This window comes from Uloborus diversus, chromosome 3 (assembly GCF_026930045.1).
Source record: "Uloborus diversus isolate 005 chromosome 3, Udiv.v.3.1, whole genome shotgun sequence".
In the NCBI taxonomy this organism is placed as follows: Eukaryota; Metazoa; Arthropoda; class Arachnida; order Araneae; family Uloboridae; genus Uloborus; species Uloborus diversus.
In genome coordinates, this window is record NC_072733.1 from 153,192,539 (window position 1) to 153,254,735 (window position 62,197).

The 62,197-nt window shown below is 32.8% G+C and overlaps 1 protein-coding gene across 1 annotated transcript; it reads right to left on the reverse strand.

The window, feature by feature from the left end:
* Positions 1-12,426: 12,426 nt before the first annotated feature.
* LOC129219274 (uncharacterized) lies at positions 12,427-57,950 on the reverse strand. The gene is made up of 7 exons (XM_054853603.1): positions 57,920-57,950; positions 54,649-54,773; positions 43,253-43,581; positions 34,303-34,365; positions 16,372-16,611; positions 16,193-16,288; positions 12,427-12,893 (listed from the first exon to the last, which is right to left on the reverse strand). Exons 1-7 carry the CDS (start codon positions 57,940-57,942, stop codon positions 12,693-12,695), a joined length of 1,077 nt encoding a protein of 358 aa, XP_054709578.1. The 5' UTR covers positions 57,943-57,950; the 3' UTR covers positions 12,427-12,692.
* Positions 57,951-62,197: the final 4,247 nt, after the last annotated feature.

Below are 62,197 nucleotides of genomic sequence, written 5' to 3' on the forward strand. Positions count from 1 at the left end.
GAAAGTAAAAGAGAATCAATAACCTTGAACCAAATGTAAAGCCATTGAAAATTGACATTTTAATTCATATATCTTAATCATTTAAGTTCGTAGGAAAATGAAACCTGCCTAAACATCATGCCGTAAAAATTACGAATCTATCGATTAGGCATGCGCGGATAAGCTAATTGGCCGATTACGGATTAGTCGGCTGTTGATATTGTTAATGCTACCAATTTCTACGTCACTTTATTTTATTTTTTCATTTTGGCTTTAGAAATAGTAGTTCATTTTTGAGAGACGATTTATTTTTCTCTACTTTCCTAATTTTCCAAAAATAATTTCAAAATTTCATCCAACTTCTTCCAGCCAATTTTCATATTATTGTTAGTTGTATCACATAATTTAAAAATATTAGAGGCCAGCCTGTGGTTAGCAGGCAAATTTAGGAGCATTTTAAATTTGAACTTATTTTTACATTATTAGTAGCCATTTATTCCAAGTCTTTTATGCTTTATAAAAAAAATGTAAGGTTATCTAAAAGCCGTAGTCTAAAGGGAAAACTATCGACACATGGAAAATGTTGCAACATTGTGCATATGTGTACATTTTTTCAAAATAAAAAAAATTTAAAATTTAAAAAAATTGCTTCAATCTTCAGTTTGTAAAAAAAAAAAAATAATAATAATAATAATAAAAGAAATGCTTCTGATTTTCTTTAAGAAATAAAACAAAAACATTTGGAAGCCTTTTCTTTTTAGTTGAAGAAAGTTACAGTGGGTACACATTTATTTATTTTTGTTACATTTCTGACCTTCAAAAGATAGATAGGAATAACATTAATAACACAAATACAAAAAGTAGCTGCAAGGCTGGTGAGTGAAAAAGCGTGAGTCGCCTCCTAGGGCGGGATACATATTTTTCGCATTGAATTTAAAAGTCCTCGAATTTCATTATTCTTAGTACTGCTATGTGAATATCTGTGACAGTTATTCTTTAATATCTCATTCAGTTTTACGCAGTCTGAACTATTTGTTTTATTTTTATTCTATATACTTTCATACTACATTCTATAGTACAGTTGGCAGAAAATTGCATTTATTTATTGATAATAAATAAATTGATTCATCATAGTTTCTTGTTGAAAGTACAAGTAAAAAATTTATTTTTAAAAATATTTTTGTCGCCGATTAATGGGCAAAATTTGGCCGATTAATCGGCACATCCTAACTATCAATGCCAATATTTGGACAATACAATATTTGGATCTATGTACGCATGCATGCCCCTAGTGTGTGGGTGTAAATTTTCACAAAATAAATGTTTTTTTTTTTTTATTTTCTTGCCCTTCCATTATTTTGGGATTTATATTAATTGTACTTATACCTATTTTTTTACATGCTGGGGTTCTCCATATTTCAATGTGGCACTAAAATTAAGCAACATCCCAATGCTTCAAGACTTGAGAAAAGCATGCACAAAATGTCAACATTGGTTGGCGGTAGGGATGTGTCGTTCATGAAAGAACGGGTCAAAAAGAACGAATCCTTAAGATGAACGGATCAGTTCTTTCTCTTAAAAAATGAACAATCATTCTTTTGAACGGTGAGCAGTTTAGAACATTGTACTGATGCACTTGTGATAAAATTGATTTTTTTAATAATATTACATTAATCTTCAAATTTTTTACTCCCAACCAATCTCAAATTTCCTTTTTCTCAGTGCAGAACAATATATTCATTCCAAACATTTTTACTTTCTGCTTTATTCATCATTTCTCTTTAACTATTGCAGTTTATTTGCAATTTTCCAACGTATCCATTAGTAATGTTTTGTGTAACTTGTTTGGGCTACTAACAAAATGTTTGGACATTCCACTTCCTGTCCCACACCATGGAGGTAAAAGTACAGGAGGGAACATACCGTATCTACTCCCATTGTCGCGTTAGAAGTAACTGTGAGAGAGCAGCGGCCATATTGGGTGGTGAGAGAGAGGGGAGAAAAACTCAAACTATGCAGGCGGAAAATTTCGCGTGTTTTACTTTTCTCACTTAAATTGATAAAGTATTTATTGCTTACCTAGGAAATTAAAAGATAATGCCCAACATAATTATATTTTAAGCTTTAAATTTACAAAGAATTATTAGAAATGCTTTTGTTTTAAGGTATCGGAATATATTTTAACAACACATGAACAGTTCTGTTAGTTTAAAATAAAAAATAAAATTACCTGTGAAAGTCTTTAAAAGAAACATTTTGTTAGGTGTAAAATCAAAGGTAATAGGTAACTTACTAAAAAACTTTCTTAAAGCTCCTGAATTAAATTGAATATCAGGTATTTTAAAAGAAATTATGAAAATAGGCCATTAAACAAGTTAAGTTTAAAAATATAAAAAGTTACATCAATAAATATTGGAAAAAACATTTTTTTCAAAGATTTCAAATACAAGTCTACTTTGGCATTATAGTACCTTCACCTGCAGGAAAAAAAAAAAAACAATAATATTTTTGAAAAATTTCAATGTATAGTTGAATGGCATTTTTTTTTCTTACCAAGTACCCAGACCTAAAATTCCAAATTCCAGCTGTAAGTAATAATTTGGTTTTGTTTTAAGGTTTCTCCATTTTCTTAAAGTTTTAAAACTTCACTAAAATAAAAAGTGACACATGAATGATCAACTGATTTTAACATAATTTTATTTAAAAGAAACAATGATTTTTCCCATACATAAGATTACAACATTATTGAAATTTTGCAGCCATGTCCAGATTACAAAATTAGAAGCAGCACAATGAAAAATAGCAGCTGGAATTCAACAACGATAAATAAAGGAATAACATAAATAAAAACCCAATTTTGATAAAATTGCCAGACTACAGGGATTTAAAAAAAAAAAAAAAAAAAAAACTCTTAAAAAAATGAAACTTTGCAGTCTATGTCCAGATCACAAAATTAGAATACATCACAATGAAAAATACCAGCTGGAATTCAACAAAGATAATTAAAGTAATTAACATAAATGAAAAACTAATTTTGATAACATTACTCTAGAATAGGAATAAAAAAAAAACCTAACAAAATTAGAGAAATTTTTTAAAAGGGAATTCCATGCAAACAAATGTTAAATAGCATGAAATTAAAAACAACTTAAAATCCTACCCATCCAGTTCTTTGAATTTCAATGATTGATTCTTTCTTTATTATTATTAGAGATGCACAGAATATTTGGTTGGTATTCAGCTAATGCATATTGGCAGACAAACCGAATTTTTGGTTTGGTTACACGATGATGGAAAACTTATCTTTAAGCAAAGCATAAAACAAAATCATATCTTATCTGAGCATTTATAAATCTTAAAAATTTATTGAACTTATCTTAATTATAAAAGAAAGCTGAGTGGATTCATCTAGTGTAAAAATTATATAGTATGTTTATGAATGTAAAGTTATTAATATCTACAAATTTTTGAACATAAATAAAAAAAATCTGATTTAAATAAAAATTTAGAAAAACCTCAAAAATAAAATCATGAACCCTGCTTCAAAATAATAATGATTTAATATGGATAATAATTTAAAGATGTAAATGAAAGTGCATGAAAGCATCCTAAATTAGACAAGCATTTCCCATTTTAAATTAGCATGAAAATCAAATATTAATTGAAAATTTTTAATCAAATATTTCTTACTATCTTAAACAAATCGGTAAAATATATTATTTGGTGCTTCTCTAACAATCACTTTTTATTTATTTATTTTTTACTTTCAATAGATTTAATATTTGCACAGAATGTCAGATTGAATTTCATCAGCACATTATAAAACTAATTTTAAACTGAATTGATTTAATGGTTTAATTTGTATTTTGAATTTTATCCAAGTTAGAAAAAAATATTACTGACCTTGAAAATTTATAATATGCTTGTAAAACTGACGAACAGATTCCTTCTTGAATGTGAGATTTTTACAGTAATAAGATAAGCGGACTTTAAAATATTTAAATATGATGCAGCACAGAAGATGAACAAGATGGTTCTCCATTGGTTGAGTGTAAAACTGATGCTGGTTTGGAGCTGAAAAATATTGGCGGGATTGAATTCTTTTGAAAACTTCAGGTGCTTTTTGAATTACAATTATTCATTTTGGACTTTTCAATTTATTTTGCATAATGTGCTGCTGAAACACAATCTCACACTCTTTGCAAATACTGAAAACATTGGATGGATAGATAGGCTTCCCCTTAGATTTATATGAGATTAGTAATAAGGATGTTGGGATGACATCAGCACACAGTGCAGTTATACATACTGAGCATTTCAATGAGCTGCTTAGCTTTTTGGAAACAAAACCAGCAATATAATGAATTACATCATTGGTGTATTCTGTTAAATACACACATGGAAAATCTGGTTCACCAACTGATTCATCAACTTCCACCATTGATGTTTGTGGGGTAGTAATGTTAATCACTTTCCTGGAACTGGACACAGTTAAAATTTTTATGTCCGTAAGCGGAACACAGTACCCAGAAGTATTTGCAGAACACTTTATTTCTGCATTCACAAGTAACTTCCAGTAAGGAGAACGAAACTGACATGCAGTTGGATTGTCATTGCTGCCTCCCTGGAACCGAACAGCAGCTCCACATGATCTTGACCCAACTTATACATAGGAATGTACAAGAGAGTAGGGCACTCGGTAGAAATTCATGTTCTGACAATAGCTTCAAAACTGTTAATACATATTAGAAAACCAAGAAATCCAGTTTTCCTTCTGGATTCCAAAATTGGGAAACCAGCACAGCTTTCTTTGAGTGAAAGGATGTATGATTTTTCACGAAGTTTAAATACTCATTTAGATTGTCTTTGGAAACAGTCTTCTTATAGCCTTGCTCTATTGACCTAGAATTCAAAATGTCAAAGAGAGTATTAATTATTCTTAAATTTCAGTTGTAGCTTCATTCCCTTGAAAATCTTGTAATTTAAGTTTGTTATTACAAAAGTCAATGGAATCAGCTATGCTTGAACTAAACAGTTGCGCCACCAATTTCAGTTTCATTTTCTGTTTCGAAAAGTTTATATGTCTTCCTCTCAACTTATTTCCTAAGTGGAGACCTTCACTTTCCTGTAAATCATGAGTGCCTCCACATATTTTCAGTCAATAATCTCTGTTGAGAAAAGACTCTTTTTCTCACCAAATGTGCTTCTCACGAGCTTCAACATATGTGGTGGATCTGGAAAAACTGCTATTGGTTTACTCGAGTCACTAGGATGAGGGAAACCAAGTTTTCAATGAATTGACATCATCAAAATTGCATTCCAGTTGCTTTGCCATTGAGAAATTGGTTGAGAGGCCATCAAAAGTTAATAACGCTACATTGACTCTATTTTCATGCAAAAGAGATAAGCAGTGTTTAATGAGCATGTGTTTCTGGGTGGAACTCAATCTGTCTGTCAAAAAAATAACCAATTGGTAGCTTAAAATGACTGCTGATGCATACTAAAAGCAAAACGAACGCTTCCTTAGCCAACGGCAGGCCGTCATCAACATTTTCATCAAATCCTAAGTTTATTAGGAAATGAACTTCTTTACCATCAAATTCTGCTTGCTGGCAGATAGACATTTCATCCATTATTAGAGAAAAAACCAAGGGATTAGGCGAATTTCTAATCTTCAATGATAAAGCATCAACTGCTTCTTTTGTGAAACCTGGTGCAGCGTTGAAAACCAGCAACTTAAAGTTTTCTGATGTGGAAGAGCTAACATACTTGTATGCCCTTGGTGAGTAAAAGCTTAGGGTCAATGCGAATGACCTCAACTCCCCTGAGTAGTTTTGAGGCAAAGGACATTCAATTACAGACGACAGCTGGCAATTTATAAATTCTTTATTAACAGCAAAAAATGTTGACAATACATCTAAAGCATCATGATCTAAAGACTTTTTCTCTTTAAGATCAGCAAGCAACTCTGACAAACTATTTATTTTTTTCTCAAAGCAACAGACATTTTGCTGCCAAAGTTTGAGCCTTTTATCTTTCTTTTTTTTTTCAATAATTTCATTAAGTTGTGCTACTTTACGCTTGTATGTTGCTTTGGTAGGGGATGGCGATGAACTGCAGGCTACCTCTAATTCAATAGTAGCAGGCTGTACTTCAGCCTCAGAATGGGGAGGAGCAAAGGCCCTTTGAATCGGTGGCTTCCTAGTTTTTGTCACCTAAAAATATAAAAAGAAAAATAACTTATTTTGGAAAAATAACATTAAATCTCCTCCAAGCTAGCTTCAAACCATTTAGGTTAAATCAATTTATCACACATTATTTTAGACATTACATTCCCAGATAATGGAATATTCTACCTACAGGAGTAATCTTTCATGAAAAATTGGCTATTCCATTAAGCAAGCTGTACTGTATATCAAACAGGATACCACTGTTGCAGGGTATGGATTGTATGTGCTCAAAATCCCAACATATTTGATTTCAGTGTAAAAATGACAAAATAAATTACATTAAGCAATTAACCCAATATCTCACAGCAAAAATGAAATACAAAATTAAAATTTAAACAAAAATTTTCATACAATTATTGTTGCAGACTCCACAAATGCTGTTTTTACAAGTGAGTACGAAAGAGTGTGTAAGTATATGTGAGATTTTCAAATCTAATAAAAAGATCTAATTAAGCACCCCACGTCTTTTTATATCTGGGGGAAAGACCACATCCAACTATTCTTTACAAATAATAAAGCTGAAAGTCGCTCTGTCTGGACATCTAAATGTCTGGATCTCTGCGACATGCATAGCGCCTACACCGTTCGGACGATTTTTCATGAAATTTGGCACAAAATTAGTTTGTAGCAAGGGGGTGTTCTCCTCAAGGCGATTTTTCGAAAATTCGATTCTGTTCTATTCTAATTTTAAGAACATTTTAACGAGCAAATTATCATAACGTGGACGAGTAAATTATCAAATTACCATAACGTTGAACTGTAACATGGGCAAGCAAATTGGCAAGAAATTCACCATCCATTATTTATAAATATACAGGCGAACCAAATGACCTTTTAATTTTCTACTACAGGCAAAGCCATACAGGTATTACTAGTAAAATATAAAATGTTCCTCAACTATACTGAAACATGAACATTGGAAATTTCAATCTTCTTACAAACCGTAAACTTCTCCGTAACTGATAAATAAACACCTAAAACAAAGTTAATAAACTAACAATTCCATGATTCATACACAATTCTTTAAATCAAAATGAAGGGTCTTGAAAAATGCCAACAGGTATCATTTGGAAATGATACATTGGCGTCTACAAATATATACTTTTCAATTACTTCTATAGATCAAAAATTAAAAACAGGGCCGCCATCACTGGTTTTCAAGATTTATGACTCATCACAAAATTTCAGTTGAGTTCAGAATATTAATGAAATTTTTCAAGAATGAACAGGAAAGTTTTAACTGAATATTCAGGACTTGGTGCAGATCTACATTTGTCAATATACAAATTTGAGTCACTTAATTTGTATATTGACAACTGTAGAGCAAAGAGAAAAATGTCTTAAGTTAAATTTGCATTAAGTTTCATTTGGTTTCAAAATTAAGTACCACAGCTTGCTCCTCAATAGATAGTGTGAGGGCTTTTGCCACAAGTCTATTAGAAAAACAAGTTTGATTTCTTTAAATAATAAGAGTGTAAAAATGAGGACTTTTTTGAAATGCGGCATTAAAACAAGAACTTGTAAGGTACAAACAAGGACGTATACAAAAGCTTCCTTCATTTCACAGAACAAAATTTTAATACCTTTTGAAGATGAGATAGAAAATTAAAGATCGATGGCACAGCATTTTCTCGTAACCTCACACATGAAAAAGAAGTTTGATCAATCAAATCTTCAGAAAAATGCTTTGAGAACAGTTCACACAATTTCGAAGGCTTCCAGTTTTCACGGTGAACTGCTTTCACCCATAAATTTCTGCGGGTTTCCTCCTTTGGGAAGCTGTACAAAATAAAACAACATTTAGAATAAACATTGAAGACAAAATGTTTTCTTAGTTATTTTTAAAGTATATAGTTAAATCTTGTTACAATGAACTTCAAGGGGCCGCAAGTTTTTTTCATTGTAATGGAATTCAAACAATGTAATAGCAATGTTTGTATACCGAATACCAATTGAATATTCGGTGCATCATTATTGTTACATAGTTTACATGATTTTGATGTAACCCACTTTCAAAAAATTCATTTTGATAGAACAAAAGAAATATCGTCTTGCACCAATTAATGGAAAAAAAAATTTCATGTCTGAATGGTTATGAAATAACTTTACTATTGCAACCCATATATGTTTAATCATAGGAATTGAAGATTTAGTACAATTTATAAACTGCACATCAATAAAATTGCAAATTGTAATACATTTCGCAAGTTGAAAACAAATTAATCTAAAATCGAGATGAGTGTTAAGTTCTAATATAAAAAAAAGCATGTTGCTCTTGCATCTGCTGTTGCACCAAGAATAATCAACTATTAAAAACTATATAATTCCTCAACTTGTTTAAAATGAATCTATAAACGGAAAAGAAAAAAAAAGAACATTTTCTGATGGAACACATAACAAAAGACACAACATTGAAATAAAAGCTTGGTTTAAAAAAAAATGTGTCCATGATTAGGTTTCTTTTTTTGCTTTTTTTAACATGTACACAAATGAGATACGTATGTAAGCAAGAGCTATTTTTTAGAAAACATAAATTAACTATTTTCAAACTTGTTTTTGGATTGTGTATAAGGTGAGTTCCAAGCGTAACAGAGGGGATATCAGATGCAGATTTTGCTTTTAAAAAAATGATAAATCTTTCTAAGACAAAAAAAAAAAACAGACAGTTCTTGCATTTTTAGGAACAATGCATGATAAATTGACCTAAAGTTGAAATTGAATTTTCATTTAACTTTTGTAGTTAAATTAAACGAGCATATAACAGAGGGGGCAGAAAATGTCAACACAATTTGACAAGCACTAATTTATGAAAAAGTCTTAATTGGAGCTCTTGAAAAAAACATAGTATTTTTTCTTTAATCAAAATATTTCAAAGTAATAATATCATCCATAGAAATGTTTGAATCAAAACCTCATTTTATACAAATGTAAAAAATAAAGTGTAACAGAGAACATTTCATCATAGTGTGTAATTATTCCAGAAATAAATAAACTTAAGAACAATGATCAAGTCAGTTGAGTCATATTTATAATTAATATCAATTTACAACAGTCTGTGTTGAACTTCAGCTGTTGTAACTCAAATAAATCAGTTAATTACATACCCTATTCATTATGCATTTCATTCACAATAACAACAAACAAAAAGTTGGTTTTAATAATATTAGAGTAGACTTACCTATGGAATGTTAGCCCAGGAATCTTCGTGCATTTGTGCAGTTGAACGCAACACAAGACGACATTGAGTCGTTATCTGTTTTAAATTCGTCACAATAGTTTAACAATTTACGTATCGCACAACATTGCAGACACAATTTCTCGATACATCTAAGATGGCGGCCGGTCGCGGTTATCGCATCGAGAAATTTCCCCAGTGCTCCATCCTGTTTATTCATACATCCATGTCCCACACAACTGCTAAAATCCTTCTCATGCTTTCTGTGGTCAAAATTATTTCTAAAAATACCTTTTATCACTTTTCTGGAAATCCTTTTGTCTTCTATAACATCCCTATCAACTACCATCTACAATTGATTTGGTTTTATATTTTTAACTTGCTTGGCGACTTCAAAGTCGCTTATTTTATATTCAATATCCAGAGATTTTTGATAAGAATTATTATTGTCGAATATTTTTCCCATTTGAAAAAGTGTTGCGTTTTTTTTTCTTTTGCATTTATTTTAAAAAGTTGCAGATAATCTCTCTGCAGGACATGCTCATGCATAGTCGATATGTTTCATTAAACCAGTGAGATTCTTTCAGGTAAAGATAACTAAAATTACATAAAAGTAAGAAAATATGCCCATGAAAAATGAATGCAAAAAATTGTATTCTGGGTTTAAATAATTATAGTTCACTTCGTCTGATATTTTTCAGTTGCCAAATCATAAGATTTTCCATTCCAGAATTTTAAAATTCTATTTCAGCATGTCAGAAAATTAAATTATTAACAATTATATTGGTAGCTTAGCCGGAGTATCGGATAACTTAATTTTAAGAAGATGAACAAATGAACGAACGGATCAAAAGAATGAACGATTCTCTGATGAACGGATTATTAAAAAGAACGACATTGGACACCTGTAGTTGTTAATTTCAGTTAATCTAGCAGTGAAGCGATAAACGTAACATCGGTTCATAGTGTTGGCGAACCGAAAACTGGATTATTTCAAGTTTTCAAGAAACTATCCCTAATGCTTTGAATCAAAAAGTGATTCTTTGTCTTTCTGCTAGCTCTTTAGATTAAGTGTGTCCTGTTCAAAGGACAGACCGATCCTAAGGAAAGGTTTTCAATCCTTGCTTAAACCTAAACAGTAGTTCAATTTGCGTTACCAAGATCATACAGACAAAAAAAGTAGGCTTTATCAGCAATTAAAATGAAAGGATTAAATTGCATTTCACAAATATTTTCTATTGAAGTACAAAAATATAATACAAAATGCTGCATCTTAAACCAGAAAAGTAATTATTTATACACTATTCCTTGAAGCATATATAAACTTTCATCAAAAAATAATGAATAAGTTCAATCCTGGACTGTAACACTGTTTCTTTGCTTTTAAGTGAAAAAGTACAGTAAATAAAATATACTGTATTTTCGGGAATAAGCGCCACAGCGCATACAAGAAAAAAAAGTAAAAAAATTGCCGGTGCAGTGCATGTAAAGGGTGCAGCAGATATAGTCTTTTTTTTATTTTCAAGTTTTAAAAAAAAGTTCTTAAGTTTAAAAAAAATTAAAATGCTGCTAATAGATGGCACCACATCGTTTCCTTTCATTTTGCGAAATCATTCGACCTTGGGCTACAAGTAAAACAAAGAGAGGGAAAAGAAGGAGAGTCGTCCATTGCACGTGTTTTACTGAGGAGAGAAATGCTGATCCACATGGGCGAGCAAGCCTTATTGTGTCCGAGCAAAGGGGTCAGGAAATCCTTCGACCTTGGGCTATAAGTAAAGCAAAGAAGGGGGAGGGAAGGTGAGTCACCGATTGCACGTGTTTCACTGAGGGGCGAAACGCTGATCCACGTGGGAGCAAAGGGCTCAGGGAGAGGAGGCAGCAAAAGTACTAGTAAAGGAGGAGGGTGGATGTCCAATTTTGTAAAGGGAATTTAGCACCCCCCCCCCCCCCACAAAAGCGGGTTGATCGATCAAGCAACCTATTTCGAAACATCTCCTAGCTCTAATTTTATTATTCACTCACATCGTCGCGTTGCATCTTTTGCTGTCGTTCATGCATCCTTGGCTTATCATTTTTTATGGAATTTTTTCACAGAGTTGCTTTTGAAAAGGCTCCTAAGCCACTTAAAAGTTATACAGCAGCCTTTAAGTTTAAGGTAATAAAGGCAGAAGCAATTGGAAATCGTCTTTCTGCTAGAGAGTTTGGCATTGACGAGAGATGCATCTGCTGTTGGAAATCAGATAAATTAACCATCGAAAGTAATGGCCAATCGAGGGATGCCGAAGGCAAAAAGTGCAAAATGGGGATTTATTTATAAAGATATTCACTATCGTTAATTAAAAATTCTAACAAGAATTTAAAAAATATTTTTTATTTACATTTAATTCAGCTTTCTTTACTACTGATTGTGCGTTTAAGTTGTTTAATGTTGGGTGCAGGCTTGTGGAAGGTACGGCGCTTATTCCCGAAATACGGTAATTTTAACAAAAGAGTATATTAACAATTTTTTAATGACATTTAGAGCTTATGTTATTAAAATGTGCATAAATGCATTATAAAGTAAATTCAAATCACTATTTAGAGGATTTTCCATTTAACGAAGTTAATTAAATAGAAGGATTAAACTGTCAGTCTATATGTCTCCAAATTTGCAATTACAAAATCCCAACTTCCGGTATCTGATTATGTATGAACTAATTTAAGTGATTTAGACATCCATAAGTGCGAAAAATATTATACTAAACTATTAATTGTCACCTTAATGAGAAAAAACATTGATAAAAAATTTTAAAATACTGGTTTTTACATGATATACACAGAATCAGACCATTTGCAGAACTAATAATAACAGAATATGTAGAACAAGTTAAAATACACTTTATTGAGAAACAGATAAGAAAATACATAGAGTTTAAAATATGATATTTCAATACAATGAAATTTATATGACAAAAAGAAAAAAAAAAGTTCTATTTTAATGAGAAAGTTCTTATTAATGTACAAGAGCTCTTACTAATGTTACAGTCAATATCAGCTCATTTTTTAAAATTTAAAGCATTACTCAAGTAGGTTATTAAAAATAAAATGAATATCAGTAAAAATGAAATAGTAAAATCAGTAGTTAAATTTCACTTAAAAATTAAAACAAAATAATAATAAAGAGCTTAGTGTAGCAAACACCGGTCAAAAAAATATAACATAAAGTACATAAAATGGCCACGAAGTTTCAGTTTGAAATCAAAATTGAGCATAACCAAATGAATAATATACATATGCTTAATGTTTCAAACTCTTGACTAAGCATACTTTTACTCTACTTCATTAATGTCCTGCAAGATTAAAATATCTGAACTATCTTTCATGGATTCCAATGATAAACATTTTTCATTAGAGAGAAGCAACAAAATGACAAATGCATATTGCATAGACATTTTGAATTGCTTTTTCTTGAGTTCTGTATAAACTTCAGAAAAATAAGCACCAGAGTTTGAGTCACCAGTATGTTTCTCCTAAAAGAAAAGAGAAATAAAAATTTCATTAATTTTACAAACAAATGGGTTGGAAGCATTTCTATGGATATGTACATTGCTCGACATTGAAAATGCAACACAAAGGAGTGGTACGGAAAGGATAAAATTCGGAAAAAAAGACAGAGACAGGAAGGTGAGGTTTATTTTGAACCAACAGATTCATATTACAGAACTGCATCGACTCAGTAGAACGTAGGACATCCGCGAACGGCAATGCACTTAAAAACACATCTAAGTACAGAGTCAATAAGAGTGGATGGTGTCCTGAGAGATGGTTTTTCATTCCCAGTCAAACATTTGCCAAAGTGGGTCCTCTGAACAAGGCAGGGACAGAGTTTGAAAATGGCATCTAATCACATCCCATATATGGTCGATTGATAACAGATCAGAAGAGTACAGTGGCCATGAAAGTATCTGTACACCTTGTAGAGCATTATGGGAGGTGCAAGTACTGTGTGGTCGGGCGTTATCCTACTGAAAAATTACATTGGGCACTCCCTGAAGGTGAGGGATTGCCACCCGCCGCAGCACAATCTGCACATATTGTTTGGTTGTCATGGTGCCCTGAATACGAATTAGAGGTGACATGGTATCACAAGCAAATTTTTACATCAAACTTATTTTTTGATTTTTCCCCCACGAAAAAAATTTGTTTACAAAATGCTGACGTATCTGCTTCAAAGTATGTAGATTTAACTGATAATGGAAAGATTACTTTAAACAATGAGAAAAAACAAAAACTATCTTCACTTTTGAACTGTTACAAAAAAAAAAAAAAAATACAAAGAATATGAGTCCATAATTTATTTTAACTTTGTTTCTGTTACCATTGAGTTTCAATGACAAGTTCAATCACTAAGGGAAAGCATTGTTCTTTTTAATTTCTTCTCTTCTTTTATTATTCATTTTAAAACTAAATTTAATTTAAAATAAAGTTGAACTTCATTTATATGCCTAATCCAATTGATACGTTTCTATAATGTATACTGAGAAATTACTGTATATACCTTCCTCAAAATTGAAAATGCAACCCCAAGAAGGAGTTTTTAGAATGAAACAGAATTTTACATATGTGAAGGCAACATTGGTATACGAAAGTGATTACAAAATGAAAGCAAAATGATCATTCATTACTGGAAAAATCCCAAACAAGTGGAGGTTTTAGTATGGCATTGAGCCACTTCTAGCATGAATGTTTGAGGCTATACAAAGAGCATTGAAACATAAGCCTCGTACAATGTCCTACGTCATCTTCTACAATAGTTACTGTAAACTTGCAACTAGTTCAATCAAAGTTACAAGCTGTCCAACTTACCGTCAGAAGTAATCTCAGGTAAGCTTAATTTGTGACAAATCAGGAGATCATACAGACCAAAGGAGGTTATTATGTGGAAGAAGAATTTCTCCGATACCTTTGCTGAGCGATACTGAGCATTTTCCTGCAAAAAATAGCTCTTGCGCAGGGGTGCCAACCTAGGAAAGGAGGGAAGGGGGTCATGATGCAGACTGCGCCATAGAACTTTTTGGGGGTTGTATTTCTCCATTTATGGGAGGCTCTTGCTCTGAGAGGACTTCATGGTGTTTGGGGGGGGGGAGCAAGCCTATGCTCTTGGGGGGATGGGCACGTCTGCTCCTGGGAACCACCCTACAAGTGCCATTAAATTTGACTATGCGTGACTAGCGTGATAGAAAAATTAGCTGTTTGGCTACAATAGAGTAATGTTTATTAATATTAGGGGTGATCATGTTTTGTATATGATAACACCACATAATGTCACTCCAGCTGTGGCAAGCAGTGTGCCTCGGAAAAGCCAATGCACTATTAGAGCATTCACAATGTTGTCTTTCAAAAGCGCATCGAATTGTCATCATTGCTTGAAATTTGATCAGGATTCACATCGCAAAAGATAACCTGAATCCATTTGTTTTCAGTCCAATCTTGTTGAACTCGACAGTACTCCAAGTAGAGGTAACAGTGAGAATGCCCTAGGCATTTGCTTTTCTGCGGCATACAACACCCAGAGCTGGAGTGGAGTTATGGGGTGCTATGGGCATACAAAACATGAGAATGGTAACTCCTAATACTAATCCACAGCACCATGGCAGCCTAATGGTATGTTTATGACATGGTTCAGTCAAGTGCATTGGCACCTATGGGTGCTTCCGAGGAGCCACTTTTTAACAGGAGAATGCTTGGTCACACAGCTGGGGACTCCAAACACCCTGTCTGGGGACATCATCCACATTATCACCTTCTCTAGTCTGTGGCACCCCTGATTTGTCATAAATCCAGCATATCCGGGATCACTTGGGTCGGTCAGTTGGGCGGCCAATAAGTTAGATCAAATGAGTGCATCATTTAAAGTACCTGTGGTACAAGATGACGTAGAACATCAAACAATACTGTTATGCATCAATGCTATCCTGTATCCCCTTGTACATTCATTCTAGAAACGGCTCAATAGAGTACTAAAACCTCCCTTTAGTTCAGATTTTTTCAATATTACATGATCATTTTGCTTTTATTTTGTTATTTTTTTCTTATACAGTGACTGCCGCTTATTAAAATCACATTCATTCTCAAGGCATTCGATTTTATAAAGCAGCTGATTTTATAAACCGGCATTTTAAAAAATGAAAGGTTTTGAAGTTCAAATATTTTGAAAAACAAAATGAATTTTGTTATTTATTTTTGTTTTAAGTATTAAAAAATACAATTGTCATTTAACTAAACATGAAGTTTTTTTTTTTTTTTACACATGGGTCTTAAAATATTGGCGTATTGCAGTTTGGTTGACAGAATTGGAGCGTTAAGATTCAACATCATTTGAGAGTTTACTAAATGTTTTGTAACGTTCAACACTATGTTTTCTTCTTAGCTCTAAAGTGCATCCTATATCATCAAGCACTTTTCTGACATCCATTGAAGAGGCAAATTTGATGCTGAGATTTCCTCATCTTCTGAAACCAATTCTTTCGCTTCATCATTTTTTTACGTATAATGTCCAAAATTCTGATTTTATAAAACAGCGATAATGATTTTATTGAAGGACGGTTTTTTGGTATTACAATGATTCTGTTCTTCCAGATTTGATTTTAAAAAGCGGCTGAATTTATAATCCAGTGATTTTATTAGTAGCGGGTACTGTATCAATGTTACTCTCAGGTATGTAAAATTTTGTTTCATTCTGACAACTCCTTCTTGGTGTTGAAATTTTACTTTTGAAGTGTAAGAAAAAAAAATTTGAAGTTCTTTTGAAAAAATGAATGATACATACGAAGCTTGATGATATAATGTGAAACATTTCCTTCTTCACAAGATCAGTATCAACATTGGTCTGCTTCTTTTCAAATTTTATAAACGAGGGTTTAACCTAAAAAAGAAAAAATAATGATGTATACTACTTGAGGAAATAGCTAACAAAAATAGTTAAAGAAATGCAAAGTGGAATTGTACCAAAACGGGTGGCTCGACCATCAAGTTTTGTAGAGTATTTTCATCTATAAATGACTGCTCAGCAAAATTGTTATCATCCACTAGATCATGATTTAAATCGTCTGATTCTAATTCTTCCATCTCATGAAAAGACTGTTGAATATTTTCTGATGGGTCATCATGCAAAGACATTTGGGCGAAAGAAGATATGATTCCATCATCTTTTGTGTCACCTAATGAGAGCATGGTTACTGGATTTTCCTGTGGTGTAAAAAGAAAACTGTTTTTCACAAACATATTATAATATCAGCAACAAATTTTTATTTAGAAAAAAAATAGCAAAGTAACGAAATGTTGTTGAAAGTATTAGAGCTTTTATGCAAAGGGGCTGATACTCAGTAGCCATAGAATACTCATCAGGGGCTAACTTATGAGACTGTTTCACAGGGTGGCGACAGGAACTGTGAAAAAAAGGTTCCCTGACTTTTCCCTGATTAAGTTCACCAAATTTCCCTGATTTAGGTTACCAATGATAATGGTTTTCTTTCTTTGCTCTACTTAAAATCCATTGTATGTTTATATTAAATGCAGTATTTTAAACGCTTTAAGTTGTGTAAAGTTGTTGAACTAAAGATATATTTTAAAAAGATGCTACCTTTTTAATAAAATGGTTTAAAAAAAAAAAGACAATTTTTTTTTTGGAAGGAAAGAAAAACCTACAAAACAGTATATTAAATTTTTATACATGGAAAGATTATAGAAAATTTTAAAAAAACAAATACTTTACTTCCAGAAACCACTTAACATAAGAATTTTAAGAAACTATTAAAATTACTCTTAAAAATATATGTATTTATGATAGGACTAAAAAGTAATTGAAATTATTTTGAACTAAGTTTTCAAACAGTATAATAATTGTTGCAAGAATAACAAGTAATAGTGAAAGAATAGAAGTAATGTAGTTATTCTTATATAACTAATTGACATATTTATGCAAAACAGATGAAATCATTTGACATCCATTCGTAGGGAGCTTTCCTCTAATCAAGAATATAGGTTTTAATGAATGAATATCAGCATTTTAACAATAAAAAAAGAAAGATATTTACTTAAGTTCACAAGTTAACTCTATTACAAATAATTTCAGTATGTAACGAAAAAAAAAAATCTCAGATTGCTTTTGTAACAAACAACTTTGAAAGCAAGGGGGGAAAAAAGCAATCAGTTAATATCAAAATATATAAAAGAATACAACTTGGTTATAAAATTAAAAAAATACTTAAGTCTGAAGAAAAAAAAATTTTGTAATCTGCGGCGACAACAAATAGTATAACGGCAAAAAACAAAGTTTTTTTTTTAATTGAAAGTTCAATTTTAGCAATTAAATTAAAAACCCAAAGAAGTAATAATTTTTAAGTTTTTATAGTATTAATTCAAAAACCAAAGATTTCTTCTTGAAATCGTGATTACAGAACTTAATTACTTCGAGACAATGGAATAAAGGCAACGGAGCTAAGACAGTAATGATGGCTTCCTCTTTGCCTGTATGGTTGTTTATTTTACGTGGCATTGAAAGCGTAAAAGGAAATTTCAAACTAAGGTAAAATAAACAACCTAACAGACACAGAAGCAATCTTAGGAAGTTCATCCTGTGGTTAATAAGCAAGATTCAATTCTTTGACGTTGAGGAAAAAAGATGCACAAATATGCGGCAGTGTATAATCGCACCTCATTAATTTTACTTTTTTCTGAACAGATAATTGGCAGAAAATGCGTAGGCAATTGGAGTACTTAATAAAAAAAAAATTTTTTCTTCATAAAATCAATTTTCCCTGATTTTTTGTTATTTTTTCAAAACTCCCTGATATTTCCCTGATTAATAAAGTTCCAGGACTTTTCCCTGATTTCCCTGATCTGTCGCCACCCTGTTTCAGGAGGCATTGTCTCTCATGCTCTTTTAATCCTGTTTAGGACTTCCAATCAGAGGTGCCCATGAGAGGAGGGGGCATAGTCCCAATTTGAGGGTACCAATATAAACTTGATCAGTAATATTAAATCTTGTACACTATTCATGGGCGTAGCCAATATTTACATTTGGGAGAAGGCAAGCAAAGGTGCAACAAGATGCGGATTTTTAATTGTCACACTGTCCCTGCCGGATTTTTATTTTTCCCAAGTGAGGGAGACTTAAAACTGCTCTCTCTTACTCATCTTCCTTCAAGTTCCTAATTAAGTTCTAATTTTTTACAAAATTAGTACATTTATAAAAGGTACTAGTAAAGATACAAGTAAACACTGACAAATTCCTTACGTGAAATTTATTGCTTAGAAGGAAGAATAGATACCTAAAATTACAAATCTGAAAAAAACACTAACATTTTTGAGGTTCTAAACGGAGTTGCACAAAAGAAATCCATTTGAAAAGCCCAGAAAAATAGATTTTAACCCCTATTTTGTTTTATTTCTAATTTGGAAGCAAGAGGGCAGAAGTGTCTGTCCAGACTGAAACCTTTCACTGCTTTCCTTCTGTTATCTCTCATTTGGTTTTCTCATGTGGAAAATTTTTTCACTTTTAGATACTGAATTTTGCAATTTGGCGGTTGTTACGAAAGGTTTTGATGGTCTCTCCCACAGGATTTATAATATTAAGTAGATACAGAAGAAAATCAGAAGCTTATTTAATTTGCTGTTAATGAAACTGGTAAACTAGGGTGCCTCATAATGCTTTTTTTCCCCCGAGCAAAATGCAGGGTGTCTACTCAAAAAAATTTTTCAACTTCCCTGACCTCTCCATGTTTTCTATACCCCAAACAAAAATTTTGCAGGTGGTTTTTAAGGGTTAGTTTAGCAACTTTAGCATTTTTTTAATGGTTGGCTTACTTATGTGACATTTTATACATGTTATATTTATATCACTGTTTAATGTAAATTTTAAACTATTACATCCATTCATTTTTAAAACTGACTTTGTTTTTTGAGAAACTTTGAGAACTTGTAAGAAGTCACTTCATTAAATTGTTAAACATCAAATACATCTCTTCACACAGGAAAAGGGCCATTGGTTTATCGGTCTAGAATCTTATTGAAAAACCTTGCAATTCTGATACCACGGAAACAAAGAAACCCAACTTTGCTTCCAAAAGTTCACTGCACCTGAACATTGATTTTACTGTGTCATCGGTATTTGTATTCGTTTCAACATTTGCAACCCTTGCCTTTTGAACAAAGACTTTTAAGTGGGGCAAAATATCTACAGCCTTTTCTATCTACCGAATTGAACAAAATTTCAGGGGAAAAAACTTTTCTTTGATGACATTTTTAGTTTGTTGGCTCTGATTCAAGAGGAATTGTTTCAAAGCATTTAAACATAAATTTAAAAAAACACATCTCTACAGAGATAAAGAACTACACAAACACCTTAGTAATACTGAAATTGAACAATTATCGATAAACTAACTAGTTTACCCTTACTTTGAAGAGCTCATCTATAACTGGTATGGTGAAACTAAACAGTTTTTCATTGGTAGTTGCAGAAGCAACCTAACTATGTTTGTAAGGGGGTGTAAACTTCTCAACTCTTAAGGGAAGCTGGAATGTGCAAAACTAGAGAACAAAAGGAGGGGTTGAAGAACTGGTTTAAACAGGGTTGGCCAAAATCCGGGTTTTTTTAAAAAAAAGCCCATAGATCCAGGGTTTTTTAAATAAAACCAAAAAAAAAAAACCAACTAAAGCTGGGTTTTTCAAAAGAAATGTGGGTTTTTTGCCTTTTTGTTAGGAAAAATGTGGGGTACTTGTAGCATATTGTAGCGTAAGTATATGCACAAAGCACAAAAATGGTCTTGGGGTGAAAAAAGCTCGAAAATTCAGAGTTTTCTGAAGAAAAGTATAAAAGATGACAAAACCCGAGAATGGTGAAGTTTCAGATTTTTTAGTTTCCATGATTACCAACAGTTAAGGCAAAGTTACTTTTCGGGTGATAAAATCTATTGTTCGTTTGTTCGTTTTTAATTACTACATTTTTGTTTTTTTTGCATTTTACTTTATTGTATTTCATTTCGTTATGCAAAACTACTGCAGAACCTCAAGTAGTTTAAATCCCTTTTTATTGAATTCCAGCTTAATCAAGACATTTCTTTGAATTTTATGTTGCCTGTTTTTCTATTTCTGTGTACAGAGTAAGAAATACTACACTTTTTCGTAAGATAATGAAAATACTGTTCATCCTATTTCTGTTTTCTGTCCAACTGTTTGTAAAACCTCTTAATTTCTAAAAAATATACCTTGTTTATTCGAGAATTGTGTCGTGTTAGTTTGCAGAAAATAATTCACATGAAAGCCTTTTAGCTAGAGTAGTTTCCTCTGTACAATCTACAAAAACTGAGAAAATCAGACGTGACAGGATTTAGTCAAGACAATTTGAGTTATTTATTGACCAGTTAAAGAAAAAAGTTAAATATATTTATTTAAAACTTTGAAGTATTTTTTTAATGCCGTTAAGAGTTAAGAAATACTATTAAAGTTCATAATTCATTTTTTAGGTCGATTGTCTGTGGAGAAGAACAAATAAAAAAGAAGTTTAAATTGTGAAAGTATTTAAATTAATTAATTTTTTCAAAAACTTCTCAGAAAATTTTAAAAACCTAAAAGTGGGCTAAATAATGTTTTTTTTTAAATGGGTTTTTTCAAAAAACCCAATTGGGTCCAATCCGGCCAACCCTGGGTTTAAGGAAAGAAATATTTTCTTTTAGTAATTTCAAGTAGCATGAATTTCTGACCAAATTAATTTTACTAAACTGTAAAAAAAGGGAAACAAATCTTTTGAAATTGGTTATAAGTTTAAAAAACTTCCAGGTTTCTTGCACAGAAAAGTAAATTTCCCTCACTTTTCCAGCACAAAAAATTTTCCTGATATTTCCAGGTTTTCCAGGAGGGTAAACACCTTGAAAATGTAATACCTGCAAAAGTGGCCAATCCCCATGGCCCTGGGGTTGGATATAAGATTATGGATTATCGATATAAAATCTTTTTTGAATCAAAAAAATATCTTCTATGAGAGGTATGACCTAAATATTTTAAATTTTGAGCAAAACACTAAAATGTTCTCTAATTTCTAATACAGTAAAAAGGTCATTTTTTTGTTTGAAAGATGTCAAATTCGATGTTAAAAACTCAAAAGGTCAGTAAGGTAACCTTGGAGAGAGCAAAACTGCCTCTTTGGTGCTTAAAATGAGAACATTCAGTACAATAAACATAATTTTTAGATTTTTGTTACATAAAGTTTCATTTGTTTCAAGTTTGGAATGTAAGTGTAATCAGTTCCTATTTCACTGTAGCTAGATCCCCCACATCCCTCAATATACATTCTGAAGCAGCACACTGCACTTGTTGCCATTCCTTTGCACTCCCAACCCCCACACACAGTCTGGTCAGAAAAGACGAAATATACATTTATCAACTAGGGTACCTTGTTTAGCAGTTTTGTCAGCAGCAAAATGTAATACCTGCCAAAAGTAGCCAATATCTATGGACATTATACACATAATTTCTTTTTTGAATCAAATATCTTCGGTGAGCGGTATGTCCTCAAAATTTCGGAAAGTTCAGCAAAAACAGTAAAAATGTTAAAATTTTTGTTAGAGTAAAAAGTCAAATTTTTGCGTTAGGAGATATCAACTGTGATGAAATTTGATGTTCAAATCTTAAAAGACCAGTTATTAAGTCATGTGTCATTGACTAAACTGACCTTTGACTCTGATAACACTTTCAACCAAATATCAAAAATCTGCTTATTGTACTGAATTTAAGTCTCATTTTTAACGATTGAGTGGATTTTTTTATCTTCAAGAATACTTAACTGACTTTCTGAGGTTTGAACATCAAATATCATCACAGGTGACAGCTTATAATGCAAATATATGACATTATTATTGTAACTAAAAGTAGTGAATATTTTAGTGTTTTTATTCAGAATTTTGACATTTTTCAACCATACTTCTCACAAAAGATATTATTTGATTAAAAAAAACTTTATATATGTAATCTTCACTTTTTGTATTGGCCACTTTCGGCAGGTATTACATTTCACGCTTGAAAAAAAGTTCAAAACGAGGCACCCTAGTGTTCACTATATAGAGGTGGTACTGCATCTGGCAATTTGTTTCTTTTTTTATTCATTTCAGAAGCATAGAAAATAAATTGCTTGGTTTCATTCAAGTAACATTTCAAACATTTGATAATTAATGATTAACAGATTAACATTTTACTAAGCAAACCTAATTGAACTTCTGTTCCAACTCAAAAATTGATATAAATAATAAATATAAATATTTTTGCGCATAAAATTTTCAATGCTTCATGCCTCCAAACTTTTTAAAATGTGAATTGAAAAAATGTAAAGTTATAAATCCAGTAAAGTGCACAAAGAGGATTTAAAGGTAGAAACATTAGACAAAGAGCATAAATGATTGGATGATAGAGAGCAATGCATAAAGGTGAATATGCTTGGCATAGAAAGAGTAAAGAAATATTCATGCAAAGAGCGAGATTATTAATAATATACTAGGTCTTTATGGGTCATTCTCCAGCAAATGTAACTTTTGAATGCAAATATTTTTCAATTTTGAAACCTTTTGTTTTCTTTTTTTTTTCTTCTTATATGAAAGTGTTACCTACTAGAAGTGACCATAAACAATGGCCCAACTAAGTTTCAATTATTTTACTCATAAATAAAAAGAAATTTAAAAAATGCCTTGTTCATGCAATAAAGAAAAAACTTTTAATATTTAAAAATTGAGGCCAATATAATATAAAAGCAGTAATTTTGTTAATTTTGCAAACAATCAGCTGTTTTAATGATCAGTGGGAACATAATATTAAGCTCTCTTAAAGTATGGCTTAATTAGTAGTTTCAAATGTATGTAAAAAAATAGTATTTAGTAAACTTGAGGATATGCTGGCAATTTATAATTTTGGTAGAATGCCTATTATGGATGTATCCCCTCCATCATTTATTTTCACCTCAGAAATAATGACATTGATAATGTCTGTCACGGAGGTGAAGAATTCTCCATTAATATAGGCCTAATAGATACATTTTTGAGGGAAATTTTTTTTTCTGCTACAATCTGCACATGTTAAGCATATGAAAACATGTTCACTTCCTCTTTTACATTAATTTACATCCCTGAAATTCAAGTTCACATAGGTGAGAAGTCAGAATAGTTACACTTGTTTTTAAAGCAAAATCTATCTTTTTGTTTATTGATAAAAATCTCACAAATTCAACTATGGCTGAAAATAAACAAGGGGGCTGGCTCCCTTGTATCATGGAAAATAAAGTTTGATGTCATTACTGCCATGTGTTATTGAGGAATGGCATATTGTATTTAGGTAACGGAGGTGAGAATTGAATGTGTGACATGACTCCTTATCCCACTAAAACAAACTAAAACACAATATTAAAAAAATTAAATGTACCTAAACAATTAGTATTTGAGACACTTGTGAATGTAATAATAAATAAATAAGTACATAGTTTTAATTAAACAAGTTATTAAGCAACATAAACAGTCACACAAGGTGTGTGACATGCCACGGAGGTGATAATTCACATGTTGTGAACCAAAAATATACTAAAATAAAAATTATCATTAAAAAATTGCTGGTAGGTTTAAACAGATATATTTTTGATGAAATTAAAAATCATTGCTAAATGAATTGTTCCTTAACGTTTTTACTGTAAAAGGGTGTGACAGAAAAGTTACACTTTTTGAAGAATTACCCTTATACAATGCTGTTATCGAAACATGTATAATTTAACCTAATTTTTTAGACACATTATATTGAACTACTTGATTAACAAAATATGAAGATTGAGAAAAGGCACTATCAAAACCTTTCATTTTACAATTTCAAGTTTTAATCATAATATAATGACATTTGTAAACTTACTTTTTGATGAGCTCTAAAGCCCTTTTTTTAAAAGCATACAATACATTTGAATTAATTATTCTGCAATAACACACAACAAACAGAAATGAAAAAATTTGAACCCTAAGAAAACCAGAGCTATAGAAATAAATGATTTTTGGATCTTATCACCAGCCTAAATGTTCCTAATCAAAATTTCAAATGAATTTTATTTTCTAAAATCTTAAAGAACCTAAATTAAAGCCTGGCAAATACTAAGTTTTACAAGTGGTATTGGCACAAATCAACTTGAATGCAATTATATTGAAGTTGTTGAGTGGAAGTGGCAAAATGACAAGATCACACGTCATGTACCAACAAATATAGAACATAAGAATGGCTGAAAATAATAGTAAATACAACAATAATAATATCCACAGTTAGTAGAATCATAGTAAACTAAATTGAACGATTCCTGCGGAAGTCGATGCAATGGAGTTTTGAAATTAAAAAAAATCAGGATTAACTCAAAAAAAAAAAGGCGTAAACAACAGTTCAAATGCATAAACTGTATGCTTAAGCCATAAAAATTGGCAGATATACTGAAGGGACTGCAATGCTTGATGCAAAACTATGCTTTTAGGCATGAGTGCATCTGATTTGGCTCAAAATGTATATTTAGTGGACTTTTGAGGCAAGCTGCATAGCTGCCAACGTGCCAACTTAAAAAATCTTACAATGTATGCAGTGGCTATTTCTATGCTTTTTTGACCATTATAAAGAAAAGTATTAAAATTTAAAGTATTATAACATTTTCAAATCCTTATCTTTACTTGATCTGTGCTTTTATAAGCAAAAAAAATAAATAAATAAATAAATAAATTTAAAAATAAGTAAATAAATAAACTTTCATTTCTTTAATAAATAATTTTCATTTATTTCAACTTTTAAAAGTTGCTGACTTTGCAGCTTTCAAAAATTGTCTAGCAACAACTTGTTTGAAACAATAGTTTTTCTGTAAGTTCCTACAGATTAAAATGTTCTCCATGTTGTTATACGATAAAAAAAAAATGCGCAGTTCTCGTACAAATCTGACATAAGACCGTGCAATCGTACAAAACGTCCAAAAATCTTACAATGTATGGCTAAATCATACAAGTTGGCAGCTATGAAGTTGAAGCAGTATCAATGATTTGGCACATCCATGCATGTGGAACTCTTAAAATGTCTTTGGTATGAAATCAAGTCTTCACTTACAGATAGCCTAGCTTCAAGAAACACTACTAATGTGATAATACAATATTCTTTTCTTTTGTCCCCGTGTGATCCAATTAGTATTTTTATAAAAAGTAAACTAGATTAAAAATATTTAGAAGCCTAAGCTTTTGAAACTCAAGTATGAAAATCACAAAGAAAAGGAAGAATGCCAAACTACCATCAATGCTTTTTCTATGTCTTTTTTTATGTGCATTCTTCTTTTTTAAATTTTTTTTTCTCTTTAGCATTACTTAGTTTGTTCTCTATTTGTGTTACAGATTTTAAAAGTACAGTACAACCTCTGCAACTCCACTTCTCAGAAAATGCTAACATGTCAAGGTAACACAGCTTGGTTCAATAATTGAAATTGATTAAAAAAAGATTTTACTTCTTAAATTTCCTTATCTAGGAAAGAAATAAAACAAAAATAACAAACCCTGAACAGTTATTAAAAATTCATGTAGTTGCCTGTTTTTTTTTCAAAGGAAAAACACAATTTTCAACATCATTTAATGTTGTATATCCTATTTTTAGTAATATCATAGCATTATAAATAGAGATTTGCATACATTATGCATGTCTTGTATGTACAGGGTGGTTGTAAAATGACGTGAGGGGTTTAGAGCCCTCTAGCAAGTCAAGTATTGGACGAAACATTGCCGAATTTCATGGGGGGTACTTAGCAGACCATGGGATTTTGATTTATACAATTAAAAAATGGTATCAAAAGTTACCAACAGGGGGAATTTTGGCGCTGAAAAAGTGTATTACTTGCGAATACTGAAGAAATAAATGGCAAAAAATTCAGCACACATCAAGTTTTTCCTTCAAATGTTTGTTGCTTACAAATATGGTTCAATAAAACCGATAAGAAATTTCAATTTGTAACGAGAAGAATACCAAAAGTCATCAAGAAGAAATTTCTTCACGACAGCAAGAATTTTTTTCTTGAATAATATTCATGCAAAATGGTGCAACACCCTACGTTGGGCTTTAGGCAGGACTGCGGAGTCGGAAGGAAAATGGCCGACTCCAACCCCAACTCCTGGATTTTGAAACATCCAACTCCAACTCTGGATTTTTTTACATTTTTTTAAATTGTATTTTTTCAACTCCCTCTCTCCCTTTAAGGGAAGGGGGAAAACCTCTAAATAGAGATTGAAATATACAGTGGCTCCCAAAAGTCTTCGTACACCTACGACTTTCAACGAAATAGGCCCCATCAATTGGTTAGAATTAATATTTCGGAATAGGTATTTAATTATAAGATCTATGATCAATTTTTAACAAAACTACATGAAAATTTTTTAAAGAATATTAAGACTTAATTTTTTAAAAATCAAAAACCAAATAGTTCCGGAAATTTTATCTCACAAAAGTCTTCGTACACTTTATAAAATGTCTATATATTATTGAATAATCTAACTTTCGATTAAGTTATTAATTAGTAGAATATCATACAGTATTCATAACACCTTTTAAACGTCTGGGAATAGATTTCATTCTTTTTATTTCTTTTTTGTGCGTAATTTCTGAGTAAGTGTTCTACCACACTTCGAGTCTTACTGTTTCTAACTCTATTTTCGTTTTGAAGCCCTATTTTCGTAATCTAGCCTCCAGATATCTCTAAATACGTTACATTAAGTTAAAATCTGGAGATTTAGGGGGTATTTTCTAAACTTTAAGACAATTTTCGTGGCACTAGACGCAAATGTTGAAAACCGTGTGCTTCTTATCGTTATCTTGATAAAAACAAAGTTGTTTCCAATAACCAAATTTTTGGCTAAGAGCTCAAAATTGGTTTTTAAAATATTTAAAGGAACAGCATGATTCATTATTTCATCAAAAAATTACAAACTACCAAGTCCTGATGCTGATATGCACCCTCAAACTAGAACACCTCTACCGTCCTGACTAACTGATCCAAATAAGTTCTTAAGATTAAGTGCCTAATTTTTTCTTCTACTTACAGTTATACGACAATTTAACCAAAAATGTTGAAAAATTTTTTATCTGTATGTAAGACGTGATTCTAAAACGTTTTTAGCTTAGTTATAATTGATTTTGCGACGAAACGTGTAAGCTTTCTGTTTTTCGCACGACCAAGAAAATTTCTGCGGGAAGAGGTCCCATTTAATCCAGCTAATCAGAGAACTTGGCGAACAATTTTAGGTGAAAATTAAATGTAATATGTTTCATTTAACTCTGCAGAAACGCTTACAGCACTCAAATGTGTATTTTTCTTAAATTTTTTAACTTTAAATCTCCGATTACGTTCTGTCAACTTTGCCGGTTGACCTTTTCTTACCTTGTTTTCGGTCCGATTCCTTTCTTTAAAGCATTTTATCAAGCACTTTACTATACAAACAAATAAATTAACTAATTAGAGACATTTCAAACCAATTTACCACTACTGTGGGAAAAAAATTCAAATTTTGAATGGTGTTTACGGTTTTTTACGAATACCAGCCATTTTACACTAATAAGCACAATATTAAGGAATAAATAAACAAAAAATTAAAGCCAAATGACTTTTAAGGGTCAACACAATGCAAAAATATTATTAAAACGGCATATGATAATTTTAATCATGAATTTATTCGAAAATATTTGAGTGTACGATGACTTTTGTGGCGTGTTATTTCTCTGTATCTTCGTTTTCTGACCCATTTCAAGAAGAAGATCCGTCAATATTTTGAAAAAAACCAATAGGTTGTATGTAGAATGATATAGGAATGATGTGCAAAAATATTGGACTTCATATTCGAATTCAGTTTCGAGTTATTTTGGTTTCAGTAAAAAATTTCAAAGTGTACGAACACTTTTGGGAGCCACTGTAAATTCCTTTTTATGAAAATTTCGCATTTTGTTTTTTATTGTAAACCCAAGACGCATACAACGTTAGAATTTCAATTGAAAAATCATATTTTCCAATAGTTACGAGTTAAAAAGCGAGATGACTTAAAAATCCCTTTTAAAAAAATTTGAAAAGGATTATCTGTAATTTGCCCCTCTTTAATGTTTAACAAATAGATATTGATCAAATCGTGAGCTTTCAATTTTTGAAAGCTGTAATTTGAGACAAAAAAGGTCTTTTTACTAAATCCAAGTTCTTGAGAGGGGGTGGTTTGCCCTGGGTGACATCCATCTGGTAGATGACACCCAAAGTTGATTTCAGAGTTTATAAAAAATATAAATACAGTAAAACCTGTACAGTTGACCACCTTTGTAAGTTGACCACCTGTCTATGTTGACCGCTTTTGTCAGGAACGGAATTAGTCCTATCTTATATAATGAAGGAAAACCTCTGTAACTTGACCACCTCTCTATCTTGACCACCTGTCTATCTTGACCACTAATGAACACCAAATTTGTTTGGAGTACTGTAAAAAACCCTTTGTAAGTTGACCACTTGGTTTTTTTTAAATTTTACTTAGCAAATTATTTTATTTTATTATTTTTTTTATAGCTTTCCAAGAACATTTTTGATAACAGACCAGCATTTTACTAACTAAATGAAACAGCAGCATAACTAAACCTCCTTTCGAGTTTAACCACATGAGGAAACTACTAAGAACCCTTTTATTCCTCAAACTAGTTTTTCTTTTTTTGATCTATTTGAGATTGCCCTTTGTACTGTTCAATGAAAACACGTGTCAATAGAAAAGTACAAAGTATTTTTTTTTCCAGTTGCAATATTTTGCAGCAACAATGGAATTGTGCTAAAGAGTAAAGTTACTTGCATTGCAGTATTTCTGGTGCAAGTTATTAAGAGATAAGACATTTTCATTTTCAACTGCTTTTTTTGAACTATGAGAGTCTAGCTTGTTGCTCTTTGTCTTATAGTTATATAATATGGCTTCAAAAAGAAAGTTAGTTGAACTTGAGATCAATAAAAAGTATGAAATATTAAAATTAATTGAAAAGGGAGAAAGCCAGAGAAAATTAGCTGACACATATGGAATTTCTAAAACTAGTGTCTAATAAGTGCGCCAACTTCAATAAGGAGTTATTTTGTTGAAAAGTAGATTATCATGGGGTTATAAATGTATATGAGAAAAATTTGTAATTTTTGAGAAGCTATGAATTTTTAGGAACTATTAATATCAAATGAGTAATTTTTCATAAATAATAAGATTTTTTTTTTGGATTAATTTACTGAAATTTTAAATTTGCATGACACATTATACGTCATTCTGGGAAAATAATCTCTAAAAATATTTGAATAACATTTTAAATAATCGTTTCAAAGTAATGCTAAACAATGGAAGTGAGTTGAACAGAAAGAGTAAGTGTCAATCAATCAAAAAATGAATACATGGTGCAAGAAATAACAAAGAAAAAATCATTGCCCCCTTTATAAGTTGACCACCTGTCTAAGTTGACCACCAAAGTAATGCACCGCAAGTGGTCAACTTACACAGGTTTCACTGTACTTTAATTCTGAAAATTTTCGCAAATATATTTTAAATTATATTTCATCAATAAAATTTCAACGAAAATAGGGCACATATACTTCAATAGCTAATTTTGCCCAAAATGTGGCGGTATACAAATTTGTATGAATAGCTTTTACTATACCTATATTTCTTCTTCGCTAAATTTTTAATTTAAATTTTATTGGCTGCTTTAGAATTAACCTTAATATGATGATTTTAGGATTAACTGCAATTATTGAGTGTTGTAATCAAGAAATCATTTACACTTATTTTGTTCCATACTTTTTAGTGAGAACCAAGCTTATAGAAAGTCTTAATAAAGAAAAAAACATTTAACTATTTCAATGAATCTTTTGGATTCGTGTTTTCGCGCCAGAACTTTTTTGAATTTGTCGATCACCCTTAAACATTTCAACATTAGCTACGGGCCTTGACTTACTAATTTGTTACGTTTCTTTTACTATTTTATAATTGAGATTGAACAAAACACTATATATATATATCTATTTTTATTTGAAAGTGATTTCTTGAAAATGTTAGGCAACAAAACCGTTTGCTGACAATTGCTATTAGTTAAGTTAAAAAGCAAGCAAACTAGGAGACGGCTACAGAAAGTTCGGTAAGCACTCAAGCTGGCTGATTGCCATAATGGCAGTTATTTTCTCATTAGTACCTTTTTATACATGTGATCGAACCAACTGGTAGTCAGTATTTAAAAAATGCAAAGAGAGTCAGTGAAAAGGAAAGAAAAAAAGAAGCCTGGAGTCCGAGTCGGCATGTTTTCTAACGACTCCGACTCCTTTACCCCAAAATCAGTCCGACTCTGACTCCGACTCTACAGACTTGGCTTTAGGTACTGGGAGTATGGTGGCAACAATTCTTTGATAGCAGTTTTATCAGTCATGCATTTACTACGGTATAGCCTCCGTGGTCGCCCAATCTTTCCTCTTGTAACGTTTGGCCATGCGGATTTCTTAACGGTGTTGTGTATCTAGGACATGCTACCGATATCCAAATTTTGAAAACTCGAATAACGTTACAAGTCGAAGAAATTAATTCCCGCCCCCCCCCCCTGGATGTGACGAAAACATTGTGCATTGAATGCAGTACCTGGAAAATCTGGATTGGTCATATTGAACCTCATTTGTTAGTGAAAATCATATTTTGTGCGCAAAATTGATGCATATTTTGTCAGTTAGCATTTAATTCTTCAGTATTCGCAATAATGCACATTTTCAACGCCAAAATTTCCCCTGGTGGCGATTTTTCGTACTAATTATTTTTTATTTCACAAATCAAAACCCCCATGGTCTACTGTGTATGCCCATGAAATTTGGCAATGTTTCGTCCAATACTTCATTCGCTACAGGGCTTTGAACACCTCACGTTATTTTATAACCACCCGGTATACTGCAATTGGATGAGTAACAAAAAACATGCCAACATTTTCAGGGGAGGGGGGGGGGGGCAGCTCTGAAATAGAAAACAATGTGTTTATCAATAATGAAAATTCTTAACTATATTCACAAGTTTGCTGCATGTTTGAAAATAATATATTCATTTTTTTTTCTTTCAAATTTCATCAGGTATAATTTAGCCCCCGACTAAAAATAATTTTCAAAAAAGGCATTTTTTAGCAGGCATTTGAAGTTTAAAACAGAAATACTTATTTTTTAACATGAAGAAATAAGTAATAAGGAGTATATTTATGTGCTTAACCTGCAGTTAAACCTGTTCATCTTGAATTTGCCCATCTCAAAAACCTCTTTATGTTAACCCTGCATTTGTAGTATTAATTCAGCGTTTTCCCAAGCTTATCTGGAATAAATATTTCCAAAATTCTTTATATCTGAAATTTTAGCTACAGTTACTTTCAGTTTTGAGCCCTTACAATCTTTATAAACAGCAGAAGTTTCACAAAAAAAAAAAAAAAAAAAATCCTTCTCATATAAATAGTCATATTGTCCTTCAGAGCTTGTAATCAAGTAATTATGAAATTTGTGACGCATGTTAATACAGCATACATTTAAATGTTCAACAATATTAACAAAGAAGAATTTTAACCTAAGGACTTCAACTTCTTTGAAATAATTTCATGATCATGATCTGAATTCATTTCTCAAGATCTCTGCTTCAAAACCTCCTGATCTCAAATTTTCTTCCTTCCTATGAAAATCGTGATAGACAGGTTTGATTGCACATGTAATTTTGTACCATTAAGAAATATTACTCAACATAGTCAAATTAATGACTATATGCAAAACATAATTCTGTTTCTTCGATGAATAGAAATGCAAAACTGAATATAGTAGATTATTGTTATATTGTACCTCGGTACACTGCAGAATGAGTTATATCCCATGGATGTTATCATATCTCCGATTATTTGAAGAAATATACTTAAGAAATTTATTTTCTTTCATGTCAGAAATCTATAGTTTTGCATGCTCAATTTTTCTTATATATGATAACTACTTCTGCATTCCAAGCTCTTTATTGTAAAAAAATAAAAAAGGATTATCTGCCCTTAAGTCCAAGTTCTGCTGTAAGATGCTTTGTTATTACAGTTATAAATTACTATTTGTTTTTGCAAAATTAATTTGAATACTGTTTAACTCATAACACTACGTTCAGCAATATGCAATATAATTTTGATAAAAAAACCATATTTGATTCAATGTCTACTAGTACTGTATTGCATTTTAAGTTAACGTGGATATGGTAGAATGCAGGTGGAGAACATGCATCCCATATCCTAAATTGCAACAGGGTTATACTACAGGGCCATTGAGGTAAATCCGGAAAATGGGACACAAGTATTAAAACTCTTATAACGCAAACAAAAAGGATTTATTTTGTACACAACTTTGCAATATTATAGAAAATATGTTATAAAAAGAAATTATTCTATATAGCCGCCGTTAGCTGCCACCACTCGCTCAAGACGTGACCGGAACCGACCGCATGCATGTTTCACCTCCTTCCTGTCCACGTTGGGCACCATCTCAGTAATGGTGGCTCTCAGCGCGTCCTTGGTATTATGAAATTTTGCGTTAACCTTTTCCTCAACTACTCCCCAAAAATAGTAATGGAAAGGATTGCAGTCCGGGCTGGAGGGTGGCCACAAGTCGGGTGTCCACGTGGACAGGAAGGAGGTGAAGCATGCATGCGGTCGGTTCCGGTCATGTCTTGAGCGAGTGGTGGCAGCTAACGGCGGCTATATTGAATAATTTCTTTTTATAACATATTTTCTATAATATTGCAAAGTTGTGTACAAAATAAATCCTTTTTGTTTGCGTTATAAGAGTTTTAATACTTGTGTCCCATTTTCCAGATTTACCTCAATGGCCTGTAGTATAACCCTGTTGTAATTCAGGATATGGGATGCATGTTCTCCACCTGCATTCTAACATATCCACGTTAACTTAAAATGCAATACAGTACTAGTAGACATTGAATTAAATGTGGTTTTTTATCAAAATTATATTGCATATTACTGAACGTAGTGTTATGAGTTAAACAGTATTCAAATTAATTTTGCAAAAACTAATAGTAATTTATAATGCACATTACTGTGAAGCCACGCTTGGGTTTTTCTCGACTTGTGGGCTGGCGCTGAGTCCTGCTGGAAGACATAACCTCTTCCGGCGGCCACCATGTCCATCCAGGGCTTGACTACCGTTTCCAATACGTGATTGTATCCATCGGCGTTGATTCTGAGACCTTCTTCAAAGAAATAAGGTGGCATAACATCCCCTTCGCTGCTGATAACCCCAAGGATAATGACCGCTGCTGGAAATTTGGTGTGCATGACGGTGGGCACTTCTGAAGCATCCACTCAACTGACCTGAAGATAACACCTGAAGATAACCACTCAATAATCTCCTTTGGTGATTTACCGGCACGAAGGGACTCAAGGATCGCTGCTCTTCTGTCTTGTTCCTGCTTGTTGTAACGTGTCTATATGCGCGCACCTCGTGACGATATTAACTACACATTAGATAACCTATTCGCAAATATGCACTCAACAACCGCTAGAGAGCAGTTAATAAACAAATTCCGGATTTACCTCAACGACCCTGTATAGTTTATGATAAAAAAAATGGGTAGTCAAATGTTAACAAAAATATAGAAAACAGAAAAATTAGAACAATATTCTTCCATTTTTTCCGTATTATTTTCAATATCTCTCCATAATTTTATTTTTTATCAATGCAATACTCATGAAATTGTATCAAATTTGATTACATTTCTGAAAGAAATTCAAACGAAAAAGTGACATTTTTCTCAAAAGTAGGAAAAAAAGAACCCTTTAAATATTATTTTATAGCCCTGCAAAATTACTTACGATAGAATACTTTTTTACTGAGTCAATGAAGAAAATCCTATTTGTTACAGAATTCCGCATCAGCTGCAAGACATTAAAAAGAAAAAACTTTTAAACATGCCATTTAAACCATCATAAGAATACTGTGACATACATTAAAAATCACCAAGGAATATATATGTAACCAGGACTGATTAGCAATTTGCAAATACAAACAAAAACTTGTTTTTCCAAAGAATACACATTTTATTTTAAGTCACTTTTGAATGAAGATGACATTTTCTCCAAAATGTTGAATTGACTTTTCATTCAGCGGAGTATGTATCTTGTTAAATCGAAAAATTATAACTTCAAATTAATCAGTTTTAATTATTTTAGAGGTTATTTTTTATAAGAATATAATAATCATTTCAGATCCATCATAATAAGCATGGGAGATCAACAGTAAATAGAGCACCAATTGGCAACTAGATATTTCCCAAATTTTCAATCCTAAAGGATATTTTAAATTTCTAAATGCTCAAAATCCTCACATTTGGGTATTAACAGAATTTTTTTTTGTAATTTTAGCTATTTTTTGGGCTTCCTTGATTCTATGTGTCACATGTAATATTAGCATTTTGCTGCCATTGCACAGCTATCTTTAAGCATTGCAGCTCTTTCGATTTAGGATACTCCTTATTTTTTGCCGTAATGCATAACACAAAGCAGATTGAGCAAAGGCAGGTATGCCTTATAACGCACATTTATAAGAAACAATGTGTTATCTGCAGAATATACGCCACAGCATATTATCTGCCAGCTTTATTATTATCATTCCAAAGCATATGAACTGCAGATTATGTTCCTGAAAATATGGTGTAAATCAGTGTTTGCCGAAATCTAAGGAAGTTTTCAGAAAATTAAGTTTCTTCCTTATCTTTATAAAAAGAGCAAAAGTGAGTGGATGTTCAAATTTTTTAAATAAATGCAAGTCTGAAATTCTCTTTGAAAACTTGAGAAAAAAGAGAAAAGAATAAATTCAAACAAAAGTTTAACAAATCTCATCCCTGATATAAAAAGCATTAAATATAAGTTACCTTGGAAAAAAAGAAACAACAATGCAGCTGGCTCGGATTACCCATTAGGCCATCCTAGGCCCTGGCCTAGGGGGTGCAAGTAAAAAAGAGTGCATAAAAGGAGGTGAAAAAATTAACAGCTCATTGGAAAAAAAGCAATAGGCTCTAGTATATGGAGAAGTTAAATTCAACTAAAACAGATTTCAAACTCATTGTTGAGCAGAAAAAAAAAAAAACAATTGGAGAGGAGGGGGCATAATGAGTGAGTCTAGGCAGTGGTGGAACAAGAAATTTTTCACGGGGATGGGTGGAGGGCGAAGTTCTTATGAAACTTTTTGAAATTGAAAACCGAAAAGCGCAGTTTTGAGTTTTTGTATGTGTGTTCATACATACAATTTTTTAGCTTCAGGGAAAGAGGGGGGATGAGCCCCAAACCCCTATCCCTCCCTTACTATGCCACTGAGTCCAGGTCATCCCAATTCTGGTCAAAACAGATAATTTTCAATATCTTTGATCAGAACAATAATTTCTTGAACACATAGCTTTGCTTATGTTACACTTATTAGAGGTAAGTCAGACGCAGGAAAATTAGCAAAAATCTTGAGATAGAAAATGGTCAATAATAAAACTTGTTTATGAAACAGTTTTACTCTTTGTGTCTTTAAATTGATAACTCACAATGTTTAAATGGAAAGCCGAAAGTCTTAAGTTCTCTAAGTCAGTCAACAACACTACTTGCTTATACAAGCAGAGATGATACCACACAGTGGAAGATGCAGAATTAATGTCAATGTGAAGAAATGAACATTGGAAACTTGTTTAAAAGCTTACCAAAAGTTTATTGGTCCAACATAACTAAAATAAATAAACAAAAAAAAATAAGTTTATAAAAATAAACCCTGGCTATAAGCGGAGGTGGAGTTCGCAACTCCCCAACACCTACCGGACCTAACACACAAGAGGCTGATGAACGAAAAAGAGAAAGAACGATTGGGATTGTTCACTATTTATACTAGCTTGCCTCATTTGCATACGATTGGACATCAAAGGATGCCAACCTAAAACTGAAACTTTAACCGTGCCGAAAGAGTTGAGAAGTTAATCTAATTTGAATAAAGTTGATTTTACATTACATTACATTAGGAATGAGAACGTGGTTGAATATCGTTTACTGATGTCTATCATAAATCACCTCAGTAAGTACTAGTAAGTACTGTCCATTCTCGAAAGCAAGTGCTTGCACTCAAAATTGGTTCCCTTTTAAAAAGGGGCGATATGTTGAGGATGGGCACATTCCTCTCACACTTGCTATTTTCTTCAATACTACTTTAGAAGAACTGCTGAATACGTTATTTTTCATTTTCAATTTTAATCCTTTTATTTCCGGGTTTCCACCCCGATTTTGATGAAATTAGATCTGATTTAATTTCATTTTTTATGCTTCTGCACATGACATCACAAGTGATGAAATGCTATTCACTGATACCATTAGCACAGAGTGCAATATTTAATTTGCTTCTTCACTCATATGTAGTGGCGATGATATGGTTGATAGCAAGCATCGAGTGCAATATTTAATATGCTTCTGAATTATCATAACCTGCAAATGCGGTAGACAGCAAGCATAAACATTCAGTGCGCTAGTGGAGTGCACGCCAAAGTGCATTTCTTGTGACGTCATAAAGACCATGCCTTGTTTGAAAAATCGTGCATTTTAAAAAATTCATTAAGGGAACCGGGACGTTTTATAGGTTCGAAAAATCGATTTTTCAATTTTAGCTGCATAAAATAAGGGACACTTCCCTGATTTCAAAAATTTATATATTGTGTGGGTATCAAATTCCGAAAGCTAATTAATTTACTATTTAAAATGAAATTAAAAAAGTCACGCCCCTTTTAAAGGGACGGTATCTGGATTGAATGTTGACAAACCACTGTTATCTTTCATCAAATGTTTCATGATTCAGTTACTTTTTACTCTTTTTTTCTATTTATATAACGTAAACTTAGAAAATGCTTCGGCGTAAGCAGTTTGGGAAGCGTATCGCATGCTTACCAACATTGTCAAGGTCAACACGTTTTCCCGTTTTTCAGAAAATACATTTTTTTTGAACTTTAGGTACTCTTAGATAAAATTCATATCAATGTATGATTATGAAACTTTGTATTATGAAATATACAAGCATTTTGCATGTGTTAAACTTATTTTTACTTTTGTTTAGGTACTATTGTATTTTTAGGAAGCTAATTTTAGTGAAAAATATCGTACTTTTTCGGGATTTTATGAAATACTACATTTTAACTTTTTTTGTGGTTTTTTAATTTGAAGATAACTAAAAAATAATAGGTTCAATGTAATTTGTGACCTTTTGCTAGTATAGTATTGAAGTTTAGAGTGATTTAATTCAGATTTGTATTTTCTAAGCGTACCTATCTGCAGTCATAAATTTTCAAACTATCGTGCAACTATATATTTTCTATTTACTATTCAAAATTATATTTTTTAAGGAAAAAAAATATTTTTACTGGTTTATGATAAGAAGATTACATTCTTTCTATACACAATAATTTTTAAGTCACACTTGATTTTAAAAACAAATAAACACTTCCTGTTTACGACGAAAAATTTGACTCTTTTCGTTGCCGAGAACGTTTTTTTTTTTTGCTCATTCTATAAACTTCAGTGACTAAAAGTAGTACTTTTGACTAAAGGAAACAACCTCATTAATAATATTAATTCATATTTATTAATGACTACCAATCATCAAAGACACCCAAAGTTTAAATTTTGTGAGGGGAGAAATTATCAATTTGCAGAATGAAACTTCAATTTTTACCAGCCAAAAGAGACATTAGACATCCTTATAAAAAATATTGGATTGTTATCTCCAAATTTGCTGAACTGTCAGACATTATTTGCTGAATAAGAAAATTTTGGGAATGTCACAATGACCCAACATCGGTGTCTTTACAAATTATATCATCCATTTTCTTCACAAAATATTCACCATAGACCAGCTTTAGTTCTCCACACACATGCATTGCATACAAATTCCCAATAAATAGTTTCTTATACACAATTTCATACATTGTAATTTATAATTATGTTGGCTATTGGGGTTTATTTCCAACACATTATTTCTCTGAATATTTGCATTCAAAATATCATCTAGAGGATTACAACAAAGTGGAAAAAAATACATGGGATGCCTTGAAATATTTTGAAATAAGAAAAGAAAAATTAAAATAAAGAGAGAGAGATATCAGAGCAGTTCTAACTCTAAGGCAAAAAAATGGAAGGAAAGCAAAACTATATCAAGAAATTAAGGAGAGCCACAATTTTGAAAAAAAAAAGGGAAAACTCGTCTGGTTAGTGCTAATTCTATATTAGCTACCAGTTTGTTTGGCACTCTTGGCTTCCTTAAGAGGTTTTCCACCTCCAGCTCCGTTAGTCCTATGCCGGGCTGATGAGTGCTAATAAGCACAAAACTGCAGTCCTCAGCTGGAATTGACTGAGCTGGCGGTGTCATGAATTACTTCAGGTTTCACTGCAAAATATCACTTAAGCGGAAAATGATAAAAGTTTTCACTGGGGCCACATATGTTTGTTTTCCAAACAGAAAAGCTTGAGGGAAAAAACTGAAAATTTTGTTATGAAAAACCCAAAACAGAATAATATTTTTAAAAAAAATTAGGGGCGGAGGAGCATGCTTTGCATCACATTCTTAAAATAAATAAAGATTAGGGACAATTAGAGGAAGTGTATCACACAAAAACAACAGTACCACCAACCAGCTCGAACTCAAATAGTATTTTCAACTGCAGGATATTTGTTCACCTTAACAAGTTTTGAGTTTCAGAAGAACGCAATTAATTGATTTTATATTAGTTCAGTATAAGTTTTTTTCATAAATAATGCACTTTCTTCACAAAATTATGAAATATGGAAACAATAAAATATGCTGTACATCATTTTTTGAGAAATTTCTGACACCGGCATTTCAGCATCATGTTTTTTAAATACTGATTATGCAGCTACCGATATTGTAGTTTTGATCTGGTATTGCAATCCCGAACTGCATTAAATATTTTTGAAATATTGGTGTCATTTTTGTAAGTCATATTTAGGGATCCAGAAGCAGATGCATTTTGGTTTTGGAAAAACACATTATAAAAACATTCAAACAAAAGTCGGAAATGAAGAGAGGAAATCAGTTTAAACGGGTCAAAAAATCCACTTTCTTATGTCATAAAATGTTAGTAAAACTATTCAAGAATATGTTGTCAAATTTCAGGGGAAAATTTCGATTAGTTTCGATGCTATGAGCACTTAAAGTGACTGTGGATAAAACATTCACAGCATTTTTTTTCAATGGCATTTTTCTTGAAACAATGTTTTTACAACTGGTGGGCATTCTAGCTCAAAGAGTTATAAACCAATGGTTCTGAAAATTTGTGTGAATATTCTTTACTAAATTACACTCTATATGAACCTAACTCGTAGAAGATATTTTTAGTAACAATATTTTTTTTAATGCAAGAAATGTGAAAACAATGACAGAAAAAAAAGGGTTAAAAACACGTTTTTGTAATCTAACACCTCAAAAACGTACAATTTTCAACTTTCTTTATCACAATTAGGTTCATATTCTTAGGAAATATGGGTTTTATGAGAAAGAAAAACTGTAATGATTACAGACAAAAATTGTGGCTTCGGTAATCAGCAAAAAATCTCCGATGGAGACTGCTCTATGGATAGCAGCTTCTAACTCCACTAATTCTGGTGGAAATGACTTCAAAACATTACAAAGCATACTTCAAAAGATGAATAAAATATCCTCTAAGCTTAAAGAAATTCTGATTATTTCTTTCCCCTGTTAAAAAAACCCCACGAAAAACACTAATATTTTAGGCTCCTAAACTGGTTCCCCCCCTTGAAGGAAAGGAGGGGGGTCATACGCATAATATTCTCAGATAAATCAGCAGTTAAAATATGAAACTGTCAGCTGCCGGAGAGGTTTCATTGGAAAGAATTTGGGAGAACCTCATTTCCAGAGGTCACCTTGAATACAACACATCCTGTGCGGTTAGTGTGGCAGCTTTCAGGGTAGGAAAAGGGCATAATTATCCTACCCTACACCTCCACCATATCAATGTCTTGCCATCCCTATGCAGCTACGAAACCATGAATGCTGAACACTTAAAGACTTGCTCAGCTCTGGACCATAGTAAAAAATATCAAAACAACCTTTTCTTAAAGGTCCATCTTTACTGATCAGCTCATCTAATGGCTTGACAGCAGAGGGTGGGTGTTGACTAAGAAGAAGAAGAGGTGTAATGTTAGGGCACAAATATGTAGCATGAAGTTTTATCCCGATTACACTGGGGAACAGCAATTTCGTTGTCTTAAATCTGTGACTTGATTTCAACTAACTTTTGGCCTCTGGGTCCAAAAATATTCGCAGTTTTTGTCTATCACGTCATGTTTTCAACCTACAGGATACCTTCAAAAGTCATACAAATTGTGCATATAAAGGAAAATAAAAGTAAAAACTTGTCAAATGCACTGTTTACAATCAACAATTTTATTCATACAAAGGCTATAATAGTTACCGAAAGTAAAATTGTGTATTTATACATATTAAGGTAAAAATTTTCGCGTATAGCTTTTTCTGGAGTGTTTAATCTGCGGACATTCTCGCTTGATGCTCCAACAATAGTCAGCCATCATATGTACATCCCATCTACCTTGATATCGTGTCTCCATGACCTTCAAATCTTGGTGGAATCGCTCGCCCTGTTCATCACTGACTGCACCAAGATTTTTCGGGAAGTTAGCAAGATGGTTATGTAAAAAATGCAATTTGATGCTCATGTGGCAACCAAGCATTTTGAAGCTCTCCAAGAGTTGCTGGACAATTTCGGCGTAATTCTGGGCTCGTGTATTTCCAAGAAAGTCTTTAACAATGTTTTTGAATGCCAACCAAGCATTCTTTTGAATTTCTGACATTGTTCCTATGAACGTTTCATCTTTCACAAGCTGCCGAATCTGTGGACCATCAAAAACACCGGCCTTTATCTTTTCAAATGACAGGCTAGGAAATGCTGAAATGAGATATTTGAAACAGTCTCCTTCAATTGGTAAAGCTTTTACGAATTGCTTCATGAGACCCAATTTTATATGCAGAGGTGGAAATCTAATTTTCTTTCTGTCGACAAGTGGATGATGTAGAATGTTTGGATCACCAGGTTTCAGGCCAGATCTTGGCGGCCAGTTCGTCTGCATCCAATGTTTCTCACGAGCTCTGCTGTCCCACATACACAAAAAGCAGGGATACTTAGTATATCCGCGTTGCTGGCCAAGAAGAAAGCAGACCATTTTAAGGTCAACGCAAATGATCCATTGGTGCATTTGATATTGCAACAAATCAATGACTCTCTTTATGTCTTCGTATTCTTCCCTCAAATGAACTGAATGGCCTATCGGGACTGAACCAAATAAATTTCCATTGTGAAGAAGAACACACTTCAAGCTCCGCTTTGAGCTATGGATAAACAGTCGCCATTCAGTTGCGTTATAGGCTGAAATTCCCAACTCTTCCATTAAACCATGTACGTTATCGCAATACACAAATCCATCATCACTTCGAAAGTACTGCAGAAACGCGCTTTCTCTTGATCGAAAATATGATACCTTAGCTCCCTTTTCAAGCAAGTTTTTCTCATGCAGTCTTGATGCTAAGAGCTCTGAAGCTTTTTTGGATAATCCCAAATCTCGTACCAAATCATTCAACTCATGTTGCTCAAATCCCTTACGAACGGAATCACATTCAATTTCAAAATCTTTATCGTTGGGGTCACTTTGATCTTCATCAGACTCGTATTCCTGTATTTCCAAACAGGGTAATTCATTGAAAACTGGCACTGGGATTTCAGCTGAATAAGGCACTGGGCGTATAGCTGATGGTAAACTAGGATACTCTATTTTACATTTGTTTTTCTTATTATATCCTGACGTTTTCACTATACAAAAGTAACAATCACTTGAATGATCTCTGGGCTCTCGCCAAATCATAGGGATACCAAATGGAAATTTACCACGTGTTCCCTTTGTCCACATCCGTAAACTCTCAACACACTGCTTACACACTTTGTGTGGAGCCCATGATTTGTCTTGATCTCCAATTTTCACTTTAAAATAGGCATAATAGACTTGCCTGACAAATGTACTGATGTTTGTCCTTTGACTGGGAATGGTAAAACTGCCACATATATAACAAAACGAATCGGGGCTGTTTAAGCACTTACGACGTGAACTAGCCATAAGGAAAAGTTTCGGTTGATGTATAAATGAAAACTAAACGCTCAAAAACAAGAACAAGAACAGTATATAAACAAGAACTCAAACTCCACGTTGGAATGTGATTCACTATTTCAGAGTAACATACAACCTCTCACTACAGTATCTCAGGCGTAATTGAACAACCCCAGACCAGTATAAACCTGTCGCTGTGCTCCCATGCGTCATTTACCCGGCGCCAATCGGAGAAGGTTAGTGCCAGCCAGCCAATGATTCATGCTCGATTCCGCGGGGAGTAGTCACATTCTCATAAGGTGTAGAGAAAAAACTTGACGTGGTAGAATAAAACTAACTACAGTTTTGAAACCAGCATGCCTAATTAACTATAAAACAGCTCAAAAACCTAACTCAACAGAAATTGTTTTACAAATTGTTCCCCAGTGTTATTTATCAGAACTGAAAACCTCAAAATGCAGTTAAACATTTTTTAATGCAGATTCAAAAGATGGTTTCTTTAAGGGGTCAAAACCTCCATAACCCTACTCTAAGGATCTGGTCTATGGAGTCAAATTCTCATTCAATTTAAATATAACAGAAACAGATCAAAACTTACTTGTATTGCACTCTTCAAAAAGGGAGCTTTTAATGCTCTGATTCGTTCTGAATTTTCCATTTTCAAAATTTCACTTATTCTTTTATCGAAAGCATCATCATTTTGATCAATTTCAGCATCATATTCCCTGTATCCCTCTTCATCCACTGATGTACATTCAAGTCTCCAATCAGAAGGATCATCCGAAAGTAAAGTATTTTTACCCAGATTATAAAGTTTAACAATATCAGCAAAGGGAGTGAGCTGGTCATTTAAATTGTAAAAAGGAACATGTTCTTTTCTTGTTCTTGTTTTCTTACTTCTCACATCAGGTGGTTTGGTTTTTGTTCCTGCAAAACAAAATTGATAAACAAATAAGAAGCATCACAATTGCATTGCTGAAAATATACAAAATGAACACATAACAGAGCAAACTCAAATTGCTAAAAGGCATATCATCTTACTTGCAAACAAAAACATTGAGAGAAGAAGAAATAAAATATTATCTAAAGGTTGCCAGCTCGAAATCAGCCAAAAACGATGGTTTCTTTTTACATAATTCTTTTTTCTCCTTTCCAGTAACCTAAAATAGGATGACTGAGACATTTTTAAAAACTAAATGTGTATTTAATTTCGGATTTTTCAGAAATAGGTCCTAAAATGAAATTAACATGATGCAGTTGAGTCTTCTAACAAAGAAATCTACCAACAGCAAAAATGTCTCCACATAACGGAAATTTGAATCAGAATGTTAAATATTACTAAGGGGCTCTGCCTCCTCTTCACTTTACTTCTAATTCGGGTTTGCCACCTGCAGCAGGTGACAATTGATGATTTTTATACTTTTACCTCAGGATGTCTGCAGTACATCCTGGATGTCTGACCCCTTTATCTCTAGCCTCTCAAGGTTTATTGGGGTGAGACAAGAATGGTTTCCCCTAGATGACATGTACCCAACCAGTATTGACCTGGAAGACATTTGCAGTCTGAACAAGATAAGGTTACACAAACACAGACGCATACAGGTTAAAATAGTATGGACTCAAAATACTCCCCAGAAAATTATAATGCTGTCTCCCCATAATATTTTTTTCTCAGATATTTATTTTTTTATTTTAGCCATTTTTGAAGAAAGTTGCTTCTTTTTGTGCAACCTATTCCCTCATCCATTTCATCCATTCTTGATCTATTTGACATTCAAGTAACCTGCATTTTGAAAATGCATTTAAAAAAAATATGTAAAAGCTGAAAACAAAGATTTTCAAAATAACTAAAATGAAAAATGAATTTAAAAACTAAAATTTATGAATTTTTTAATCCTATGTATGAATGGTACGTTTTTGCAACAAAATGTTTATGTGTGGGTTCTTTTTCATGGTGCCGATTTTTGTAAATTTTTAATTCTATTCTAGAAGGATAATACTAAAATTTTTCCTTTAAATTTTTTGTCGCCTCATTTTACTCAATATTTCAAAATAAGCTTGAATCCTTCTCTCAACTAGCTGGAAAATTTATACATTCAGCATTTCCTGCACTTTCTGTTCAGTTGAGTTTTATAGTATGTTAAAGGTCTTTAGCAACAGAAAACTATGTGCTTTTTTCAGGAGAGATAAAAGAGAATCCAGTAAGCAATTTTTAAAAAAAAAGAAAGGAAAGACCAGTCAAATGATGGAAGTTTTTTGTCAAAGTAAAAACAATTAAACAACAATAAATTAGGTTTGTTCCGAGCCACAATACAAAGCACAAGAGGGAACAGGTAACCAAAACCCAAAATGAAAGCTGGAATAGTGAAAATTTGGGAAACATTCCTTTTTTGGAGCTACATATGCTATACATGCATTCTAAAATAGCTGGAGTACAGTTGCATCCCTAAAAAAAAAAAGAATGGAGAAGGAATTGTCTGACTTTTCCAAAAATTTTGATGATTTTGAGATTTTTTCGACTTTTTCCTCCCTATAGATCCATTTCCTTTTACCTCTCAGCTCCTAGTTTTCAACACTTTCTTGCTGTGTGACAACCTTCCAGTTTGTTGGTTCAAACATGTAGTAATGCTTTATAATCAGGGCCATCGCCAAGTGCATTCGTTTAGGGGGGTGTTGAAAGTGATTTTGCCGACTGACTCCTGACATTTGCCGACATACATATATATATATATATATATATATATATATATATACAGTGGCGTTCCTAGCATGGGTGACACCCGAGGCGATAATTTGTGGTGTCAATCTCCCCTCCCCCAATCTATAGGTGCAAAAGAAAAAAAAAATATGGAAACATAAAAACATAATATTCATGCAATTTTCAGAAACAACTATATTTGTGTTGTAACGAAATTTTAAGCGTGCTAATGTACAAGAAACGAATAAAAATGGGGTGTCCGGGGGTTTAACCCCGGAAAATTTCCAAATTTGTAGTCTTAAAAATGCATTTTAGGTGCATATTTCTCAAAAAACTTGCAATTACACTTGGTGCAAACGTGACCTCCCAGACGGGTGACACCCGCGGCGGACCTCCCCTGGCCCCCCTGTAGTGACGCCACTGATATATATATATATATATATAAATAATTGCCTTTAACCGGAATTTCTTACGGATTGAAGTCTTTAGTAATGCGATGCTGCTTTAGTAATGCTAAGGGATGCATTAGTTTCCATAAAAGTCAATATATACTGCTCTTCCCCGAAATATTTCCTGAATTGGAATCCGAAAAAGGTGACTTTAGGCTTTGTTGTGTATTTTAAGAAAGAGAGGGTGCAGGTTTCTTCTCATTATCTTTTCCGCTGGGGTCAATTTTAGGCTTTATTATGGAAAGGATGGTTTTGGGTGCTTTTGTGTAAAGATTTCTAGAGATAAAGATTTATGCTATCTTTGTTCACGTGAAGAAAAGTAATGGAAGAAAAGTAAATTTTCGGGGCAATCCCCCGAAAAGTTTTCAAACTTAAAGTTTTAAAAATGCAGTTTTAGGCTTTTTATGGTATGGAGACTGTAGGTGAGAGCGTAGGTACTGACAGATGTCCAGTTGACAGTGGCAGATTAGCTAGAAAAAAGGGCTAGAAAAATACCTTGTTTCTGATTGAATATTTCCATAGCGCACTAATAAGGTTAAAAGTATACAAATCAGGAGAATTGCATTGTGTGCCGAAAAATAGAGTATATAATATGATATAGAGAATATAATATGAGTCATACCATGATAATAATGGAAGGTTAGAAATAACGGGGTTCGGGAGGTTCTCCCCCTGAGAATTTAAAAAATTGTTATTCTGAAAACGAAATTTTAGACTACCTTTGACGATGTTAGGGTGAGAGCAGGCTCGGAAAATTTTTCGAAACTGAAGACTTAAGAATGCGATATTAAGCTATCTTTGGATCCGTTAGGGGAAGGGATGGGGCCCAGGGGCACTCCCTGTGCAATTTTGTGAAATTAAGCTTCCATAGGCAATCATAAACCACTATTAATCATATTAAGGAAAGAAGAGGTGAATGACATCTTTTTAGTGTTGGGAGGGGGGAGAGGGGGGTTAAAAGGCTCATCCCCGAAAATTTCTGAGATTGAAGTTCGAAAAACGTATTTTTACACGATCTGTGATGATGTTCAGAGGATGTCCCTCGAAAAACTTTAACATTTCTTTTCTGCCTCCAAAAGTGGGGTTTTTGAGTCTTAAATTTGAAACTATTTTCGGTAAGACTTTCTCCTCCTGTCCCTCATCTAACGTCACCGAACATAGTTTTCTAATGTTTTAACATAGTTTGAAATATGAACATAGTTTTCTAAGCAGGGACACAGCTCCCGGACACTTTATTCCTTCTCCGAACAGCACCAAAGATGGCTTGAAATTGCATTTTTTGCTACGAGAACCACAGAAACCTATCTCTTCCTTTGAGGTCACGAAACATTAGTTTAAAAGTCCCTTGGCGATGAGAGGCCATGTCTACCTAGTAGGAAACTAGGGGTCTGACCAGTGGGTCCGGCTCGAAATCAGACTAGTATAAATTTTATCAGTTTTAAGGGAGGAAAGGGCCCAGAAAGCAAACCAACAAGGGATCCAGCCGCCTTGGCTTTCGGCGGCCCTGCTTTCAGGCCTCCAATTTCGAACAACTCCCTCATCCCCTTTCCAAAATCAAAGATTTTCTTGAGACATCCTCCAAGACCTATATTTTCCCAAACATCATCAAAATTAGCCTCAAACGCGTTTTAGGATTCCAATTTTTAAAAAAAATCCAGTTGAGGGTTCCCGAGCCACACGCTTTCTCAAATGTCAAAGGTAGCCTGAAATTGCTCAAAATTTTGCCGAGTTAAATTCTGAAAAAACCCCCTCTCACCTAACGTCTGCAAAAATTGTCTAAAATTGCGTTTTGAAAACTTCCAAATCCGAAAAATTTCCGGGAGAAACTCTTAATCCTCTAATATCAGCAAAGATAGTCCTAAAACTGACTTCAATTTTACAAATATTCCAAGAGGTGCTCCAAATCCTCTTTCCACATTACCAAATGGTGCCTAAAATTACGATTTTTACGTCAATTTCCCAAATAATAGCATTCTGCTCTTTTTACAAGCCCCCTAGAATCTATGGCAGCAACTGAAAGTACAATTTCGACATTTAACGAGTGAGGATCAATTTAAAGAACAGTATTGATGGTTAAGAGCGTCAAAATGGTCTAACTCTGTCTGATGTCAGCACACAGTGAAATCAAAGTCTTATTTATAAATAACTAAAAAGGAAAAAAAAAGAGCTATTTCAATTTTTAATGTTTAAAAATATTTTCTGAGCATGTTTAAGTGAATCATTAACATTATTGTAGGTGAAAACATTTCAGTATTTCTGTCTCCTAGTTAAGTTTTAATCATAATACTCTTGCATACATTTTGCGACTATTGATATCTTTTTTAATATACCCAGATTCACAAATATGAGTGCACTGGAAATTTAAATTACTTATTACTAATTAAAAGCTACCAATTATTAGCATAATTTGTAATGAAGCCTATTTAGCAATTAAATTAAAAATAATCCTCATATAAATAATAGCCTATGATCGAGTAACCCGCGTGTTTCAGAAATGAAACTCGCGCTTTGGCATGATAATTTGATAATATATTTTGGTAATGTTTAACACACATGCAGGGAAAGGCTTTATCGTGACAAGGCTGAACTGGATCCGGTAACTCAACCGATTTACAGTCAGTTCAGGGGAATGAAGAAACGAAAAAGCGGTTAACTATGAACGCAATCTACTGGAGTTTAGGGTTAATCCACTGGTGTTAGGGTTAAAATTTCAACTATCAAAATATCATCAAACAGGCAACTGCTTCGTTCAAATGTAGAAGCAATTTTCACCCGTCATATTTCGACGGGCGACTTTCTAGTTAATGTGATAATCTCTTAAAGGTAAGAATCTAGCCTTGTCCGAAAGAGTCTTGGCTACGCCACTGGGTTTGAGAAAGGGGGATCGAAATTTTTCCACAGAATTTTTTCGAATTGTAGTCCTAAACATATAGTTTTAAACCTCAAACGATCATAAGTGTTGTTAGGAAAAGTTGTGTATCAGCTGATTTCTCTCGAAAATTTTTGAAAATTGAGGTCTTAAAAATGCGATGGTAGGCCATCTTTGGTTAACGAGGTTCAGAATCAGAGACTCTCTCCCGAACACTTTTTGAAATTGAATACCAAAAATTGAAGTTTCATACGACGTATTTTGCAGTGATAGCTTTGATAACTTTTTGCCCTTAAAAATCAGGAATCCTGAATGCCTGCATTTATCGATAACTTTTATTTAACTTTAATTTTTTACCGTTAGAGCGACTGGTGTGACTTTTCATTACTAAATTTTAAATATTTTTCTCTATTCGAAACATATTTTGGTAGTCTTTACTTTGCTCCACTTTACTCTGATTTCCGTGATGATATCGTGGTTTATAAAAAAAAGTAGAAGTATGTAAAAAAGTAGAAGGATGTGAGGGTTGCCCCTCGGAACCTGTCTTGTTCGTTTATTTATCCACTTTTTTAAACTGAAGTTTGTTATGCGTTTCAATACCGCACTCACTACTTTTTTTTTTCTACTTTATTGGTTAAAAAAGTGTTTGAAACGTATTTCAGCTGCCTTTAGTTTGGTAATTTTAATGATGTACATTTTTAAATGTTCCTAAATAATATTTTAAGATTGCATTTTCTTAAATTTTACAGAAAAAAAAACATTTATTTGTTTTCTTTTTCTTTCTTTAATTTTCTTTCTTTTCTTTTTTTTTTTTAACTTTCAACACTGCGAATGTGTAACAGGGGCCAATAGACATCCATTTTTCCATCCCGGCCTGCATCCAATTTACAGCTTTTATTTTTTCAATATTTTAATGGAAGATATATAAAAAACATAAGCTCAAAATAAAGCTTTGAAAAATTACATTAAAAATAATCATACCTCTTCTGCTGCATTTCAATAAGTTTTTTTTCCTCAAACTTATCAAATGCTTTCAGATTTTCCCTTCCTTGCCACAAAAAGAATTTTGCTCGTTCATTTGCAAAGTGAAGTTCAAAATTTCAACTAAACTTCTTTTGTGCAGGGCTGAATAAACAAAATAATTCTCCCCTACGTAGGATAGTCATTCAAGTCGTCTGCTCTACTCCTTGATGCAGTCAGCAATGAAAATCAAACTCAATGCAACTTTTGTCATCAAGGCTCCACCAGCGCCAATAACCATTTTCTTCTTATGGCGGAAAGGTCACACAGCAGGGCTCCGGACAAACCATTCTAAACTAAACGCACACAAGAACAGTTGATTTAGGATTTCCCTAATTTTCCCTCGAGCTCCTAGTTCCAGAAAAACGTTTTCAGTGGAAAAGACCCTGAAGCTCCGATTTCCGATTCCGAGTCATAACTGACTACAACTGTATTATGTCGAGGGATCTGCATACTAAGTGCCTTGCCTCCATTATTTTTTATACCGATAGATGGCAGCACCACCACCCGATCCAACAGTTAATGAGAATTTTGAACTAATCCAGGAGTTAATAGCTACCTGAAATTAGCACCCCCAGAGGTATCGTTTCACTTGGAGGACATTGAGACCACGAGCATATTTAACGTCGCCCAGTCCCCTTTAATGACGACGGTGGGTCTTCGACCATCGAGGTTCGAACCCGAGGCCCTCCGGCTCCGAATCCGACACTCTACCGATCGGGCTACCACGGCCCCCCTAAAGCTCCGACATTTGTGTATTTCTGGTGCCAAACGGGTCTTTCTTATGTACCCCCCACATGACTACGCCGTCTCGCCGGCGACATTTCTGAGTACTACAATTGACGGACAAATGTCCTGATACTTGTGTGGTCAACAAATTATCGCAGCTAGTAAAATACTATTTCGATTTTTACTCGTTAGGGTAGAAATAGTGGAAATAGTGCTTAATGTGGGTTCAGAAGTTTGTTTCAAAAATAAACACTTATGAGTACAAATGTAACATTGTATTGCAATATTTTCCCTATCTTTCTCTCTATTTTAATTTGCTTTAGTTTCGGCATCCCATGTATTTTTTCCACTTTGATATGGTTTTTATTGATGATACAATTTCATAAATGTATCGACGGCCAGAAGCTATTTTATTTATAAACTGAGAAGTTCCCTGGGTTTTTCAAGTAATAATTCTAAATAATAATTTTAAAAAAAAATGTTTGAAATGTGCATCATGACTGCTCATAGTTTGGTAATCTTAATGTGCAATACAGATTCTCGGGTAATTTCTAAATAATATATTAAGGTTTCGTTTTCTGTTTAGATTTTACAGAATAAACACTCGATTAGAATTTACGAATGTCGGACTTAACGTTCAAATCCAAAACTTCCATGAAATTCAGAATTAACTCTAAAAATAAAAATTGCCGATTGTAGCTGAAACTGCCGACTGACCCTGTGGCCTCAGCAAAATATTCTTATTCGGCAAAACTTGTTTAATGATTCGGCAAGTTTTGGGACATTATTGCTTTTTTTTTTTTAATTCCTGAATTTTCCTTCTCATGTGTGCATTGCATACCCATATTTTATTCTTCGGCAAATTGAGAACTTCTCCCAAATTGAGAATTTTCCAAAAATTTAAGTTCAATGGATCAGTGTCGGCAAAATCAAATTTTGTTCATATGAATGTCGGTAAATTGGGAATACGGTGCAATTAGCAGTTGGTGAGTTGATTATGTCTTTCAGAAGAACAGTCTTCAGTATGATCACAGGATGCACTAGACATGCCTATACAAACTATACTAATATATACATGTTTTTTATTTTTCTTTCATTATTAAAACACATTACTTTGCACTCAAATATTTTGAATCTAGAATCAATTGAAAAAGCAAAAATGCCGATTCTATAGATGAACTTTCTGAGGGGATCGATGCTTTATTGTGTCGGCAAAATGAGCTGTCGCAAAGTAAGCAATCGGCATAGTGAGCAGATGAAAAAAATGTTCGTGTCTGCGATATGAATTCATCAGAATGAACATGAAGCGCAGTCAAACATGGTATACATACCCGCACAAACTCTTCATGTTTTCTTTCTTCACGTAAATGCTTATTATTAATTATAAATGTGTGTATATGAGTATTATACATATTTTGAAAAACCTAACACTTCGTGTCGTGAATGTTGAAACTAATGAGTCAAAAATGCCGACTCTGGTGAATTTTATGATTAGGCACTGGGCAGTGCCGTATTTACGCACTCGGTAAGAGAAGCGTCCTGAAGATGCACGCTCGAGGGAACAGTCGGCGAAGGAATGCTGAATGATAGTGTTTGCTGTACGTAGTGTGAGCAAAATGAAAATGAATGTAAATAAAGATCCTTTTCATTATTTTCTCTTGCGCAAAGGGGGGCCAAAAGGTTAGATTTTTGCAACTTTGAAATATGAAAATAACTTTAAAAAAAAAAATTCAATCAATAAAAGCTTTGAAAATCCGAAATATTGAAAATGCCGACTTAAACTGATTTTGCCAACTGGATGAAATCTCTGGGAGGGTGAGACACCCCCCTCACCCCCCCTATGGCGACGGTCCTGTTTATAATCCAGAGCAATTACATGTCCTAGACCAGGGAATCTCAACCGCTGGTCCAACGGACGGGCACCAGTCCGCAGAAAAACTTAACCGGTTCTTGGGCAATTTAACCTGCTCCCATAACAAAAAAATATTTGAAATATAATAGTAATAACAATTTATCCCATATTTCTCACGTTAGTTTTGTAATCACAATTTTATCATTTTCTATGATTTTTTTAAAGGTTAATTGAGGCAGTGAGAAGCATAGGGATGCAAGTGGACTATTTTAAGTTTTGAGTAAAACGCATTTAAAGATCAGATCCTAGGTAGGCTTTCATTGAAATTTTTTTCTAAATCATGCTGTGCTGCAGCACCTACCATGGCTACTAGTACAATCTCTTGCCCCAAGACAGAGGAGAGGTTCACCTACCATTTGTACTGGTTATCTACAAATTTTTAATTTTGCCACTTGCATCCCTTTGCTTCTCACTACCTCAATTGACTAATGTATAATAATTACATTAATTACTTACATTTTACGTTTGAATAATATTGCAAGTAAAAAGTAATGAAAACCTTATATCTAGTGTAAAAGTACTTTAACGACAAGAGTGTTGTGTAAAAAGTAATTTTTTAAAAATCTCATTGATCAGCTACAGATTTTTTTTCCGGTTAGCAGGTCAAAAATGGTTGAGAAACCCTGTCCTGAACTATTTCACATTAACGGTAATTTTTGTTCAATTTGTATGATTCTTTCATGATGATGCATGCTTCACAAAACCAAAGTGTATTATTTTTGTACATGTTTTGAATGACGAACACATCTTTGAAAGAAAATATTGCTTCTTGTATTATGTTTAAATTTGTAGCACTATCTGTAAAACGAAACATAAGGAAAATTAAAGCAAATGAAGATATAACAAATTGTTGCCTCAGAGCAACAGTAAGACATCTAATCGCAAGAATAACACTAAGATGTATTACTGTTGATTTGAGACAACAATATATGAATGAAAAATATCGCAGTATGAACATAACATAAAGAAAGTATAGAAAAGAAATACTAAAATGAAAAAGTGAAAAATATATTTTTGCATGTTTCAATTATCATGCAGTTTTACACTAGAGTGAATTAAAATATTTTTTAAAAATCTATTTGTAGTACAAAACATAATCTCACACATAAAAAATGAAAGAAAAAAATATTTGTATAACTTTATAGAACTTAGCATCCAATTTCATACTACAAATATAATAGTTGAATAAATGATCCAAAAAATAGAGTAAAGTGCAAAATAGAATATATATATAGTAAACATAATGCAAGAAACATTAGAATAAAAAGGAAAGCGGAGAAATAATTAAATGAAAGCGTAGCCCCTCAAACTGTCCCTCAACAATAGCAATCCAGTCATTAAAAGAAACTATTCTTCAAGTACCAACTGATTTAAATGCTTTCTTTCCCACTGAATGATGTCTGTTAGATTTTTTTTGCATGGACAATGATGGTTGAATATCTTACCATGAACTTGAGCCTGCCTGAGCCCGCTTTGGGCCCTGGTTGAGCTCAGCTTATCTGTAGTATGAACAATTCTAAACTGAGCTATTAAAAAAGGAAAACATCTAAGACTTAAATCCATTTCTAAACAAATTTAATATTCATTTACATTCTTTTCAAAAACACATTTTATGAAATTTGTTTTGTAAGTTGTTGTTTTTCCCCACACAAAAGCAGCAATAAATTTAGTCAAAAATTTATTCTACTCACTAATTTATTTTATTAATATACTTACAGTGAAGCATCGTTTATACGTCTTTGAAGGGACCATACGAAAAAAGCATATAATAGGTCTAAGTTAATGTGTATTAGACTCTGCAGGGACCAATTCAAAAAAAATATGTAACTGATAAAAATGTATAAAAGCGAAACCTATAAACGGTGTTTTACTGTATTTATTTATTTTTCATTTTTTGGAGTGATTTGTAAACTGTCATGGCAGAATTCCCGTTAAAAGCTCTATAATCCTCGCCTTGACAATAGTCTAGACGGGAAACTTCTGCCTGCAGAAGATTCACTAGTTTTCAGATAATGATATCATGAAAATTTTAAATGTTTCTTACATTTAGAATACTCAATAAATTTTAGGTAAGCAACAAGTAAGTAGATGTTAAAAAAAACTAAAGCAATATTTGTAGACAAGAAAGCAAAACATTATATGTAGATTTATTAAATGGGACTACACAAAGGATTGAGATAATGAAATGAAACTGATACTTTGACGCCCTCATACAAATTTGTGGTCCTCTCCATGCATAACGCTCCAAAAACAATCTACCCTCCTCTTAAAAACTTGAATTTTAACCACTGGTAGAAATTAAATGAATTTCTCATACCATTGGTTCGGTCTAACATCTTTTTCAAGACACTGTCCACAGGTAGAAGAGTAGTATCAACATTTACATCTCTACCACCAGCAACTTCCTTCAAAGCTTTTGACAAATCCGAAACAAATATATCACTGAAAAATAATTATAAGTTTTAAAATACAGAAAGAAGCACTTAGAAAAAAAATAGAACTGCATCAACAAATAAGGAATCAAATTGAAATTCAAATCATAAATGCATCAATTGATGAAAGAAAAATAATACTTTTACTTTATTTCCAAAATAATTATTTTTCACTGCATTGAAACTTATTTACTAATTTAACATTGGAAAGACTGCAAACTGTCATTTACATAGAATGTAGGAAGGGGCCAGTAAGACTTTTAGACATTTGACAGATTTTTGTACAATTCCCTGGATGAGGTCATATGTACTATGCATGTTTTGTAAGGACAAATACTGAGTTGCATGATAGCATACTACAGTCCTATCATAAAAAACACACATTCTTAATTCTTCAGCCGATATACAGGACACAAAAAAAAAAAAAATAAATAAATAAATAAATACCAATCTAAAATTCAGTCAACTTTTTTTTTCTTTTTCAATTATTGAAATAAAATTTTGATAGGAGCTGCATATGTATTGTTCCTGCAGGACAGGGAGCTGACAGTTGCACCAAAGATCCAAGATTTTTGACGTAAAAGTTGGTTTGAAAATAGAATGTCTTTCTCACTTACAGCAATAAGATGTCTTTTGATAACTCCCAATGAAAACTTCAGCGATTTTTATACACAATTTTTCTTTTGACAATTATTTTTATTATTAAATATGACTTTTTGAGAAATTAGAGCAAATTGAGCATTGAACCATTATTAGATACTTGTTGTTGGAAAATGTAATGACAGCTCAATGTCTCATGGTGTAATGACACCTGTACAGATTAAACAGGAGCCGAAAGCTGTGTATGGAGACTCTGTACCATTATTAACAACTGAAAGTTAGGGCAGCTGAATTTAAACATGCCCATATCAACCTTGGTGCAGATGAACATTTGAGGCTGCCTAAAAATGTAACCTCTGACAAAAACATTTATGAAATTTACCAAATGGCACTGGATGACCATCAAATGAAGGTTGGAGAGATAACAGAGACTATGAGCATTTCTAAAGAGTATGTTTGCTACATTTTGAACCAAGAATTTGCCATCACAAGCTGAGCATTGTGTGCAGTGCTTGCTCACTTGGGTCCAAAAATGTCTTCAAATGAACAAACAAAGCCCTGTGGGCAAAATTCCGATACAGCTAAAACAATGGACTGTAAAGGGAGAAGTTGGTCCAAAAAAAATCCTTCTGTTGGGGAAGTGGTGGTGACAATTTTCTGGGATAGCCATTTAATTGTCTCATTAGATTATCTTGAAGGAAATAAAAACATTATAACAGCATATTATGCAATATTTCAAAACAAGCTGAAGGCTGACATTGATTGTCAGACTTGGTTCTAAGTGAATTTTTATTCATATCCTAAGCTGAAAGACGCATGCGGATAAGTATTTCAATGACAAATGAGTGGGTAATGAATAGAACTTTGCAAATAACTACTTTGCAGAGAAACTGAAAGGCTCATTACATTAATTGTTATTAAAACCATAACTATGGTATTTCAAAAATTAGCAATAACTTTATTTTCATACCTTACTATTAAAAAACACAGAGTGAATAGGCTCTTGTGTTCATTTTCTGCCATTGCAGGATCAGAAATGTACTGAACCAAAAGTTTAATACAGTCAAACTTTGATATCTCGAACCTCCTTATCTCGAAACTCTTGATGTCTCGAAACAAAAATTTTCCCCTGCATTTTCTATAAAAACCCTATGTATTTTCCATAGTTATCTCGAAATTTATTTTTCAAAACCCTTGATATGTCGAAATTTTTTGCACAGAAGCAAGTTTCAATTGTCGTTTTGCTTCGGCAATTTTTGTAGTAAAACCAGTTCCAGGGACAATTGCTTAACGTTTTTCATCCCTTTTCTTGGAAATTTGTGAATAGGGGATTGGCGCAAGATAATAGGGGAGTGTTGGCATGAAGGGGGTGCAGTGTAGAATCTTTGTGCATTTCTCTCGAACATGTTGTCCACTTTGAGGAAAGGGGTTCGATTTTTCGTCCGTCAGTTTTCAAGCGAAAACGGAAAATGCGTTCCTCGTTTTCTTCATTCAACTTTTTTAACTCCTACAAAACGGCTGCTGAGAACTTTTTGAATGTGAGGTTACTGGTTAAAGATAAAATTAGAATTTTTAAATTTTTAGGTGTAAAAACCAAGTTGAAATTTTTGTTCATTTCAAAATCTCATCCTGTGCACTTTCGACAATTAGAAAATTTCAAATCTAGTGAAATATTGAAGACTACTTTATTGATCGTAATTCAATTTGGTCAGTACTACATATATAAATGCATATAGTGTACGTGTGTGTAAATGTGAGAGTTAGTAGTGTAATTTTTTAAAAACCTTGATAACTCGAAAACTCGATATCTCAAAATTTTTTCCCGTCCCGAGAGATTCGAGATATCAAGGTTGTACTGTATAAACTCACATTCTAAACATTGATTAAACACTATTAAAGCAGAAATGAGGATTTTTTTTGAAAGTGGAGTTAATTGATTTGACAACTGAGGCATCCAACTAATCCTCCCCCCTATATTCTCAGATCTTTTTTTGTTTGACTTTAAAATTTTTGGCAAACATTTGAAGATAAAAGTGTTATTTTTCACGAAAAATTTCGGTTTTGTTAGTAAAAAACCCGTTAAAAAAACTCAAGCTCAACGTAGGGGGCAGATTTTGCACATGCGGAATGTGTGTACTAAATTTGAAATGAATCAGTCAATTGTTTTTAAAATGGGAGTGAACACAGACTTTGAAAAAGTGGTTTTGAGAAAACTGCGTTGTTTGAAAGCTTTGAGTTTTGAAAGCTAAAAAGCATCAATTCCAGCTCCATAGAATACAGTCCCTGTAGCAGCTGTGATCTCCTCAACCTTGTCTTTTCTCGTTATTTATTTGTATTATATTTAACTAACCCCAAGCAAGCAACACTGACAATCTGAGCATCCGCAGCTGTCAGAACTGCTGCATTCTTTGGCAGCTGTTGGAGCTACAGTTAGAAGGAGCAGAGACTGAATACTTGATAACTTTGAGAATTTTGCTTGAAACAACTTAAAATTTTGGGACTATATTTTTGAAATGTTCAACTACAAGATTAAACAAAAAAGAAAAAAAATCATACCAAGTAATATCCAAATTTGTCATTTTTTCAGTAATGTACTCAACGTCATTTTCCTCTCCACCCTTTTCCTCGAACACCAAATCATTATTGATACACATATGATCGCCTTCTGAAAATGAAGGGCTGAAGACATCATCTTGAGAGAAAAACTAAAATATAGAACGAAAATATATTACTCAAAAAGTAATTCAATTAAAAATAAAATTCTTTACTTAACCACATCATCCACATTATTAAGAATAAGTTTAAACTTAGTAAATGCATTGAAATACTGCAAACTATATACAAGTTTCCTTTTTTAAATTGAAAGAACTACTGCAGCACTTTGCAAACTACACCAAATATCATGCTGTATTAGGCTTTGTCATGGGGGCTGCCACTGAGTTATGGTACTAAAAATAGTTGTTTTAATAGCCTCCTAAATGAAAAATAGTCTGCAAAATAGTGGCCAAACAAAGAAAATAGTATCTAAAATAGTCTTCCATTATGTTCTAAATGCAATTAGTATTAAATCACACAACATATACTTTGATGAACAGAATACCTCAGCTGCAGGATCACTTGGACTATTGAAGCCTCTCTCTAGTTACACAGAAATTGTGGTGCCATACCAATTTTATTTCAATGATAAGAATGAAAGTTGTGCCTATATTAGAGATATTTGTAAAATATTGAAAACATTACAGCTGGTAATTACTTTTTCAAAATGTCTCAAAACATAAAAGTAAAAAAAAAAAAAAAAACTTTTTTTTTTCCTTTCAAGTACTAATTGGCCACTTCTCTGTCTTAAATGAAGTAACTTATCCCTACTAGTCTGTAGGGGTGACTGGGGATACTTGATCCCTAGGGATACATAATCCCACAGCCAAAAATGTACCAAAATCATTAAGTAGAGATTTGGACCCTGACAATTACATTAAAGTTATACTTGTACATAAAAACTGACAGCATTTTGTTTTTTTCAGCCATTTTGTTTTAGCTCGAGAAATGATTGTCTGAAAGTGTCAAGGTCAACTTTTTTTTAGAAAAGCATTCTGAAGTTTACATTATCCGTTATACACAATTTAAAAAGAATACTGAAGTGTAATTTTAAAAGTATAGAATCTTTAATAACTGAGACACATTTTTAGAAAATTGCCACTGATTGTTAATAATAGAACAAATACGTTAGCAAAAATCGCTACGTAAGGGCTGAAAAGGGCTTAATAAAGCTAAAAGTCTATGTCTGGATATCTGGGCCTCTGTCTGTCGCGCCAAGCGCCTAGAGCGTTCAGTTGATTTTCATGAAATTTGGCACAGAATGAGTTCGTAGCATAGGGGTGAGACCTTGAAGCAATTTTTCAAAAATTCGATTTTGTTCCTTTTCTATTCCAATTTTAAGAACATTTTACCAAGCAAATTATCATAACATGGACGAGCAAATTACCATAACGTGAACTAGAAAATTACCATAATATGGACGAGCAAACTACCATATGCGACCAAGGGCGAGCAAATTAATATAGCAAACTGGCGAGAAATTCATCATCCATTACTTGTAAATATACAGGCGAACCAAATGATCTTTTAATTTTCTACTATGGGCAAAGCTGTGCGGGTATCCCACTAGTATATAAATAATACACAAAAATAAACAATATGCAAATGTGCTAACCATATTTTCATGTATGATAACATGAAGCAGTTGAATTACCAAATTCCCAGGAACAATAGTCAAAAAGCACAAAAATATGTATTGCCCATATTTTTTACAACATATTCACCACAAGCAGAGGCTTGTGGTGACCAGGGGTGACCAAGGGTGGATCCAGGCATACAGGACCAGGGGCGTACACATAAATTTTGGGGCCTGTCACAAATGACTTTACTGGGCCCCCCTCCATATTGTTTACCCTTTTAAAAATATTGGGCCCCCTTCAGGCTCTGGCCCAGGATCAACAGTTTCCCTCCCCCCCCCCCCCCCCCACCTGTGCATTCCGCTGGTCGGGACTCTCCCCCAAAATGAGTAAGAAACTTCAAAAATGGAAAATATCTATTTTTTACACGTAGATTTCCAGCATAGTGCAAAAAATATTGAATCTGAGTGCATAGAATTTTATATATTTCCTCTAATTCTTATGTATGGCAAGGATCCATGAAAATTGAAAACATACATTGTTTTCTCCTCTTTTCATGAAACAACATAAGGATTTGACAAAAAAATGTGTTACGACTGAAGACAATTATTCATCCTGGTAAGAAGCAACTTCAAAGTCAAAGCATGATCTAAGAATGTCTGAAAAACATTTAAAAATCAGAAATATTATCTTCTTAAAAGATTTTTAGCAAAATCGGATCTAAGGGCTCTTGGTATTGGATAGGTTTTTCTCTCTTTTTGAAACTTTATATAAAAGTCTGAACCCCTCGGAAATGAAATTCTGGCTACGTCATTGACCACAAAAACTTTTGGGGAATAGCAAAGTTCTTGCGCCTCGTATGCTTGACTTTGCATACTATAGACATATCAAAATAGTATTCACGGCTCCACATTATGAAGAAAAAGGGTAATGTATGCAATAATTAGCATCACGTGTTTTCAGTCGAAAAGATTGCACTTTTGAAAAGCGTGTTTAAACACAACAAGGCAATTATTTTTTCTTTTAGATGTAGGCAGTGTGACCACTTGCTTGTTTCAATGAGCAGTATAATTTCTTTTGCCACCCTTTAGGCACAACGAAAATTAAAATTTTATTTTTTTGGTCGGAAATTCTTTTCCTCCAATTGGAGCAATTTTAATCGCTAGAGCTCGTTGCCTCTTTGACTCTGGCGCCGTCGTGCGCCGCACGACCTTGCACATAGGGAGGGCACAGCCCTGTTCCCACATTTTACTGGTATTTGTGGGGGATCAAAATCACATTTCTTAACTACTGTTGGCCCCACTTAATCGAATATTGTTGGTTCCAAGAAATATTATTTGACAACATTTGTCTTAAAATGTAATAATAATAATAGCTATATAAGAAATATTTAATGTTATTGCCAAAAGTTTTTGAAATAAGCTAAATAAACAACATAATAGTCAAATAATTAGTACATACTATATCACAAGTAGGATAAAAAATTATAAAATGTAACTTCTTTCAGTACGTTATTTTTTGAATAATTTTATAATAGGAAATTGCTTGCTGAACACTTTTCTGACACCCTTTTCCCCTCCTCATCTCAGTATGTTATCTTACTTAATAAAGATTCAGTAAGTTATCCTACATTTTAATATTTATCAATTTATCATCTTGTAAAATGTGTACATTTATTTGTGTTATTTAATTTAATTATCGACTGCACTAATTTTGTTTTTTTGTTTCTTTCTGACAAAAGACAAGACAAAGACAAAAGAAATTTTATAGAATAGAGGAAAGGTTTTGATGGAATATGAATGTTGTTTTTCTTGCCAGTTGTCAGTGATAAAGATTTTTTTACATTTTAATGTCAATAATTGTGTTAGCAGAATTCATTGCTGATTAATTCAAAATTTTATCAGCAAAATGTTTGCAAAAGCTGATCAATATTATTCGACTACCCGGGGTAATTATTCGATTAAGCGCTGATCTTTAACATTTCGTCTACGAAGAAATTTCTGTTCCAGGAGTTTTTATTGGTATAAGCGGGGAATTCATTTGTCCGTTACCGGATTAGGCGAGGCTGACAGTATCTAAAAACTATTTTTTGTAGATACTGCAGTTCACTTGCCCACGGCAGAATTCTTAACAAATAACATGAACTAAGATTTGAAAAGACAAGGAAGAAAAAAACTACACTAATTGAGTTTGATAACTCAAGAAGTAACAATATTAATTAGGGTCTGGTGGGGGAAGTGGTCAATGGGGTAAAGTGGTCATACGTCAAATAAATGGCTATAGCTTGGAAATAAATGTTTGAATAAATGTGAAAATTATATTTCAGAGTAAGGCAGTTAGAAACATTTAGAATACAAAATTTCACAACTGGCAAAATTTTATTGGGTAAAAAAAAATATTTTGTGTGAATATGAAAAATTTTAAGATCTAAACACCTTTTTTAACTTCCTTGGGAAATTTTGTTTGCTAGAATTATGAACAGATTGACTGCACAGGAAGCTTCCTACATGTCTCAAGAACTGTTACGCATTAGTAGTTAGCTGAATCTATTTTAGATAATTTTCTAGAACGATTTAAGTAAAATGGGGTAAAGTGGTCATAATATTAGGCTTAACGAATATTGTTCTTCTAATGTCACTTAATCTTTAAGTATAAGGTAGAT

Bases quoted from the DNA above. Each gene is read 5' to 3' on its own strand.
- LOC129219274 (XM_054853603.1), bottom strand. From the start codon at position 57,942: ATGACAAATTTGGATATTACTTG. The intron at 54,774-57,919 runs GTATGATTTTTT...ATTATTTTTCAG, and splicing joins ACAAATTTGGATATTACTTG to TGATATATTTGTTTCGGATT. The intron at 16,289-16,371 runs GTACAATTCCAC...TTTCTTTTTTAG, and splicing joins TGGTCGAGCCACCCGTTTTG to GTTAAACCCTCGTTTATAAA.